Source organism: Streptopelia decaocto, assembly GCF_964273445.1.
Source record: "Streptopelia decaocto genome assembly, chromosome: 9".
Classification (NCBI taxonomy): Eukaryota; Metazoa; Chordata; class Aves; order Columbiformes; family Columbidae; genus Streptopelia; species Streptopelia decaocto.
In genome coordinates this window covers 21,749,509-21,820,473 of record NC_138664.1, presented here as the reverse complement: position 1 = coordinate 21,820,473, position 70,965 = coordinate 21,749,509, and the positions used below count along the sequence as shown (strand labels likewise).

The 70,965-nt window shown below is 45.4% G+C and overlaps 3 protein-coding genes and 1 long non-coding RNA gene across 6 annotated transcripts in view; 1 reads left to right on the top strand and 3 right to left on the bottom strand.

Moving 5' to 3' along the window:
• Positions 1-12,594, bottom strand: part of LOC309443854 (immunoglobulin delta heavy chain-like) — a 20,160-nt gene extending 7,566 nt beyond the window's left edge. The window contains exons 1-2 of the mRNA XM_082061126.1: positions 12,223-12,594; positions 9,386-9,758 (exon numbers count right to left, since the gene is read on the bottom strand). Coding sequence (XP_081917252.1) covers positions 9,386-9,758; positions 12,223-12,295 — 446 coding nt within the window. The 5' untranslated portion in view covers positions 12,296-12,594. The remainder of the gene's footprint in view (positions 1-9,385; positions 9,759-12,222) is intronic.
• Positions 12,595-19,424: 6,830 nt separating this feature from the next.
• On the bottom strand, positions 19,425-25,812 carry LOC309443624 (leukocyte immunoglobulin-like receptor subfamily A member 2). 3 transcript variants are annotated; one of them, XM_082060733.1, is made up of 7 exons: positions 25,694-25,812; positions 25,105-25,140; positions 24,375-24,677; positions 22,601-22,903; positions 20,637-20,972; positions 19,676-19,777; positions 19,425-19,602 (listed from the first exon to the last, which is right to left on the bottom strand). In XM_082060733.1, the coding sequence occupies exons 1-7, from the start codon at positions 25,722-25,724 to the stop codon at positions 19,526-19,528; spliced, it is 1,188 nt and encodes a 395-aa protein (XP_081916859.1). In that variant the 5' UTR covers positions 25,725-25,812; the 3' UTR covers positions 19,425-19,525. The 3 variants fall into 3 exon arrangements, with proteins under 3 accessions (XP_081916859.1, XP_081916861.1, XP_081916860.1); XM_082060735.1 differs by lacking the exon at positions 19,676-19,777; XM_082060734.1 differs by lacking the exon at positions 25,105-25,140 and having other exon boundaries at positions 25,694-25,811.
• A 6,778-nt stretch (positions 25,813-32,590) lies between these two features.
• On the top strand, positions 32,591-39,268 carry LOC309443777. The gene is made up of 3 exons (XR_014184857.1): positions 32,591-32,741; positions 36,728-36,895; positions 36,996-39,268. It is a non-coding gene; the product is annotated as an uncharacterized lncRNA (long non-coding RNA).
• Positions 39,269-42,919: 3,651 nt separating this feature from the next.
• Positions 42,920-45,960, bottom strand: LOC309443853 (alpha-2,8-sialyltransferase 8E-like; the record flags this gene model as incomplete). The annotated part of the gene is made up of 7 exons (XM_082061125.1): positions 42,920-43,379; positions 44,335-44,421; positions 44,670-44,782; positions 44,842-45,076; positions 45,188-45,274; positions 45,453-45,521; positions 45,830-45,960. The coding sequence occupies 7 exons, from the start codon at positions 45,958-45,960 to the stop codon at positions 42,920-42,922; spliced, it is 1,182 nt and encodes a 393-aa protein (XP_081917251.1).
• Between the last annotated feature and the right edge of the window lie 25,005 nt (positions 45,961-70,965).

Here is a 70,965-nt window from a genome sequence, read left to right as displayed (position 1 = left end):
GATCTGCTAAAATTGCAGGGGGGAAGTGGTGGCAATGTTTGTCCCAGAAATAAGGAATGAATGGGGATGGAAAGGATGTTAGAAGATTGTCAAGTACAAACCCCCAGCGAAAGCAGATCCATGAGGACCATGTCTATTTGAGTTTTGAATACGGAAACTCTACAACCTCTCTGTACAATCCCTTCCGTGTTCAGTCACTCTCACAGTGAAAAACCTTTTTTAAAGTAGAGTTTCCTGAATTTCAACTTGTCCTGATTTCCTCTTGTCCTGTCCCTGGGTACCACTGAGAAGAATTTGGTGCAATCCTCTTTATGATCTTTGTGGCCCTTCCCTGGACTTTCCCCAGTATGTGCCTCTCTCTCTTGTACTGGGAAGCCTAGAACTGGACACAGCATTCCAATTGAGACCTTTCCAGTGTTCAGCAGAGAGGAAAGAATCACCTCCCTCAGCCTTCTGGAAACACTCTAATGCAGTCTAGGAAGATTTTGCCTTCTTTGCTGCAGGGTCACTTTGTTGGCTCATGTTCACCTTGTAGTCTGTCAGGTTCTCCAGGTCTTTCTGCCAAGTTGCTTTCCAGCTGGTTGGTCCTCAGCATGTACTGGTGTCTGAGCTTACTCCCCTCTATGTGCAGGATTTTGCATTGCTCTTCACTGAACTGCAGGATGTTCCAGTCTGCCTGGTTCTCCATCCTGTTGAGATTCTTCTGAATGCTAACAAAACAGCTCCTCCTAGTTTTGTATCATCTGCAGGCTCACTGAGAGTGCACTCTGTACTATCATTAAGTTTATTCATGAAGATACGAAAACACATCAGACCTGGTTTTGTTCCCTGAGATAGTAATGGCCTCCAGCTGGACTTTATGCTGCTGACCACAGCTTTTTGAGACCAGCAGTTCAACCAGTTTTCAACCCAACTCATTGTCCGTTCACCCAGCCCATATGTAACCAGTTTGTCTATGAGAATAATATGAGAGGTTGCACTGAAGGCTTTCCTAAGATCAGGGTAAACAATATCCACTGCTTTCCCTTCTCCACCAAGCCAGTCATCTCATTGCAGAAGGCTATCTCATATTGGTTAAACACAATTTCTTCTTCTTATATCTATGCTGGTTACTCCCAATCATCTCATCCTTCATACACCTGAAATATTTCCCTGGGTCCTTTTTTCCATCATCTTCTCAGGCATTGAGGTGAGGCTGACCAGCCTGTCATTCCCCATATCCTCCTTCTTGAATATGACTGACATTTACTTTTTCCAGTTCTCATGAACCTTTCCAGATCTCCGTCACCTTGCAAAGACAATCAAGAGTGGCCTCACATGACATTAATTGGCTCCCTCAGCACTTGTGGGTCCATCTTTTCAGGTCAGAAAGACTTGTGTGTGTTCACTTCACTCAAATGTTCTTTCAACCTGATCCTCATCAGCTGAAGAGGACCTTGGTCTTCCTTGCTCTGGACTTACCCACTGACTTCAGGGGCCTAGAATTCCTAAAGGTGAATCTTATTAATAAAGAATGTAACAAAGGTGGTACTGAGTACTTCAGCCTTTTCTGTGCCCGTTGTTACCATGTCCTGTTCCCATTTAGCAGCAGAACAATTTCCCCATGTCTTCCTCTTAGTGCTGACATAGCTGTAGAAGCTTTTCTTGTTGCCTTGCGCAGATTCATCTCTAGGTGGGCTTTGGCTTTCCTGACCCCATGCCTGTGTGCTTTAAAGAGTCTCCATGTTCTTCTCAGGTCACCAAACTCTGCCTCCAACACTTGCATATTTCATTTTTTATGTCTGAGTTTTGTCAAAAGCCCCTCATTCATTCATGTAGGCCTTCTGCCACCTTCGCTTGTCTTCTTGTACATGGGATGAGCCCTGTACATGGGTTCTTGAGCTCGAAGGTGATGATTCTTGAAAATCAACCAGTTCCCCTGGACCTCTCTTCTCTTTGGAACAGTATCTCATGTTTTATTTGGCATAAATTTCAGGGTTTCACTAGCAAGGTGCTGCACAGGTGTCCTTCGCAGAAGGAAGCTGTGTACTGCTCTCTGCCTGTCACAACTGGATCCAGCTGGCACTGAAACAGACAAAACCAACCCACTAGTGTCAAAGCATCAGCCAGTCAGAGAAGCTTATGGCATCTCTGCTCAAGTATATTTAAGAAAGGTCACCAACTGCCAGGGGTAAAGGAAATAAAAATGAGACTGTGATGGATGTACCCATTCTAACTGAGGGAACAGTACTTTGGCTCAGGCATCATTGACAAGTGGACTTGACTTAAATCAGCCCTGCTGTGAAAACCGTGAGGACTGTGCTAGGCCATATCTTCTTAGGAACTAAGGAAACTAAACCCTGTCTTATCAGGAGGTAACGGTACCAAACTGAGCTGGGACTAAACAAACCTGTAGCAGCTGTGGCTGCAATCCTGCACACACAGCAAAGTGGGATTTGACTACAATCACTTTGCGCTATAAATATCTGTAGCCCCCCAAGCCCATTGAGCTCTCCTGTATGGCTGCAGGCTGCACGGCGGTGACCTCCCCCTTGAGCAGGGGATTTTGTTCAGCCTGGAGGCTGACAGGGGACCTTATTTATGCTTATAAATATCTCAAGCGTGTGTGTCAAGATGATGGGACCAGACTGCTTTCAGTGGTGCCCAATGACAGGGTGAGGGTCAACAGGCACAGACTGAAACACAAGAGGTTCCATCTAAACATGAGGAGAAACTTCTTTACTTTGAGGTGCCAGAGCCTGGCCCAGGCTGCCCAGAGAAGGTTGTGGAGTCTCCTTCTCTGAGACATTCAAACCCAACTGGACACGTTCCTGTGCGATCTCCTTTAGGTGAACCTGCTTTAGCAGGTGGGTTGGACTGGATGATCCCCAGAGGTCCCTTCCAACCCCAACCATTCTCTGATTCTGTAGCAAGAGGCAGTTGTCAGGAGTTGCCTCAAGGAAGATATGATCTGGCTATAAAAAATTTTCTTTATCATGAGAACAATTAAGCATTGGAACATGTTGCCCAGGGAGGTGGTAGAATTTTCCCTTGCTAGAAATATTCAAAGTTTTGCTTGACAATACTGTGGACTATCTAATCTAAGGCTCTGCTTTTACCAGAAATTTGGATCTTTCCTGCCCGGATCTCCCAGTGATCTCTGGATCTCCCGAATGCTTTGGTGATTCTAAGAGTCTGGCTTTCTCCTGCGAGGAAAGATGCAGAAACACAGGCATCATTCCACAGCATTTCCAAATCACAGAACTCTCTCCAAAACCTATGCCTGATCTTCAGGACTGATTCTGCTGTTTCAGTTCTTGAAAAATTGCATTAAAAAGGGAAGCAGAAAGGGTACTACTGGTCATCTATGCACTCAGCCAAACTGCTTCTCTTGGGTAGGTACTCCCACCACATCACAAGGATGCACCTACTGCCTATATTTCTTTCTTCTTCTAACCCTCATGTCTGCCATTTAACAGCAAAACTAATGTAGGCCTAGGCTTTCTTCCAGAATCGGCCCTGGTTAGGGGGAAACGTTCCTTTCTTTCTAGTGTGAACCCTGTTTGCATCTCTGTCTTGGTGTTGCTACCACAGGGGAAGGTAGAGGTGACAGCAAGTGTGAGGAAGCACATCTCCAGTGAGAACTGTTTCTTGGACATGTCTCTGGAGATGCTGATCCAGTTTTGGAAGGACGAGATGTAGTCCTTCACACACCTAAAAAAGTTCCACTCCAATCTTTTTCATAGATTTTTCTTGTACTAGTGGCCATGGATTTTCTGCAGACACTTGCGAGGAAGAGGTTGCACAGGTATTCTAGGCCTCAGAGCTATTTAAGGCCTTTGATAGGAACCAGGCATGTGATGAAAACTGTTCAAGTGCAAAGGCATATTGTGAGCACAAAATGGGTTATTTTATTGCTCTGGTATGCAAGCTGTGTGTGTGCATGATGAGAAACTGATAGTGCTAAACTAAAAATAGGCAGGGAAGTCAGGACCAAAGTGAGATAATTCTGTCAAAAAAAAATGGATAACATCATAAATGAAACGCAACACGCAGGTTCAGAAGGGAGTCTTGGGATGGAAAGCTTCCTTCATCTGTATAACAATATCAGTAATACCATCTTGGTCCAAAATTGCTAGGTGATAGTGTCAGAAATATCAAATTCAGGTATGAAAGTAATAGAATTGGGATGAATGAGGAAAAAAAAAAAAGGTAAGTACCTTTTGGTAATGGCAGGTTATTTATTTGAGAAGAGTGTGTGGACAAAGTGGTGCAAAAGTGGCTAAAAGCTACGTTCAGGAAAATAAAAAATTAGGAATATGGTATAAATTTGGGTGGAGAATAAAGAACTCAGGCAGGGGAAATCTTGTGGCAGTAGATCTACAGATGGTGGCAAAATGTGGATCCAAGCCCTCCAGGATCCTGTAAAGATCAACATTTGACAAAATGCTGTTTTCTTCAAGAGGTCTATAGTCAAAAGTCTTGACATGGGAAGTTTAAATAAGAAAGGATAAACTTGTAAGGAGAGACTTTTACCTTAATGTTATGTGCAGGAGGAAGGGCAGTAGAACTGCAATTTAGTAGTGTTTGTGTGTGTGATTTATAAAATTTCTTTATAGTAATATACTTCTGTGTCAAGACTAACATGAAACAATAGAATTTTAACTCAGTATTGCTTCTGTATTAATACTACTAGTTAAGATATTTGGTTTATTCGCCTATTTAAGGAATTGCTGCTTCCATAAACATCATAACCACCTTGATCAATTATATTGCAAGTCTCCAGTCTCCAAAGGGACAGTGGTACTTAGGATGTAACAACAGCAGTCTTGAGGGTGAGACATTTGAGAGACTCTGAAACTTTCCCCTACTCACAGACAAATGCTACAAGGTTGGCGGGGAATAGCCATCTGAGAATGAGGGGGAGGGAGCCCTAAGGGAGAAGGAAAAGCCCTAAATCCACCAGAAAAGCCCCAAACTCTTCAGAGTACAAAAGTTTCCACACTGAAGCACTTATGAACACCTGGGACAAACAGAAAGCAAAAAGCTAATCAATTTTGTTTCTTTGTAAACACACAACTTTCATATATACATGTTTATACTGTGGAAATCAAGAGACACAGATGTGAAAGAGTATCACAGGGAGGCTGGGATCCTCAGATACTCATATGAGAGAAGAGCTAGAGCAATCAGGAGAAGCTGGGTCATGCTGGAGAGGCACACAATCTGCATTTCACTACCCAGTCTCTGGTTTTCCAAGAACAGCTTCAATCTGTGTCACAATCTGTGTCTCACTTTTCTAACTGTGTCTCCTGCCCTTTACTGTAAGAGCTTCCCAGCTTCCGGTTTGTGACTGCTTAAGGGAAGTGATGAAAAAAAAATGAATTCAACCTTGCAATCTATTTTTCTACCCCAGGACTTACTGAATGTCTGTAAAGGATGGTTTAGGAAGTGACATCAGCAAATGCCAGTGAAAAACAAGCCTGGGTTCTAAATTTTTCATCAGGGACAGCAGTTTCATTTGGGAAGGATGGACATGGCCAAGTCTCATTTTAGTGCAGGAAATAAATTGATAGATTCACACCGGATCATGGTACAAGCATGTTTTCAAAGCACAGCTGGGTAAGACACTCAAGTATATTGTTTATTGCTGTGTATTTTTCGTCTTCAATATCTGGTGCTATTCTTCCCTTTCAGAAATCCGTAAGTCCAGCACATACTGGTACCTTAATTCCTTTTAGTCATCCTGGCCAAAGAAGAATACAGTGTCTTATTAAAATGTCTCTTTCAGCTCACTTTTCCAAATGAAAAAGACCAGTCCAATGTCATTGATTTGACACAATCCTCCCTATGTCAGTGTGAGTGGCACAGAAGTGCCTGCAAGCTGTTACACCATGCATCCACAGAAGACATCTTGTTCTTTCTTTGCTAGAAGAGACAGTGACTTGGCCTGGGTGACAGGGCAGGGCTTATAAAATTATTTGGACAGATCCACCTACAGTTCTGAGTATGTCTCAGGAACCTGGCGGACCCCAGTGCTAAACACAGATGTCACTGTACATGAACAAAACAGATTTTGTGTGATTGACTGAGAGATCTGATGAACTTCTCCTTAGGGGCAGACACAATCATCTGTATCTGGTTAAATCATCTGGAAAGACAAATACAGATATGAAAGCTGGAGATAAAGAGACTGAAATAAATGCATTTGTGTGTGTCTATGTCAACGTGTGCAATCACTACTGAATATCAAGCCAGACTAGCCTGTCGCGGTTGAGACGGACAAACGACATGGACCAAGTTCTTCCAGGATGAAAGCAGTAGATGCCATTTATTGCCACAAGTGCATTTTTATACAGTTTTACCAAATCATGTGTCTCTTCACTACTGGTTACAAGTTACAGCACCAACATCTCATTGGCTATTTTTGCTATCATCAACATTACTCTTTTACTCCCTTGTCTCTCACGGGTACATCCTGAACATCTCTGGATACTCCTTTACTCCCATCTTTCTCACAGGTAGGCCTTCATATCTTCAAGGCTAATTTCTGTTCCCATGCCCTCCGTCAGGGAATCCACGGACCCACCGTAGTTCCCCACACTAGCCAATGAGTAAGAGGCTTGGAAGCCATCAGTTGAAGCAGTTGTAAGTCTGGGCCAGGCATCGGAGAAACGAGGGAATCTGATATTTGGTTACTGTGAAGAGAGGGCAGGAAGTTCAAACCAACTACCAGAGTACAGGCCAGAGGTTTGGACCTCTGGTCAACTACTGGTAAGGCCGGAGGTCCAGAGCAGCTAGCAGAGAGACCCTTTGCATGTGAGGCCACTGGGAGACAAGGGGATCCAGGGCCAGATATTGCACAGACTGGATGTCTAAAGTCAGTTACTGGAAGGGGGGGCACATAGAGTGTGTGTCTCTGTGGGTAGATGGATGCACAGGTCTGTGTCATGTCCCACTGAGGGAGGAGAAGTAACTCAGATTCGTCATTCCCTTTGATTGGAATAGAGTATACACAATACTTAAGGTCCATTAAAAAAGACTTCTATTTTGCAGCTCAGCCCAACTGGTAAATAATTTAGGGGCAGAAAGTTTTATGGCATATGTGGGGTTTTATACCCTACATTACTTACTGCTTATTAAAAGGAAAGCAAAAGAATAGAAAGAGAGAAAAGAGGAAAAGAGAGGCAGAGATATCACCACCCTTTCAGCTCCTGCAACATGTACGATGAGACTTGTAGGCTTGGTCCTCCAGTGATGTGTATTGTCTGGTGTTTGACTCGGTTCCCTGCGGTGCTTGGCTTGTTTCTGTGATGAGAATGGTGGGTGGAGTAGTCCTTGGGGTGGTGAGCATGCACCTGCACCCAGCACTTGTTCCTGTGTGTATTTCGTAGTCAAATTCCCACCTCTCAATTGACTGCTTGCATAATCCTTGATCTGCTGTGCTGGCATCACTGGGGGGTGACCGCGAAAGGTGGAAGGGTCCCAAAGGGTCTCGGGTTGTCTTGAAGGGTCTCAAAGGGTGGTCTGGGGTCTTCTCCCTTAGTGCCATGCTGGGCCTATCAGAACACAGAACTGCACACCCTTCAGCCTCCCCCCCTGCCCCCCACCTCCTGTGGCAGCTGGTCCTTTGCCTTCAGCTTATCATTGTTATGTTAATCGCAACTTTATTTCATTATCGTGGTGTCCCATCTCCTGCAGCTCATTGTTGCAGACCTGGCTTTGCCACAATGTTTGAGACCTTACCTTTTCAGTTTCTCACAATCTGAGAACCAGCAACTAGAGTGAGACTACTGGCCTCAGAGGTCTGGACAACTACTGGTTAGACCTGAGTTTCTAGGGCCAGTTACTGGAGGTCTCCACAGTGCATATATGTGAATATATACACATACGTACATGTTTTCAGTTAATCGTCTTTCATCCTGATCAGCCAGAGAGGGAAACAATTTCAGGCTGTTTGAGTGCTGTGTTCTCTGTTTCTTGATCTGTGTTGCCAGCCATTTATGTATTGTATACTGTGTGAGTGTGCCCACCAGGAATACATGCTCAGCCTCACCACAGGCCTGACCTGGAAACCATAGAAGCCAAATTAGAATCACAGAATCAGATAATGGTTGAGGTTGAAAAGGACCTATGGAAGTCACCCTGTCCATCCTCTTCTGCTCAAGTAGGGCCACCTAGAGCCAGCTGCCAAGGGCCATGTCCAGATGGCTTTTGAGTGCCTCCAAGAAGGCAGACTCCACAACCTCTCTGGGCAAACTGTGCCAATGCTTGGTCATTCTCATGGTAGAAGTGTGTTTCCTTAAGAGGGAACCTCCTGTGTTTCTATTTTCACCTGTTGCCTCTTGTCCTGTCACTGAACACTGCTGGCAAGAGCTTAGCTCCATCCTCTTTACACCCTCCGTTCAGGTATTTGTTGACATGAATAAGATTGTCCCTGCAGAAACTTCTATTCTCTGTGCTAAACAGTCCCAGCTCTCTCAGCCTTTCCTCAAAGGGAGACACTCCAGTCCCTTCATCATCTCTGTGGCCCTTCAGTGGACTATCTCCAGTATGTCCATGTCTCTCTTGTACTGAGGAGCCCAGCACTGGACACAGATTTCCAGATGTGGTCCCACCAGTGCTGAGCACAGGGGAAGGATCTCCACCCTCGACCTGCTGGCAGCGCTTTTCCTAATGCAGCCCAGGATACCATTTGCCTTCTTTGCTTTCTTCCTTCCCCTTCTCCTCCACCACCTCTGCACCCTCAGAGGCACCTCCCTCTCCTGATGGTCCCTTGCTTGCAGGCTCCTCTCACCCAAAAAGCATCAAGAGCCCAAAAGTCTCTCCCTTTGTTTAGTGAGGTTTTACACATGCTGCTGTAGGCTGGCACTGCTCAGGTCCCATCCCAGGCCCAGCATGTGACAAAGCATCTGTCCACTCCCCCATGCCCAGAGCTGTGAGGGTACCTACCTGCCAAGGGTACAAGCCAATTCTTTACAGGAGCGGGTTGGACGGGCAGGCTGGGGCAGATGTGGGCTGCACACAGGAGCCATGTGCCCTCCTGCAGCCCCTACACTGGCTCCCAAGCATTCCTGCCCAGAGAGGTGCCCTGAGGTGGTCACTCTGTCCCCATTCTCCTGGGACTGAAGGAGCACCAGGGCAGCCGTGAGGAGGAGGAGGTAATGGCAGCACATGGGGAAGTGTGTGAATCGTGATGCTGTGTGAGGGGTCTGGGGACTGACCTGCCCATGAGACTTATTCGTACATGAAATTTTATTTTTAACTTCCATCATAAATGTCAAATTTTACTGCAAATTCTGTTGCCCATGGATATATTGGGAGTTCCAACATCTATTAATCCCAGACTTCACTGATATTTCCCAGGGCAAGTACAGGCAACTGTCATTTTGAGAAAGGGCGCTGTCACCACAGCAGTCCTCCCCCTTTTCGTGCTGCCTCTCCCTCCATTGGTGTCACTGTGTGCTGCCTGGCACAGAAATAGGTGGCTGTGTCTAAGGCTGTAAGGGCATGCAGCTGCATGGAGACCTTATTTTTGTCTTTATCTGCAGAGATGATGACTCGGTTTTGGAAGGCTGGAGCATAGCCCGTGTTATTCCCAAAAGGATAGATCCAGCCTACAAATTGCAGCTCCCCTCCTGGGGCCTGACGGACACAATTCCAGTCATATCGACGGCTCTGCAGAGGTGCTCCTGTTACCGTACAGGTGAGTGGGAGTGATCCAGAGACCCTCCCCTCCTTGGGACCAGATGCCACCATCTTTATGTGGGAAATGGTACCTGGAAAGACACAGGGCAGGTGTGAGATTTGAGTGTCTATGAGAAAGCTCATGGGTGCAGTAGTCCATCCTGAAGTTCTATGGCGAACAAAATCAGTATTTCAGCCTTTAGTTCCAGGAGTTATCCCTGGAGGCACCGGCTTGCCCAGAAACAATAGCTGCATATTTCTTTGTACTGCCCAAATGACTGCTGAGGCAGGAGACCCATGAGAATCTGGGTAACTGCTGGTAAATATGCCGTATCTTTAAACATGAATCCAGAAGCTTGACAGAAGAAGAGCATGGAGTTCCCGGCCCTTCCAAGTCCTCCTACTCCCTTCACCAGCTGTACCTGGACCCACACCCCCATGCACAGAGTGCAGAGAACAGATTGGGCATGGACACATAGTAAATTGGTTTGTCAGCTGCACATAAGCCCCAGAGGGACCAGAAGCATAGGAGTCTTAAACTTTCCCAGGAAACAGCCTGCTCCTAGAAAATCCCAAAGCTGCTCAGAGTGAGACTCTGCACAGCTCCTTGAGGCAGCTATTGGCTTTCTCTAGAAGTGTCTTCCCCTTAGTCCACCCTCACAAAAATCTCTGAAAACTTCCCTCGTCTGCACTACATTCAGCTCTGAGGCCCCAATGTAAGAATGACATGGACCTGTTGGAGGGGGTCCAGAGGGGCCATGAAGACAATGACAGGGCTGGAGCAGCTCTCCTATGAAAACAGGCTGAGAGAGTTGGGGTTGTTTAACCTGAAGTAGAAGAGGCTCCAGGGATACCTTACAGCAGCCTTCCAGTACCTTAAGGGGACCTACAAGAAAGCTGAAGAAGGACTTTTTACAAGGTCATGTAGCGACAGGATAAGGAGGGATTGCTTCAACTGAAAGACAGGAGACTGAGATTAGATATAAGGAAGAAATTCTTCACTATGAGTGTGGTGAGGCCCTGGAAAAGGCTGCCCAGAGAAGCTGTGGATGCCCCATCCCTGGAAGCGTTCAAGGCCAGGCTGGACAGGGCTTTAAGCAACCTGGTCTAGTGGAAGGTGACCCTGCCCATGGCAGGGCAGTTAGGACTAGATGATCTTTAAGGTTCCATCCAACATAAATGATTCTATGACAAGGTCAGGAGCCAAGAACCCATCCTCTATGGGATCACATTCTTCTGGTTTTTGGGCAGGGAGAGAAGAAACTAAACCCCAGAAGGGACACAGAGAGTAGCAGGGGCCCTCCTGACTCCCAGAAGGGAGTCCCTGGGTTGGGCAGATGGAATGACCGCTCTGGCCCCATCACACACGCCCCCTAGCACTGAGAACACCAGCCCAGGGGACAAACCAGTCCCAGCTGCTGCATGGGTAGCGGTGAGCTGAGCACGTTGGGTTCATCTGCACTCTTTGTGGAACCATGGTCCAAGTGTACCCTGCAGCTCTGCAGGAGCATAACTCAGGGCTGGGACCCTCCTGGGACCCTCTTCCAGCCTGCCTCAGCAGAAGGAAAAACATTCCCTGCCCCTCTCCCTCTTCCCTAGCAGTACCTCTCCGCCTCCTCCTCTTGCATCCACAGGAGTGTTCAGCTCTTTTTCCATCCTCCTGCCTGTGGTGATTCACACTGGCCCTTGTGTAGGAGAAACCAGTGCCCTGGGGTGGAAACTGCAGGTGCTGGAGGCAGCAGGAGCTCAGTGGACCTGGTAGCCCCAGGGTGAGCAGAGACTCAGGCTGCATTTTGCCTGATCCCTGCCCAGCTCCTGCAAGCTGTGCTAAGTCAAGACATGCAGAAGTAGCTGGTAGGATCCAGAGGATGCAGGATGCACAAGACCAGAGACATGCTCTCAGAGTTGTTTCTAGAAGTGGTGGCTTGCCTGTCCACAGCAGCCCCACATTGCAATGTGAAAGAACTGTGGCTGATGTAGGAGACAAACTTAGTAATCCCACACTAGGCATCTGCTGGTACAAGTAAAGCTCAAAGGTCAGAGGCCTGGCAGGAGAGATGCATTGAGTCCGTGGGTGCTGTCAGACCCTCCCCACCTGTCACCAGCCACACTGGAGGGCTCACACCTGCCAAGACACACAGCCAGAGTCACAGCCACAGGAAGATGAGTGCAGGGTGTCCAAATGCCTCCTATCACATTTACCTCTTGTGCCCCTCATTCAGCCCGCAGCCAGCCTGGCACCCCCCATTCCCACCCACAGCAGGACAGCGCAGGGCTGATGCTCTGGGAATCTGGAGAGAAGGGTCAAGATCACGAGAGGACAGAGCTCAGATCTGCCTAGGTCAGGAGCTTAGTCTACCATCCCTGGGGCTATTCTGTGCCTGGTGGTGGTAGTGCAGGGCTATGTCAGATCTCCATCCTTCTATTGGTCCTCCCACCTCCACAGATCCTATGGAAGGGCAGGAAAGGGCAAAATATTTTGGGAATGATACAGGTAGATGGAATAATAAAGAAACCGTGTCCATGACCTCTTCCCAGGAAAGAGGGACCTCTCACCTTCAAGGGCTGCAGTAAAGGTGATGACCAGCATCCACAGGAGCATTGCAGGCTTCCCCAGAGGAATTCGCATGGTGCACCATGAAGTAGGGAAGTAAAATTGTGGGGCTGAGAAGGGCTCAGACCTTCCCCTCTTCGAGTCAGCAGAGAAATGCCCTGTCCTTCCAGCACTGAGGGCTCAGACTCCCTTGCCACTCCGGGCAGATTTGCAGCCTTTTCTGAGCATCCAATTTGCAGGTGCTGCTACTGGGGAGTTGGATACATTCATCACTGCTGGGCTGGGTGGGGACAGGAAACCACATTCCCTTTTGTGTACTGCTCAGCCTGCACAGGAAGCACAGGGACCTCTCATCTCCTCAGAGCCCCTAGTACCTCACAACATCTCTGAACTTCCTATCACAGGCTGTGGCTCTGTAGATGAGTGTCACACAGACACCTGGGAGGGGACTGGCATGGCAATATGGAGATGGTCTCCTCCCTGGGAGTGACATCCTCCCTTCCTCAGCACAGCCCAAACCTGCTGCCCCACCTCCAGCCAGGGGTCACAGCCACCAGGTCTGGGAGGGAGCAGGAGGATTTTCACTTCTGGATCTTTCATGTCCATGTCACTCTGAGTGATGAAGGTGATTAAGATAGAACTACTTATTTTTTCTGATTTAACAGGTTGGTTAGGAATAATGTTTTTAAAAAGAGAGGAAGAGGTGCTTCCCAAGATAAGCATAGACTGCCTGAATCTCAAGAGACCATCACCAAGTGCATCTATACCACAGGATCCTATAGCAGTGCAGGCATGTCAGCCTGTCAAGCAAGATGTGCTTTTTGAAATCCCAAATGCCTGAATAAAGACAGTTACTGCAAAACAACTGCTGGTTACTTGGGCTGCTTCCAAACTTGTTATAGCCACCAGAAAGATTTTATGAACAGTTGGGTTCGTTCTCCAGAGCAGTTTCACATTCAGATCTTGGGCAAGCTGTCTGGAAAAGACTTCAGACCAAATGTACATTATTGTGGCCAGCTACAGGCTTTTAAGGTTACCCATGAGCCTGGGAAAGAGGAGGTAGATTAAGTTCAGATTCCAGGTATTAGACAGGTTGCATACAGCTGGATAGACTGAGACACTTGCAGAGAGAGTATTGGCAAGGGCTGAATGATGGCAGAATTATCATCCTTTATGGGGAGTCATTCTAAGCAATTAGTGCATCTTAAATGTAAGATTAAAAAAATGATAAAAAAAAATCTTCTGTCCAAGCAGGTTAAAGACATAGGCACTTCTTTTTTTTTTTTTTTTTTTTTTTTTTTTTTTTTTTTGTCAAATTAGGCACATTATCACTGGTTGGTCACAAGAACACTAAATAGAATATCAACAAGCAAGGCAAGGAAGAAAAGGAAATTACATTTAAAAAGTCCCTACCTCAGAGAGAGGGTACATAACAGACAGACCAGGCAGAACTGAGACTTTTCAGGGCTATTCACCTTGAAGGTGGTCAAGGGCTTACAAAGTAAGATTTAGACCTCAGACTAGTCCTCAGACTAATCCTGAGTCCACACAGTGTCATAACATGTAAGGTGAAGTTCCTCACGTTTGTCACCCTAAAGCCTCCCTGCAGTTTCCACTCCCAGCCCTGCAGCCTCCCGCAGGTCCAGGCAGTGCTGCCGCCCTGGCTCGAAGGGCTCCAGCCCTCAGGGCCTTGCACACCCGCACTGCAACCAAGTCATCAGGTCTCTTCTGTTGTGTGCTGCAGTGGGAAGCAATGGCCACTGCTGGAAGAGTTGTCCTTCCTTTTCCACTCCTCATTTTCTAGCTGAGATTACAGCCTTGGGCAAGGGACCAAAGAGTTCAGTAGAAAAAACAGGAGACAATATAAGCAACGAATAAACGTTATCAAACAAAGGACAGTACAAAATTTAATGGCGAATTAGCACTGCAAGGTCTGCACCTGACCAAAGCCTGCTCCAATCAACACTGAGTCAAACTGTGGAGACTGAGCAAGACCTGAAAGCACCACATAGCTACTGCAGGAAAAGTATGAGCAGGACTCCTTGCTGCATTGGGGAGTGCTCATCCAGGGAGATGGCCACTGGGGGAAGTTCTCTCTTTCCCTTTTCTCTCTCTTTTTCCTCTCTTTTATTACCCACCTCCCCCAAGGAACTTTTACTGATACAGCTGATGCCTGACATTAGCAACAGACCCTGACACCCCTGACAACTCTAGTCAGAGGAAGCTGCAGACACACTGCAGGGAGCACAAAGTATGAGGTGAAGTGGAACATCACACAAGGACCAAAATGGTGAAAAATGAAATTTTTCAGTTGGGGGAAGACGGCGATGTGATTTCTCTGTGTCTCATTAGAGGAAAAGTTATTTACCATAACCCTAAATTGCTCAATCTATCAGATTATACAGTGCCTGCATTTTTGCAGACTTGACCAGCTCATGTGACTGTGGCAGCAGCTTGATCAGGTTCTACAAGAGAAGTGCATAAATCAGTCAGACTGAGTAATTGCAACCAAACCAGTAACAAGGATTTTCTTCCTTAGAACTAAGCTCCTTGAGGGCTTCATGTGGGTTGGGCAGTCTTCTGAGGTGCCTAATTAAACACACGAGTAAATGGAATAAACCACAGTTGCAACCACATGGTTTGCACATATTCCTGTGTGTCGTTCAAGTAAGAGCACTTATGCTTTTCCATTGAATGCTGCGTAGTTTTTTTCTGTTCTTCTTGTACCCAACTGGAGTCTATAAAGCATGTCTATTATTCTGCTGCTGTGGCAACTGTTGGAATGACAGTTTACACACTTAATTCTTGGTCCTGCAAACTTGCTGAGCATGCTGGTTTACCCATTTGGCTACAGTTACACATGTATATGAGTAGTGTGCTCAAATGAAATCACATTACTAGGTAATCCACATATAAACATCTCTTTTCAAAAAGCAGTAGAAACTGTTTACCACTGGTGCTCTTCATTCTTGAAGGAAATACTGTACATTTTCAGTTACATCAATTGTATTATTCTCATATTAGTGCTGAGAGTACTTTGCTAGTGTGAGCTATATTATCATTTAAATGAATGCCAAGGAGATTACCTCCTCTGCACCAAATCATTAGCAACCCTATCCAGAGCTATGCATCCTTTATATTTTTAGTTCATGGGTGTTCTGCCCGTAAAATTAATGGATGTTGGTTTCTGCAGTGCAGCTGCCTATTTCTGGCAAGTTCTAATTTTTGTAATGAGGAAAATTAAAGAAAACGGAGAGTGCTCAATAAAAGGATGTTAGCAACATAAGTGTTCAGAATATACAAAGCATGACCTAAAATCGTGAGATTAGAAATAAATGGGTTGAAATGGGGGGAAGGGTGGAGAGAAAGATCTCCCACCAGTGCATTACATTTTCAAATGTCAGTAATTATGAAGGCAGAAAGCTCAGTTGATATGAGTTGCTCAGGAGTGTGAAAGATAAGATGCTAACTGAAATATTTGCTGAGAAGAATGAAACTACCTGAGACTTTATACCTCAAGGTCAATATGACCCAAAGACCTACCCTAATCCAGCTCTTGATGTCTGAGAACACCCCATACCAATTTAAAAAAACAAACAAACAAAAAAAAAAGCTTTATCCTGCCATAAAACCAGTTGTACAACCACAGCCAAACCACAACTGACCAGTGACCAGAATCCAGGATAAACTCCCACACCTGCACAGGACATTGGTTTAGAACAATGAGGATTAACACACCACTGATCACATGTTCACATCACCTCCACAGGACAAGCATGTACTGATCCTGCTTGGGACAAGTACATACCAATTATGTGACCAGCAGTTACTGATTAGCCCACCCCTTAACAGGCATGATTTGAATGGTCTACACAACTGCATTGTAACATATATAAACCCTGCCTTCCTCTGTACAGGCATCCTCCATGCATTAGGCTGGAGCACTGCTATAAGCATAGCTAAAGTATTAAAAAATACATTCCTTTGGTAATTTTATGCTAAGCATTCTTGCCCTTTTCCTCAGCTGGTGACTTCCATAATGCCAAGACCACCACACAGACAAGCTCCAACATACCATCATTGCCCCACTTACACCTGCTGTCCAAACATTGCAGCTGTAGGTGACGGGGCTGGATCCCAACACGGGGGTACCAAGAAAGCACATATGCTAGGCACCAAGGAACAGAGTGCAATAGAGCTAGAAAGAAATTATTAGGGGGAAAAAAAATCAAAACTTATTAATTCTTCTCAATAACAAGTCTTTTCCAGTTTTCTTGTCCTGTCCCTATGGTCTTACAGTTACTGTTTCTACATCCCATGAGGGTTGTCATTTCCAGCCCAGGAAAGCCAAAGGCCACCCCAGGCACTAGTGGTATACTCAGCAAAAGCCAACAGAAGGGCGACATGTGGCTAATCTCATAGCTGCACCCACAGGCCACCCAGAGCAAATGCTAAGGCAAAACTAAGACAACCCCTGGACTCTAGGAGCACAGAACTCAGCTCCTGTCTGTAACAATAACCTTTTGTAATCCTGTCCCACTAAAACACCCTATAACCCTGCCACCCCATCACACTGTAATTCTCCTGCCCAATAACCCTAGCATCCCAAAATGCAAGCATATGAGAACCCAAGAAAACTGTTAGTCTAGCACCCTGTAACCTTGGCACCCCATAACACAAGGACACTGTTACCCCAGTAGCCCATCACCCTGAAGCACTGTGCACTGTCTACATCTGTCAGGCTCTTTATCAGGCTCTGTCAGGCTTTCTAGGGCCCTGTCAGGCTCTGTTGTACATTCTTGAGCACTGCTGGGCTTTGTCAGGCTCTGTCGGGCTTTGTCAGGCACTGTTGGGCTCTGTTGGAATCTGTCGAGGTTTGTCATGACGTGTCGGGCTCTTACGGCATTTGTCAACTTCTGTTGGGCCCAGTCGGGCTTTGTTGAGCCCTGTCGGGCTCTGTCAGGCTTTGTCAGGCTCTCTCAAGCTTTTTTGAGCCCTGTCAGGCTTTGTCAGGCATTGTTGGGCTCTGTCGGAATCTGTCGAGCTTTGTCATGAACCTGTCAGGCTCTGTCAGGCCTTGTCTGGGCTTTGTCAAGCCCTCTTGGGTTCTGTCAGTCCCTGTTGGGCTCTGTCAGGCTTTGTCAGGCTCTGTCAAGCTTTGTCGAGCCCTCTCAGGTTCTGGCAGTCTTTGTCGAGCCCTGTCGGGCTCTGTCAGGATTTGTTGGGCTCTGTCGGGCTCTGTTAGGCCACATCTGGCATTGTAGAAAACTGTCGGGCTCTGTTGGGGTTTGTAGGGCCCTGTTGTGGTTTATCAGGCTCTGTTGGGCCCTGTCGAGCTCTTTCAGTCTTTCTTAGGCTCTGTGGGTCTCTCTCGGGCTCTGTCTGACTTTGTTGGGCCTTGTCGGGCTTTGTTGAGCCCTGTCAGTCTCTTTTGGGCTCTGTCAGGCTTTGCCAAGCCCTGTTAGGTTTTGTTGGTCTCTATCAAGCTCTGTCAGGCTCTGTCAGGCTCTTTGGGCCCTGTCAAGCTCTCTCGAGCTCTGTCTGGCCCTGTCGGGATCTGTTGGGCTGCGTTGGGCCTTCTCAGGTGTTATCAAGTCCTGTCAGGTTCAGTCAGGGTTTGCCGGGATTTCTCAGGCTATGTCGGGCCCTGTTGGGCTGTGTCAGGCTCTGTCAGTCTCTCACGGGCTTTGTTGGGCTCTGTCAGACTTTGTCAGGCTCTGTCAAGTTCTCTGAAGCCCTGTCGGGCTCTGTGGGGCCCTGTCAGGCTTTTTCAGGCTCTTTCAGGCCCTGTCAGGCTTTGTTGAACTCTGTCATATTCTTTCAGACTGTGTTGCGCCTTTTCGAGCTTTGTCAAGCCCTGTTGAACTCTATCGGGTTCTGTTGGGTCTTGCCAGGACCTAAAAATTCCGTATTTTGACCCTCAAAATAAATATTTGGATCCTTGAGTTTTGGGCTCAAAATGAGGCTTTTTGCCCTAAAAAAATGAGTTTTTTTCCCTCAAAATGAGCATAGTTCCATAAAATGGAGTTTGGGGCCCAAAATTCCACTCCCCCCACCCAATCTCCCCCCAAATCCCTCCCATGGGACGCCCCCAGCCTTTTGAGATCCCCTAGCCCCCTCAATAGCCCCTGAGACCCCCCCAAAATCCCCCATAGACCCCCCAGGACCCTATGAGACCCCCAGAGTCCCCAATGACACCCCTTGAACCCCCCAGGATCCCCAATTTTGCCCCAGTTATCCCCCTCAGGACCCTCAGTTCTCCCCCAGACCCCCCAGTAGCCCGCCCTGGGAACCCCAGACCCCCGTTAACCCCCACGTTCAACTCAATCAAGCTCGCGTCTCTTCCCCGTTTCCTGGCCACGCCCCTGGCCACGCCCCCAGCATGGCTGCGCAGGCGCAATCGCTCCACTCCCCCCCACGGCGAGCTCCCTCTGGCCGTGAGCAGAAGCTCCGCTCCCTGCATGCTCTTGACCAATGAGTAATCGCTCCGCCCCCCTTCCCGTTCTCCCCCCGCCCCACTGCTTGAATGAGCGATCGCTCCGCCCCCCTCCCGCGCTCGCCCCGCCCCCTCTGTGAATGAGCGGTGGCTCTGTCCCTCCCCGCCCCCCCCCGCGCGCTCCACCCCCCTTCCCCCCCCCCCGCGGTATTTTTTTGGCGAGAAGCAGCGTTTTTTGGGGGGATAAAAAGGGACCAATCAGAATGAAGGACTGAAGAGACAAATCGCAGTGAGGGAAGGACCTGAGTGACCAATCAGAGGCAAGCAAGCCCAGCTCAGGCCAATCAGAAGGAAGGATCTGAGGTGACTAATGGCAACGAGAGATTGAGGGGTCCAATCACAGGTGAGGACTGAGGGGACCAATCCCAGTGAGGGCCTGAGGTGACCAATCAGAAGAAATTATTGAAGGGACCAATCACAAGCAAGGACTCAGGGGACCAATTAAAACTAGGGGAGGAGCTGAGGTGACCAATCTGAAGGAAGGATTGTGACAGCCAAACACGAGGGAGGAGCCAATGTGACCAATTACAGTCTGGCAAGCCCAGCGCTGACCAATCACAAGAGAAGGCCTGAGGTGACCAAACAAAATGAGGAAGGAGCTGAGGGGACCAATCAGAAGGAAGGATTGGGGGCCTATCAAAAAGGACGAGCTGAGGGAACCAATCACAATGAGGGAGGTGCTGAGAGGACCAATCACAAGGCACAACGTGAGGTGACCAATCGCAATGAGGGACTAAGGTGACCAATCAGAAGGGAGGACCGAGGGGACCAAGCCCAGCCAGCCCGCCCTGGTGGGCATGGCCAGTTGGTCACGTGTTGCCCACGTCCGCCAATGAGAAGCCGCCGCTGTCGTCTTTATTCCGGAATCCCTTCCAGGAGACGCCACCTGCCCAATAAACAACAAAGGGTGTGTGGCCAAAGCATCATGTGACCTCCCCTGGCCCCACCCCCTTCCTCACCTCTCCGCCTCCTCCACTGCCAAACGACCAATGGGACCAACAGGAGCAGCATGGCCACTCCCCCCGCACAGCCAGCAAACAATGGGACGAGCGGGAACTGGGCTGGGCGGGAATGGAAACCACCAATGAGGGGGCAGCAAAAAAACCACCCATTTTCCCGCCATTTTCACCACCAAACAATGAGGTTTCACGAGGGTGAAACTTGGGGTTGTGAGAGGGTGAAAACTGGGGGAAAAAATTAAATTAATTGTTGCAAGATGGTGAAATTTGTGATTAGGAGAAGGTAAAAATTGGGAGAAAATTAAATTAATCAGCATGAGAAGGTGAAATTTGTGGTCAGGAAGGTTAAAATTGAGAGAAAATTAAATTAATCATCATGACAAGGTGAAATTCATCATGAGAGGATAAAATTCATTATTGTGAGGATACAAAATTTGGGAGATAATTGAATTAATCGTCATGAAAAGCTGAAATCAGTCACAAGAAATTGAAATTCATCATTGTGAGAAGATGAAATTTGGTAGAAAATTAAATTAATTGTCACAAGAAGGTGAAATTTCTCATGAGAAAAGGAAATTCATGGTCATGAGAGGGTGAAAATTGGGAGAAAATCAAATTAATTGTCAAGAGAAGAAGAAATTCGTCATCGTGAGAGGATGAAATTTGAGAGAAAATTAAATTAATGGTCATGAGAAGGTGAAATTTGTCATAAAAAGGTGAAGTTCATCATCATGAGAAGGTGAAACTTAGGAGAAAATAAATTAATTGTCATGAGAAGGTGAAATTTGTCGTAGTGAAGAGACAAAATTTGAGAGAAAGTTAAATTAAGTATCATTAGAAGATAAAAATTATCATGAGAAGATGAGATTTGTGGTTGTGAGAAGGGTGAAACTTGGCAGAAAATCAAATTAATGGTCAGGAGAAGATAAAAATCCTCTCAAAAAGCGAAATTTTCCCCTACTTTGAGCCCCGAGGACGGAGGTACCGCTGACGGTGATGTTGGCCATGTTGCTGGGTGGCCCCTCCACCCACGTCCCGCCCACGTTTTCCTCCACGGTGCAGCTGAAGTTCCCGCCGAATCCCAGAGGGGTGCGGGGGACGTAGAAATGGGAGGAATTCCCCCAATTTTCTGTCACGGAACCTTCCAGGACTGGCGCCATCTTGGCCCCATTGCGGTAGAAGTGGAATCTCATGGTGAAGACGGCTCTGGAGGCCTCACACGTCAGGCCCAAGGGGGTGTCCTGGGGCACCACAAGAGTCGGGGGATCCACAGACAGGTGGGGAGCGGCTGCTACCTCTGCCAGCAAAAATTGACACAAAGACCAGCGTAAAAATGTCATATTTAGGCAAAGATGGAAGACAAGTTGGGTTGAGTATAAGAGGAGGCCAAGGGTTGGCTGTGAAGGCCAAGGTGAAGGGGTTGCTGAGGCCTAAGTGGGATTTTGGCCCCAAAATGGTGGATTTATTTGCCAAAATGGTGGATTTTCACCTCAAAATTGTGGATTTAGTCCCCAAAATGGTGAATTTTGTCCTAAAAATGGTGGGTTTGTCCCCCACATGGTGCATATTGGCCCCAAAATGGTGGATTTAGTCTACACAATGGAGGATTTTGTCGCCCAAATTATGGAATTGATCCCCAAAATGGTGGCTTTTGTCTCCAAAATGGTGGATTAGTCCCCCAAAATGGCACATTTTGTCCCCAATATGGTGGATTTCTTTTACCTAAAACGGTGGATTTTGTCCCCCAGATTTTGGATTTAGTCCCCAAAACGGCATATTATGTTTCCAAAATGGAGGATTTTGTTCCCCAAAGTGGCGAATTTTGCCACCAAAATAGTGGATTGTGTCCCCACGACAGCGGATTTTGACCCCAAATGGTGGATTTGTCCTGAAGGCGGCTCTGGAGGCCTCACACGTCAGGCCCAAGGGGGCGTCCTGGGGCACGACAGGGGATCCATGGACAGGCGGGGAGTGACCGCTGCCTCTGTCAGCAAAAATTGACACAAAAAGCAGCATAAAAATGTCAAATTGGGGCAAAGAGTGAAGACAAGTTGGGTTGAGTATAAGAGGCGGCGAAGGATTCATTGTGAAGGCTGAGGCAAAGGGGTTGCTGAGGCCTAAGTGGGATTTTGGCCCCAAAATGGTGGATTTATTTGCCAAAATGGTGGATTTTTACCTCAAAATGGTGGATTTGATCCCCAAAATGGTGGATTTTGTCATCAAAATTGAGGATTTGCCACCCAGAAGAGTGGATTTTGTCTACAAAATGGTGAATTTTGTCCCCGGAATGGTGGATTACTCCCCAAAATGTTGGATTTTGACCTCAAAATGGTGGATTTGTCCCCAAATGGTAGATATTTGACCCAAAATGGTGGACCTCGTCCACAAAATGGTGGATTTTGACCTCAAAATGGTCAAATTAGTCCCACAAACGTTGGATTTTGTTCCCCCAAATGGTGGATTTGTCCCCAAAATGGCAGATTTTGTACCTCAAAATGGTGGATTTTGTCTCCAGAATGGTGGATTAGTCCCCCAAATGCTGGATATTGTCCTCAAAATAGAGGATTTTCTTTCCCAAAAGTTGGATTTTGTCCCCAAAATTCTGGATTTTGTCCCCCAAATGGTGATTTTGTCCTGAAAATGTTGACTGTTGTCCTGAAAATCGTGGGGTTTGTCCCCCAGATTTTGGATTTGTCCTGAAGATATTGGATTTTGTCTCCAAAGTGGTAGATTTTGTCCTGAAAATGGCAGATTTTTTTCTTCAGCATGGAGGATTTTGTACCCCAAATGTTGGATTTTGTCCAGAAAATGGTGGATTTTTCCCCAAAAATGGTGAATTTCCACCCACCCCACCCCAAATGGTGGATTTTCCCCAGGAAATGGCGGATTTTGTTCACAAAATGGCAGATTTATCCTACTTTTTACCTGTAATGAGCAGCAGGCGGGTCTGGCTGGGGTAGGATGGGACCCACCGGCCCTCGGTCTCCTCCTCGTACCCACAGGTGACATTGCCTGAGAGGCCCATCCCAGCAGCGGCCACTTTCAGCTGTGCCTCAGTTTCCCCCGACGTCAACTGGGTCCCCTCGGTGACCTCAACCATGTTCTTGTAGAAGTGGAACCGCCGCGGCGCCTCCCCTGCCGGGGCATGGCAGAGGAAGATGAGTGGTCGACCTTCCATGGTGACCCCGCCTGCAGGGGTCAAGGTCAAAGTCGGCGGAGGCGGGAGGTCTGAAATTGCGAAAAAAAAACACCTTAAAAAGGTTTTTTTTAAAAAAAATATTTTTAAGGTTTTTTTTTATTTTTTTCAAATGTGATAATCTCAACTTTTGAAGTGAAAATTTCAGATTCTGAGGAGTAAACATCAAATCTGAGGTGAAAATATAAAATTTTGAGGAGAACTCCTGCAAATTTCAGGTGAAAATGTCCAGTTTTGAGGAGAAAATCTCCAATTTTGAGGAGAAAATCCCCACTTTTGAGGTGAACACATACATATTTGAGGTGACAACCTCTGATTTTGACGTGAAAACCCTCCACTTTTGAGGTGAACACCTCAAATCTGAGGTGTAAACCTGAAATTCTGAGGTGAAAACTTCCAATTTTGAAGTGAAAATCTCCAATTTGAGGTGAAACCCTTCAATGTTAAGGTGAAAATCTCCAAATTTGAGTTGAAAATCTCAAAGTCTGAGGTGAAAACCTCTGATTTTGATGTGAAAACCTCCAATTTTGCATAAAATATCTCAAATGTTGTGAAAATCTACAATTTTGAGGTGAAAATCTCAGATTTGGAAGTGAAAACATAAAATCTGAGGTTAACAGCTCCAATTTTGAGGAGAAATTATCCAATTGTGAGGTGGAAGCCTCCAATTTTAAGGAGAAAGTCTCAATTTTTGAGGTGAACACCTCCAATTTTGACCTTCCATGGTGACACGGGGCCTCAAGGTCAAGGTCGGTGGAGGTGGGAGGTCTGAAATGGTTAAAAAATAAACAAAAACCTCCATTTTTGATTGAATTTGGGGAATTTGACCTCACAGTGGCAAAAATTTAAGGTGAAGATGTCAACATTTTAGGTGAAAATCTCAGATTCTGAGGAGAAAACCTCCAAATTTGACGTGAAAAGTCCAGTTTTGAGGTGAAAAGCTCCAATTTTGAGATTAAAGCGTTCAATTTTGAGGTGAAAATCTCCAAATTTGAGGTGAAATCCTCCAATTTTGAAGTGAAAATCTCCAATATTCAAGTGAAAATCTCAAATTTTGAGGTGAAAACCTCAATTTTTGAGATTAAAATATCCAGCTTTGATGTGAGCACCTCCTATTTTGAGATGAAAATCTCAAATTTTTAGGTCAAAACCTCCAATTTTTAGGTGCAAATCACCAATTTTGATGTGAAAATCTCGAGTTTTCAGGTGACAACCTCCAATTTTGAGGTGAAACCTCCCAGTTTTGCAATGGAAATCTCCAATTTTGAGGTGAAAGTCTCCAGCTTTGATGTGAAAACCTCCAATTTTGAGTTGAAAACCTCAAACTTTGAGGAGAAAATATCAGATTTTGAGGTAAAACCCTTTGATTTGGATGTGAAAGCCTCCAAATTTTGCATTAAAATCTCCAGTTTTGAGGTGAAAACCTCCAATTTTGAGCTGAAACCCTCCAAATTTGGCCCTTGCCTGCTGGAGCCGCCTCGTGACGAACATCACCCTGCCCACCTCTGACGCTGATGACGATGGGTTTGCTCTCCCGCGAGCGCAGGTAGCGCCGGGCTGGGGTGAGGACGGTGTAGGTGCAGGTGTGGGCGCCACTGTCCTGTGGCCCCGCGATGGTGAACGTGTAGACATAGCTCTTTGTCCTCACCCGTGCGTCCACCGCCCACCCACTGGTCCCCGAGAAGTGAAACCCATGGATCCTCTCCTTGGTGGCCGGCGGGGCAGAGCAGCGGAGGGAGATGGTGTCGCCCACGATGTATTCAAGCTTCTCTGGCGTCACCGTGATGGTGGGAGGAGGAGGAGGGTCTAGGGAGGGAGAAGATGGAGGAGGAACCACTTGGTTGTCCTCAAAATGTCTATTTTTGAGGGTTAGAGGAGATAAAGGATGAGGAGAAACCACACAGTTTGCCTAAAAACTGACATTTTGGTGTTTGGAGGAGACGAGGCAAGAAGAGAAGCCACCCGATTCTCCCCAAAATGTCAATTTTTGGTGGCTGGAGGAGATAAGGAATAACCAGATTGAGGAGAAAGCACCCAATTTGTCTAAAAATCACTATTTTGGTGGCTGGAGGAGATGAAGCAGGAGCAGGTGGGACCTCAATGGGTTTGGGGTAAAAAACAGTGAATTTAGGGGCTGGGGGCGGGGGGGAGGCGGGGGGGGGGGGTGCGGGCAGGTATTCACGTGACTCAGCAGGGAGGTGGAAACAGGTCATTTTCCCCCAAAATTCGTTACCTGTGGGTGACGCCGGTGGGAGGAGCTGGAGAGAGGCTGAAGGAGAGAAAAATTAGTGAAAAATGGGACAAAAAGGGAAAAAAAAAAAGAAAAAGGGAAAAAGAAAAGAGGGAAAATAGTGAAGAAATTGGGAAATAGACAAGAAATAGGGAAAAAGATCAAAGAAATGGAGGAAAAGAGCAAAGAAATGGCGAAAGAATTGAAGAAATTGGGAAAATAATGAAGAAATGGGGGAAATAGTGACTATTTGGGGAAAAATAGCAAAGAAATGGGGAAAAATAGCAAAGAAATGAGGATAAATAGTGAAGAAATGGAGGGAATAGTGAAGAAATTGAGGGAATAGTGAAGAAATGGGGGAAAATAGTGAGGAAATGGGGGAAATAGCCAAGAAATGGGGGGAATTTGTGAAGAAATGAGGAAAAATAGTGAAATATTTTTTGGGAAAAAGTGAATATTTGGGGGAAAAAGCACCAAAAAAGGGAAGAACTGGCACAACTGCAGTGGCAAGAGGGAGGAGGCCCCAAAATGGGTGGAAAACCCCAAGGATTTGGAAAAAATAGTGTTTTGGAGGAAGATATTGAATACTCACCGAGCAGGGGCACGAGGATCAGGGTCCCCATACTCCTGTCAGCGCGAAAGTGGTGAAATTAAGGGGAAAACGCCCCAAAAAAACCCGGCTGAGATTGCGACATGGTTGCTGATGTCACCAGAGCGGGGATGTCTCGTGGTTTTTGACTTCTCCACGGTGGCTTTGGGCCAAAGAATGGTGTTTTTGAGGAAGAAAAAATGGCGAATTGCAGGAAAACGGCCCTGAAATCAGAGGAAAAAGGGCCCCAAATCGGGGCAAAAAATGGCCCCTAATTTGGGTGAAATCACCCGAATTTGGTCAATTCCTAACTGAACCCATCGGGTTGTCCCCAACCTGTAGGAGATGATGCCTTTTGATGGGACATTTGGGTGTTTTTAACCTGATTTTTAGGGAAAACCCCCAAATTTTGGGCCTGTTCTCCTATCTGGGGAGAAAAAAAGGCAAAGAGGGCAACTCTGGAGCTTTGAAACGGGGTTAAAAACCTCGTTTTTTGTTGTTTTGAGGTCACAACAGTGGTTTCATCACATTTCGGAGGATTTTTGGGTTCGAAAATAACCGTAAAAAAGCCCAAAGTTAGGAGTTTTACTTCCTGATTCTGAGGAACCTCAAGGGCCGAACTTCCTCATTTTCAGCAAAATCGCGGCTCTTTTTTAGCAAGTTTTATTTTTTCCTTCAGAAAATCCATTTTAAGGGACAAAAATATTCATTTTGAGGGTCCAAATATTCATTTTGAGGGTCAAAATACTGATTTTTTTTAGGGGCCAAAGCCTCCATTTTAAGGGCCTAAATTTTCACTTTGAGGGCAAAACCCTCATTTTTTTTAGGGCAAAAAGCCTTAGTTTGGGCCCAAACCTCTGTTTTAGTGGTCTAGATGCTCATTTTGAGGATCAAAATATTGGGATTTTTTAGGGCCCAAAGGCTCATTTTTAGAACCAAACTCCTAATGTAGGGCCCACACTTCATTATTTAGGGTCTGAAACCTCATTTTGGGAGCACCACTATTTTAAGGTCAAAATCCACCATTCTGGGGCCAAAATCAACAATTTTGGGGAACAAAATCCTCCATTTTGATGGCAAAATCCACTATTTTGGGGATCAAATCCACCATTTTGGTGATAAAACCCAGCACTTTGGGGACAAAATCCACCATTTTGGAGACAAAATCCACCTTTTTGGGGACAATATGCAACATATGAGGGACAAAATTCACCATTTTGGTGCCAAAATCTACATTTTTGAGGTAAAAAATCCTCCATTTTGGTGCCAAAATCCACCATTTTAAGGAAAAAATCCACCATTTTGTGGACTAAATCCACCAATTTGGCACCAAAATCCACCATTTTAGGGAACAGAAGCCTCCATTTTGATGACAAAATCCACCATTTTGAGGATCAAATCCACCGTTTTGGGGACTAATTCCACCATTTTGGTGATAAAACCCACCACTTTGGGGACAAAATCCACCAATTTGGAGACAATATGCAACATTTAGGGGACAAAATTCACCATTTTGGTGCCAAACCCTACCATTTTAAGGTAAAAAATCCTCCATTTTGGTGCCAAAATCCACCATTTTCAGGATAAAATCCACCATTTTAGGGCCAATGTCCACCATTTTGGGAGACAAACCCACCATTTTGAGGGACAAATAATCCACCATTTTGGCAGCTAAATCTACCATTTTGGGGACTAAATCCACCAGTTTGATCACAAAATCCACAATTTTGGGGACAATATCCAACATATGGGGAACAAAATCCCCCATTTTAGCACCAAAATTGGCTATATTAAGGTCAAAATCCACCATTTTGGGGACCCAATCCACCATTTTGGGGCCAAAATCCTCTATTTGTGGGCCAATATCCATGATTTTGGTGCCAAAATCCACGATTTCCTGGACAACCTCCACCATTTTGGGGACAAAATCTACCGTATTTGGACAAAATCCAACAGTTTCAGGACAGAATTTACCACTTTGAGGACAATATCCACCATTTGGGGGGCAAAATCCAGCATTCTGGGGACAGTACACAACATTTGGGGGGCAAAATCCACCATTTTGTGGCTGCCTTCGCCATGACCTTCCACTTCTACCGCAATGGGGCCAACATGGCGCCAGGCCCAGAAGGTTCCGTGGCAGAAAATCCGGGGAATTCCTCCCATTTCTACGTCCCCCGCACCCCTCTGGGCTTCGGCGGGAACTTCAGCTGCACTGTTGAAGAAAACATGGGCAGGATGTGGCCGGAGTGGCCACCTAGAAACATGGCCAACATCACCGTCAGTGGTACCTCCGTCTTCGGGGCTCAAAATAGGGGAAAATGGGAAAATTTCAGCTTTTTGAGAGGATTTTTATCTTCTCCTGACCATTAATTTGCTTTTCTGCCAAGTTTCACCCTTCTCACAAAAATGAATTTCATCTTCTCATGATAATTTTTATCTTTTCATGATGATTAATTTAATTTTCTCCCATATTTTGTCTGCTCATCTTGATGAATTTTACCCTCTCATGATGAATTTCACCTTCTCTTGACCATTAATTTAATTTTCTCTCAAATTTCATCTTTTCACAATGACGAATTTCATCTTCTCATGACAATTAATTTAATTTTCTCCCAAATTTCATCTTCTCACAATGATGAATTTCAACTTCTCATGATAATTTAATTTTCTCCCAAATTTTTCGTGCTCATGATGAATTTCATCTTCTCATGACAACTAATTTAATTTTCTCCCAAATTCTGTCTCCTCAAGACCATGATTTTCATCTTTTTATGATAGTTTTATTTTCCAATGAAGATTAATTTAATTTTCTCTCAAATTTTTTCTCCTCACAATAACAAATTTCACCCTCTCATGATGAATTTCACATTCTCGTGATGATTAATTTAATTTCCTCAAAATTTTCACCTTCTCCCAACCACAAATTTCATCTTTTTCTCAAAAATTTCACCTTTTCATGACAATTAATTTAATTTTCTCCCCAAATTTCACCTTCCCCCGACCACAAATTTCACCTTTTTCTCACAAATTTCACCTTCTCAAGACAATTCATTTAATCTTTTCCCTTGATTTTCGCCTTCTCACGACCCCAAGTTTCACCCTCACGAAACCTCACTGTCCAGTGGCGAAAATGCCGGGAAAATGAGTGTTTCTTTGGCCGCCCCCTCATTGGTGGTTTCGTTCCTGCCCAGTCTGGTTCCCACTCGTCCCATTGTTTGCTGGCTGCGCGGGGGCGTGGCCGCGCTGCTCCTGTTGCTCCCATTGGTCGTTTGGCTGTGGAGGAGGTGGAGAGATGAGGAAGGGGGTGGGGCCGGGGGGTCACATGATGCTTTGGCCACACACCCCTTCTTGTTTATTGGGCAGGTGGCGCCTCCTGGAGGGGATTCTGGGATAAAGATGATGCCGGTGGCTTCTCATTGGCTGACGTGGGCGACACCTGGGCAGGCTGGCTGGGTATTGGGCCCCTTGGGTCCTCCCTTCTGATTGGTCAAGTTGGTCACTCATTGTGATGGGTCCCTTTTTTTCTTCCTGGTTGTGATTGGTCCTCTCAGCTTCTCTCTCATTGTGATTGTTTCCCTCAGCTCCTCCCTCATTGTAACTGGTCCCTTCAGTCCTTCATTCTCATTGGTCCCCTCAGTTGTTCCTTGTTGTGATTGGTCCCTTCTGTCCCTCACTGTGATTGGTCCCCTTGGTTACTCCCTAGTGGTTGGTCCCTTCAGTCCTTCGTTGTGATTGGTCCGCTCAGGTCTTCCTCATTATAATTGGCCCCCTGAGTCCTTCCTTGTGATTGGTCCCCTCAGCTCCTCCCACGCTTGTGATTGGTCCCCCCATTCCTCCTCTGTGAGTTTTCATTGCAATCCTTCCTTCTGATTGGCCACATCAGTCCCTCATTATGATTGGTCCCCTCAGCTCCTCCCTTTGGATTGGTCCTCAGTCCATCTTTGTGATTGGTCCCCTCACTCCACCGTCCACCCCTACCCTCTTTCCCCCCACTGTCCCCTCCCTCTCCCCCCAACTGCCCCTTTTTCCCTCCAAAAAAGCTGCGCTTCCCACCAAAAAGCTCTGCGCGAGGGAGGGAGGGGAACGCGCCAGGGAGGGGGAAGCCAGAGGGGGCGGAGCCACCGCCCGTTCACGGGGGCCAGAGCCACCGCTCATTCACAGAGCAGGTGGACCCACCACTCATTCACAGAAGGGGCGGGGCTATCACTCATTGGCCAAGCGCATGGAGGTGTCGGAGCTCCAGGAACACACACACAGCATGGGAAGGGCACCATGCGGGGGGCGGTGGAGCAATCGCTCTGTGAGGTTCTGTCAGACTCTGTGATCACTTGTCAGGTTTGTCGAGCCCTTTCAGTCTCTGTCGGGATCTGTCAGGATTTGTCAGGCTCTGTCGGGCCATATCGGGTTATGTCTGGCTCTGTTAGTCTCTTATGCGCTTTGTTAGTGAAAAAGGTTATTAGGAAGGCGGTGGAGAGAGACTCGAACTCTCGTGGGTTACTCTGAGCAGTATTTATTGTAGAAGATTCGCAGGAACAGCAGGGTTGGATCACCTCCTCAGAGAGTGACAATCATACAGCAATACAGCTAGTCATTATATAGGGTTCTAACAGGTATTATGCAACTAAGCAAAATTTATCACTGTCTATCACTATTGATGTCTTCAGGTTCCTTCCGTCCCAGTGGTCTGCAGGTTTCACTTCTTTCTTCATGTTCCACTTCGGCAAGTACCGAACGAAAAGTCCTCGGTTGCAGGGCTAGCTTTGAAGTTCTACCTGTCTCATCTGTTATCCATAGTTCATCAATCTAGTACAGAAATCAGCAAACCTAAGAATAGCATTTATCAATGTCTAAGGGTACAAAGCAAGCATAAGGTAACCACGCTCGTGGTTCTGGACAAGGGCTATACAGGAGACAAGCTGAGACTTGCAGCCTTAGCAGCACAGCTTATAACACTGATATAGGTCTAAAATCCTAATTCCCTATTTTCCTATAACAGTTAGGCTGTGTCGTGCTTTATTGGGCTCTGTCATGATCTTTTGGGCTCTGCCGGCCTTTGTTGAACCCTGTCGAGCTCTGCTGGGCCCTGGCAGGCTCTGTCGGGCACTATTGGGCTCTGTCAAGGTTTATCTGGCTCTGTCGGGCTCTGTCAAGTTCTGTTGAGTTTTTTCGGGCTCTGTCAGTGCTTTGTCAAGCAGTATTGGACTTGGTCAGGCTCTGTCAGGCTTTGTCTGGCCGTCTTGGGCTCCGTCGATCTTTGCCGAATCCTGCCAGGCTCCGTGGGGTCCTGTCAAGCTCTGTGAGGTTCTGTCTGGCCCTGTCGGCCTCTGTCAGGATTTATTGGACACTGCGTGGCCTTGTCAAGCTCTGTCAGGCCCTGTTGGGCCCTGTTGGGCTCTGTCAGGCTCTGTAGAGCTTTGTCAAACCCTGTCAGTCTTTCTCAGGCTCTCTCAGGCTCTATCAGGCCTTGTTTGGCTCTGTCGGGCTTTGTCGGGCCCTTGTCAAGGCTTGTCGGTCCTTGTCAGGCTTGTTTGGACTTTGTCAGGCTTTGTCAGGCTTTATCAGGCTCTTCAGGGTCCTCTTGGACTATGTTGAGAACTGTCGGGCTTTTCGAGCCCTGTCAGGCTCTTTCAGGCTTTGTTGGACTCCGTTGGTCTCTGTCAGGCCCTGTCGGTCTCTGTCAATCCCTGTCAGGTTTGTCGGGCCCTTATGGGCAATGTCGGGCTCCATTGGTCCCTGTCGGGCTTTGTTGGGCTTGGTCATCCCTGGTCAGGGATGTTGGGGAGCTGAGTGTGCAGGGAAGGGGTGCAGAGAGGATAACAGTGGATGAAGGAGAAGACAACGTGCTCAGAAGGGATCGGAGGACACACACAGCTGGGGCACAGGGGAGATGAACCCCCAGGGAAGAGGGAAGGGCTGGGAGAGAAGGGATGGGGTGGGGTGAGGTGTGGGAAACTGCAGCGGGTCTGTGGAATCCTTGACAGAAAATATGGGAGTAGAGATCAGCCTTGAGATATTAAGATTTGCCCTTGAGAAGGATGGGAGTAAAGGAGTATCCGGAGAGAGGAGAGATGTACCCGTGAGAGAGAAGGGGATAGAAGAATAACACGGATGATAGAAAAATTAACCAATGAGATGTTAGTGCTGTAACTTGTAACCAATAGTGAAAAGACACATGAACTGGTAGAATTGTGTAAAAATGCACTTGTAGCAATAAATGGCACCTATTACTTTCATCTTGAAAGAATTTGGTCCATGTCGTTTGTCCGTCTCAACCACGACAGTGAGGTCAGAGCTTGTCCCACGGGGAAAGGAAAGATCTGTGCAGGACCACGTTGAGGGGACCGTGATCACCTTGGTTGGGACATTGAGGGGTCCATGGACATCTTAGTTGGGTTGTTGAAGGGACCGTGGCCATGTTGACTGGGGCGTCAAGGGGACCATGGCCATCTTGGTGTCTTAAGGGGACCAGAGCTGTCTCAGTTGGGTTGTTGAGGGGACCACGACCATCTTGGTTGGGGCATTGAGGCTCCATGGCCATCCCCGCCAAGGTGCTGAGGGGACACAGGGTGACAGCCCGTGGGTGACACCCACCCTCGGGCCCCTCTGTCCGCTCAGGCCTGGGCTGGCCCGCATCCCCTCTTTGCCGCTGCAATGGTACATCCCGCCGTCTCCTCCCCGCTTCCCACCCCTCGCCAGCCTCGTGACCGTTTCCATGGGGACAGAGCGACGCCTGCCAGCGGAGGAGAACGTCCTCCCTCATTGGCTCTCCTACCGGGAGAGGGCGGGACGGGCAGAGGCACCCCTCCAATCGCAAAGCCGTCCGCTCCCCCGGCCCCGCCCCGGCGGGTTAAGGCGGCGGCGGCGGTTTCCGGCGCGGCTGTCGCAGGCGGAAGCGGCGGCAGCGCGGACATGGCGTCGGCGGCGCCTGCGGCTCCCGCTCCCCCTCCCCCGCCGACCCCCGACCCTGCCCTTCCCCGACCCCCACGGCGGCGACGCGCTCGGGGGGGCCGACAGCGACACGGAGGGCGAGGACATCTTCACCGGCACCGTGAGTGCGGGCGGGGGGTGCCCCGGGGGTGGGCCCGGCCCGGGGAGCAGCTGCGGGGCCGGGCCCGGCGGGGCCTGGGCCGGACCCGGCTCTGCGGTGCCTGCGGGCAGCGGCGTGGTGTCTTCTGGGCTTGCTTAAAACAGGGGGAAACGGCCCCAAAATCAAAGCGGGGGGTCGTGGTGTCGCTGGGCTCTCGCTCTTAGAGCTCGTCGGGTGGCTGTGGAGGGGGGACAAGGGGGTACCCGGGGTCAGGGAGCAGGTGGCTCTGGGGCTGAGGAGCGACTCATCCCGGGCTGGCCTCAGTTTCCCCAGGTTTATAACCTGTCAGTCCGTGCAGAACCCAAGTGTCTCAAAGGTGTGAAGGTGTCGCTGTGCAGCGCAGTGCTCAATACCCCCAAATCAGGAACACAGTAACTCCTGAGCAGGCCGCCTTGCTGGTTTGAGATCTGCCAGTGGTCACAGCTCAGTGTCTTTGCTTGTGAGACTTCATAGGGAAAAGCCTATTCTTCCTTCAGCATCAGTTCTTGTCCTCTTGACATCTGGTGCGGTTGCCTTTGATTTGGAATTGGGGGGTGAACCCTCCATGCGGCAGGGATGAGGTGACGGGAGGGATCTGGTGTCCCTCACTCACGGTGAGGAGGGTCCCCAACACCTTGGTGACCTTTGCCTTGTAGCAGCACAACTGGCTGCAGAAGGGTCCAGGGCAGTTTGGTGGTGCTTGTTCAGCAAACCCTGTCCCTGTGTTGCTGCACGAATCCCCTACTAAAGGCAGAGGTGGGAAAGGTGAAGGGTTTCAGCACCTTTTCTTGTTTTTAATGTTTTTTTTTGGCCACAAATCCCTGGTTCTGGGCTCCTCTGTCAGGCTGGGTGCTTGAACACAAACAAGCCCTGGGGTTGATTTGAAGGGAAAAAATAAACTTAACAGCACAGTCAATTATACTGTTAAGTGGCATTCTTTTATTTTTTTTAGCACTGGGGAACACTGGGGATCATCCTCCATAAGTGCTCCAAAGACTGGAGCATAATTATTACATATGCATTACAATTTTTGAAAATTTTTACATGAAATACATCTATACTAAGAAATAATTGATGATATTAGTTATAATTGTTTAGTTTCTTACTTACAATACACCGTTTAATTATTAAATATAAACTAAGCGCTCCTCTTCTAAACAATGTATCACTTAATCTTCTATCTCCCTCTCGTCATGCAGAAGGATCTAAAACTAGAAAAATATCCCCCCGTTCTGCAGGTGGTCAGAAAGCATTGATCTCGCGTCACTTGGTTAATGATGGGTGTGTCTTTTATAACTTAATCACAGTATACGTTAACTTGGCAGCTTTTCTTCAATTCCCTCTTTTTCAATACATTTGCAAATTCTTTTGCAATATAGATCTACAAAATATTATCGTCTTGTGTTCTGGTACAGCATAATTCTCTGTTATCTGATAGTAGTACCAAATAGAAAATTGTAGCATAATGCAAGTAGAAAAATTATTATAATTAAAATTAAAGTCACAAGATGCATAATTTTTGTGACTTCACGTAATACTTCAGTTTATTCCCAAAAGGATTTGTGATTGCTCGTATTTCAATACTATATAAGACTATTTTCAAGACTATAATTATCACCAATAATGCCAACAAGGGATATTTTGCATTTTCAGATTCGACCTGTGCAGACATTTCTTTCAGTTCATTTTGGGCTATAATACTTTTCGCTAAAGACTTGTATAAAAGCTGACTAGGAATAAAAGTATTTGTTAAAGTCACTAAGATCTATGCTGAGGAAACCGTGAAGCAATAGGCCTGGTTCTGATGTCTGTTTCTTATCTGCTGCTTTCTTCACTCCTGAACAGTGAATCCAGGCAGGTTGCTCTTTAATCTTGATGGCAGTAAAGGCATCAGCAACACCTGGAATGGTCCATTCTACTTCTCTTCTAAAGGTGGACCTGAAAAAGCTTTAACAGAAACTTAATCTCTTGGCTTGAAAGAAAAGGCCTAAGTTTTCCTTGACTCAAGCCTTAACTCTAATTCTGAGCAGTACTAAAGGTGGTGCTTGATTCCACTTCAAATTAGCTTCTTGACAAATTTTATTTAACTGCTGTTTGATTATATGATTAATTTCCTTTTCTACCTGCTGACTTTCTTAAGGCTTGTAGGGAGTTTGCAACTGCTGACATGCTGCACTACCTGTGCAAGAAATGTGGCCTCTGTCAGAGGACATCACAGCAGGTACCCCAAATCGGGGTATGATCTCATTTAACAAAGCTTTAGTTACTTTTTTGACTTTACTAGTTCAGCAGGGGAATGCTTCTGGCCAACCTGAGAAGGGATCCATTAATACCAGCAAGTATTGATACCCATCTTTTCTAGAGAGTTCAGAAAAATGTATTTGCCAGTATTGTCCTGGTACATTTCCCTTTTTCAGTTGTTCTTATTTGTACCCTATTTACAGTATTAAGATTGTTTTCCAGACATATTTCACATTGCTGACTAACTTGTTTCTAAATAGTGTATAAATTCACTTTTACCTTTTAATAAAGTCTTGGTGTAGAGCATCAGCTCCCCAGTTAGTTTTGTTGTATTCTAATACAATTTCCCATAACATACTGCAAGGAATAGTTTACTGATGTTGGTTCAAGGAGACAGCCATCTGGGATCAGAGACATTACCTTCATATCTGTCTCTGTCTTTTTAGACGCTTATCTAGCAGTATAATCTGTAATCTGCCGATTTATTTCCAATTTCCTGATCAGTGTTTCCCTTTTGATGCTCCTTGAAATGCATGATGGCAACTTTTCTATAACAGCACAGCTTCCAACAATTGGATTATCGTGTTTAATCTGTTTCCCTCGAGCTGTTAATAAACTTAATTCTTTTCAAATGGCTCCATGGGTGTGCACCACTCTAAAAACATACTTGGAATCAGTCCAAATATTAATCTTTTTCTCTTTGAATAACTTTAAAGCTTGTGTGAGTGCAGCTTTCTGGGCAGAAGTCCTAGGAGGCAAAGGTTTCGCTTCAATTACCCTGTCAGTAGTTGTCACTGCAAACCCAGCTTTACGTACTCCTGGCTTTACAAAGCTGCTTCTGTCAGTGAACCAGGAGTCTTCAGCATCCTCCAGTGACTGGTTCTTTAAATCCGTCTGCTGGAGTAAACAGCTTCTGTTGTTTCCAAGCGATCCTGGACCACAGGCTTGGAAACAGACCCACTGAGGAAAGAAGCTGGATTGACAATGTTAGTAGTGACAATATTCACATAATCTTGTTCGAACAACACCGCCTGGTACTTCAGGAATCTCGAGGGGGATAACCAATGGCTACCCTTCTGTTCCAGTATGGTTGTGACTGTATGGGACACTAGCACAGTCATTTTCTGTCCCATAGTGAACTTGGAACTTCCTGTATATTGAGTACAACCGCTGCCAAAGCTTGAAGACACCCAGGCCAGCCTTTGCTCACCTTATTTAATTGCATAGGGAAGCATCCACTGCTCACTTACAGGCTCCTAAGTGCTGTGCTAGGACACCCAGAGCAAGGCCTTGCCTTCCATGTGAGAATATCCACAATGGTTCGGTGACAATCTGGGAGTCTCAGGGCTGGAGCCCTCATCAGTTCCTTTTTTTAGTTGTGAAAAAAGACCTCCTGGCTTCTCCCATCCAATTAAACTTGGAGGTGTTTTCTTTTAACAGTTTCATAATTATAAATTTCAAGGCCAGGTGAAGGTAAAAGTGCATTTTCAGTGACATCCACTGCAGGAAGTGTGGCTTTCCAAGAGTGCCTGGAGTGCAGGTGCTGCTCTTGGGGTTCCCTGTTTATTTGGCAGATACTGGCTGAGCCACAGTGCCCACAGGAGGTGGGACCCCTTAAACAGGGATATAAGTGGAGTCTCCCATACTGGGCATTCAAATTACCTTCCTGCTGTCTGGAGCATCTCTCCCTTCTCTGCATCATTTGTGACACATTCCTTCTTTTACAGATTAAGAGACCCATGGGTTTGAGGCTGAACCCAGAAAAACATTCCAGCCCTGCTCCTTCCTGGGCCAGTGCCTGCGATCCTTAGGTGCCTCTTCTGAAATGGGAGAGGTGTCAGTAAAGCAAATGCAGACTAGATACTTTGGATAGACCTGCAGCACTAAGACCACAGGTTTGTACCCTTCTCATGTTTTTCCTTCTTGCATTTTAACGCATTGGGACAGTTTGCTTAAAATGACTTTTTGCCTTTCCTTGTTTTCTCTCCCTTTTAGTCTTTAATGTCTCTATTTTTAGTGAGCTGCCTGTGCTCGCAGGACTGGTCCCTCATTGATGGGGCAGGGCTTGCAGTCACACTGCCTGGGTCTGCACTGAGAACCAGAGCCTCATGGCTTTCAGGCACCTGGGCAGGAAAGGTAAAACAGGGCCCCATGCTCTCAGTGTGGAAGTGTCCATGGCCCCCATTGCAGTGAACACTGAGGAGGCAGAAAATGAGAAGCAATACTGGCTCTGGGATTGCTGTCTACACCACCATCACCCCTGACACCGCCTCCAGTTCACTACAGGGGTGGGCCTTATAGCTCAGTGCTTAGAGCACTGGCCTAGTAAAACAGAGCCCAAAACTGGAGCAGCTGTAAAGAGGAGCACCTCCTCACACAGCTCTGCACCTTCTCTGTCCACTCCCTTACCCCAGCTATAAGTGCTGCCTCGTACCTGGGGCCCCAGGAGAGATACCCAAGCTCTCAGTGGCCCAGGAGGATTTCAAGGTAGGCAAGAGGCAGGCAGGGCATTCCTCGAAGGGGGGTTTCTGGCATTCCTCCTGACACACCTTACCCCTTTGCATGGGGTCCAGCAGTGAGAATTCTTGTTTCTCACCCAGACAGCCCAGGTCCCACTCCTGGTGTGGGAAGCAGTTGCTGATGCCACTATGGTCAGATGAGTTTTGTTTTGTTTGTGTGACTTACAGCCTGTTATTCTATCTCCTCTGTCCTGCCTGCACCAAATCAAAGGGGGCATATCTGGGCCCTAGACCAAACTGTCCTGTGTAAAGGACTGCCTCTAACATCTTCCACACCTCTCCCTTGTCCCCAAGTCATCACCTTTTTGCCCGTAACACAGAACTGTCCCACTGATGCCTGCAGCTCCTTCCCACCACTGCAGTGATTTGTCTCCCAACATGAGAAGGCTGGCTCAAACAATCCCTCAGCAAGTGCTGTCAGGCCTCTTCCCAGCTCAGGCTGTGGCCAGCACATCCTCCTTTTCTCAGGGCTGCTGCTTTCAAGGCCAGGGGCTCAGCCTAGGGGACATGCTCAGACGTGCCTCTCCATCATCAACCCCAGCACCACTACAACCAGTGAGTTAATAGCCAGGAAACATGACAGGGGGACTAACTCAGGGAAAGAAAGACCCACTGTACCACTGGGTGTTGCTAACCAGGGCTGGGCAAAGGCCAACCCACACCTGGGCTGATTTCTGGCACAATCTGTTAAACAGCAAGTTCCTAACATCTCCATAATCTGCTCCCTTCCCTCCCCCCACTTAGCTATGTGGAGAGTTCGTTTGCAGCCAGTGGTGTTTATCTTGACAGTAAGTTCTTTCCTTCCAAGAGACCTGGGGACAGATCCCATGACAAGGGGTATATCTCAGTCATTGGCACTTTGCCATTTCCTGCCCAGGGTGTCACTGTGAAGCTGGTATTGGCTTGGGGTACACACCACATCTAGGCAGCTGGGCACAGTTTTCTCCCCAGCTTGAAACACACTTTGTGGAGCTCCAGGAAAGCACCAAGATGTCACCTCCTCCAAATCACAGCTTCTACTTTGCTTCTGAGAAGGAAACACGTCAGCCACCAGTGAGGGTGGCGTGCAAATCTACAGGCAATGAGCAACCACCACACACAAGCAGTACATCCGTTGTCTGTGCAACCGTGTTAAACACACCTGAACATTCAGACCTTAACTGCACTAGATATAATGACACTTCATAGCATGACCTCTCCCCAGCAGTCCTGTTTCTGGAAACAGGTCCTTTCCCACCGATTTCTCCAGAGGTTTGAATTGTCATGCATAGGAACTGGAGCCCTAGAGACAGAAGATGACAACTCTCAGAGGGGCCAAAAGGTTCAAAAACTTATCCTTGACCCCTGTCCGGGTTTTGGCTGGAATAGGGTTAATTTTCTTCCTAGTAGTTGGCATAATGCTGTGGTTTGGATTTAGTATGAGACTAGTATTGATAATACACTGATGTGTTTGGTTGTTGCTGAGCAGTCAAGGACTTTTCAGCTTCCCACACTCTGCCAATGAGGAGGTGCACAAAAGCTGGGAAGAGGCATAGCCAGGACAGCTGACCCAAACCAGCCAAAGGGATATTCCACACCATATAATGTTATGCTCAGTATATAAACTGGGGCAATTGGCCAGGGTGACCATCATTGCTTGGGGATGGGTTGGTTATCAGTCACAGGTGGTTAGCAACTGCATTGTGCATTGCTTGTTGTGTATATTCTTTTATTATTATTATTTTCTCTACTGTCCTAATTAAATGTCTTTACCTCACCCCATGTGTTTGGCGCTTTTTTTTTTTCCCCTCATTGGGACTGGGGGGCAGGTGAGTGAGTGGCTCTGTGGCACTTGGTTGCCAGCTGGGGTTAAACCACAACAACCCCAAAAAGAGACTTCCATTGTCCTTACCCAGCTCCCAGTCCTCTTCTCCACTGGGGTGCCACAGAGGCAGCAGGGTCTTCAAGAAAACAGGACTGAAACCATAAAAATCTGTACATGAAGTCCTGCCAAGGGACAAACCCCTGCACAAAGAACCCACAGATGGAAAATCTAGGGGGGAAGCCCATTTTTCCTTTGTCCAGCACAGCTGGGCTGACAGGTGAGCCAGACGTGGTGAGAGCTGCCATCGTAGGGCACACGGCATCTTTGTTCCCCAGCTTACCTGCCACTCAGTTTTACAGAATGCCTCTGGCTGGGGAAGGTAGATGAACACTCATTCATTCCACAGTTTACTTCCAGGCCAACAAGTGAAATAATCTAGGTCTTTATGCTCTTCAGGTCTTGAGGAGTTGCTGCATTTGTTGTAAGGAATGGCATCTGTAAAGGAGGCAAAGCAGCTTTCAGTCCCAAAAGCTGGGGAATCAGGAGGCCAAGGGGAGGCATGGGGCAGAGCGGAACTGCCTCTTGGCCCAGAGCTGCTCCTGATAGGACAGAGTGGTCCTGCTCAGGGAAGGAGATGCCATTGTTTGGGGTGGGCAGAGATAGTCCAGCAAATTAATGACTCTGTAAAATCTCAAGGAAAAGGCAGGACTACAAAATAATACATTCTGCTTCTGCCCAGGCAGTTGTTGTTAATGCAGCGCATTGACATGTCCAGGGTTCCTCGTTCTGCTCCTCCTTACCTGTCCTGATAACCAAGGTAAAGAGGTACAAGCTGAAGAGATTTGGCAGTCTGGTCTTGTTCCAGCATGCTTTGGGTATCATACACAGAATAGTTAACAAACGTACAAATGCCCTCTCATTACATGTAGTGTGCACCCCTCCACCTTGAAATAAGCTCCTGGATGGTAGGAATGCTGGTCCCACTCCCATTTCGGAGGTAGGCCAGGCATAAGAAAGCAGGGATTCAGCTCACCTCCTGTGTGCCTCAACTGGCCCATGGAGAATCTCCCCTAGGGGTTTGCAGGTGTAATGCCTGCGGTTGCTCCCAAATCACTGTGCAGCCACTTTTGTTTCTTCTCACCGTTCCCCACCCGTCCAGTGCCTGCTTTCTGCTTCAGCAAGCCAGAGGTACCACAAACATGCTGCTTTCCAGCTTCACTGGTCACCCTCTGAGCCAAAAAGGTTCCCTCCAGAAAAGCCCACGTCCTAGCTGCCCATAGCATCACCAGCCTCACAGCCACCGGCCCTGGGACCTGCTCACAAAAAGTTTCCTGCAGCTGAGCAAGCTGCGTCATCCCAACCTGGAGATGGAAGCTGAGCACATGACAAAGGGAGTCCTTGCAACCCAGCAGGGAGAGCTGTGGAGGGAGAGCCCATGCCACTAAGTAGAACTCTGAAATGATCGTACTATCATTACTAGTATGGATTGGAAGCACCTGTATAAAATGGAGACATGGGAAGTCTGGAACCAGACAGAGCTGGGTGTTTGAAAGATTCATGTCCCTGCTGCTGCTCTAGTTTCTCAGTGACTGTTCAGCTGAGAGGCCTTTTCAGCATGCTATAAGGCACAGGAATAATAACATACATGTGTATATGCAATACAGTATAGAAAATGTACGTTATCAGTTCTTTAGAGATTCCCACAAGGGTCCGAAACTTAATGCAGTAATATTGGTGGGGACTGATAATTCTGACCGATCTCTCTACCAATCATTCACCCTCTTGCTTCAAGCAAGGGGTTGCACCAGAGTCTTGTGGAGGTCCCTTCCCACTGACGGGAATCTGTGTTTCTATAACACCTTCCCCACAACTCATCCCCTCTGTCCTTCTCACGGGCATAAGAATCAGGACACAATCATGCCTGCTTTGGGTTTGCTCCGTTATGGCCATTTCTTTCAAGATAATTATTTTGGTTTACTTTTACTGTGCACCAAGAGATACTTCAGGCAGGATGCAGATAACTGATGTGTACTCAGAAATTATTCCCTGGCTATTGCACTCACCAAATAGCAAAAAGCAATGAGGATAAGCATTGATATGCCCAGTGCCCCAGTAAGACAACCAAAGTCTTTGTTAGTCAGGTGGAGAAACGTCAGCTCCCAGCTCTCATGGGGACAAAGATTCCCATTTCTTCACCTTTTTCTCATAATATTTTAGAGCTCTTCAAGCCAGTGAGTTTTCTCTGGCATCCTCAAGCAATTAATTGTTAGCATCTCAAAAAACTTAACCCCCTAACTACAGGACTTTGCATTTCCCATGGTTGAATTTCATTAGGTTCCCCTCAGCCCATTTCTCCAGCGTGCCAGGGTCCCTCTGGATGGCAGCAGGCCAAGGTGAACAGCAGTAAAACTTGTCCAGTGTATTAACTAGTCCTTCCAGCTGTGTATCATCTGCAAAATTGCTGTGGCTGCACCCTGTCCAATCATGCAGATCATTAATGAAAATGTTAAATAGCACTGGCCTCCGTACGGGGTACACCACTGCTGGCTGCTGACTGGCCTGCGCTGAGCTTCATGCCACTGATGACGTTGTGAGCTTGGCCATTCAGCTGGTTTGCACTCCACTGTCTGGTGGTCTAGCCTGCACTTCATCGGTTCATCGGTGGTTATGGGAAACAGTGCTGAAACCCTTCTTAACAGCCTGATAAACAGTATCCACCTCGCTCGTCTCATCCACCAGGGCAGTCACCTCCTTGCAGAAGGCTATCAGTTGCATGAGGCATGATTTCTCCCTTTGTAAATCTATAGTGGTTACTTCCTAAACATAAGAGGAGCATACATATGCTAATATATAACAACTGCCTATATCAGCTGGCAGCCACCCACAGCGTGGGAGGGATTTGGTGTTCATTCATGCCCTGGGGAAAGAGACATTGCTTCATGTCTCATGGGCACTGATGCCTGCAGCTGATCCTTCCAGCCTGGGCCCCATGCCCAGTCAGTGGCCCAGCGGGCGAGCCACGCAGCCGTGAGGACTGGCTGATTTAACTCTGAACTTCAAAGGCGTGAATGAACATTAACTACGTAGCTCTGACAAATATGCGGAACTTCGTGCTTTATGCCTAATGCTGATAACTAAATAAAAGAATCAGTGAAGTGAATCTGATTACAGCAAACAGAGATTAACAAAGAGTAATAAAAATGTGATAAGCACTTAGTTTATTGACAAATGGTGTTAGAGAAATTAAGGCTTTTGAGATGGGGTGCTCAAATGCTGAAATGCAGTTAATAAATACATACTATTGGCAAGAAAGGAAGTTATTTATTGGGAATCTAATTATGCATTAAGCACTAACAGCTGACAATTAGTGATTTTCAGTTAATGAACAGAAAAATGATCTGATGCTAATGCTACTTACTGAACGGTGACCTTCTACTGGAACAGTGTGGAAAAGAGAAGGAGGCATATTTTTTATCCTCAGAGTCTCTAGGTTTGCATCTAGGTCTATACGTTCCCTTCAGAAGATCCCAGATGGATAATAACAGCAGGAACTCTGTTCTTTAGACTCCGTTTTGCTTTATCTTTGACTTGACCCCTTAGCACCGCCCCAGATGCAGCTGCAGCACACCATGGAAGTGCATATCCACATAGTAAGTGAACTCTTTGGGCATGATGTGCACCCTGCTGTTGGGAAGCACATTGTCATAGTAATGATGGGGCAGGGAATGGCCATCAGGATGCAAAGAGAAGGGCCAGAATCCATAGAGTGTAATGTGTTGGCACAACTCCAGAGCAGCGTTCACCAGCATGAAACCTGAGGAGAGGCGAGGCGTATGAAAACCGTGGTCATGCCAGTACTTGCTTAGACCACTCAGGTACTGAGGGTGGAAGAAGAAGGTATGTGACTGGGAGGCAGAGTCCTGTAGGGCATAGAGGGCTCGATAAGAAGCCTCACTGTTACCAGGGTAGGAGAAAGCTGGGATGAGGAACCAAGTCTTTCCATAGGAAGCTGCTGCCTTCACAAATGGCAGGCGTCGACCATTCAGACCATGAAACCTGTGAGGCAAGAGATGTGGGACCATCACCCTGTGCCAACCCCATCCTCATGCCCTCCTGCCCTTCTTGTGCTACTCTGCCCTGCAGCAGTGAAATATCAGTCCTACTCTTTACCTCCATTTTGCCCTTCTCTGCATTTCGTGGGTGATCTGAATTCAAGATTCTCAGGTGCAGCTAACACAGACCAGAGAAAGCTGCTTGAAAATATCCAGAAGGTTTGCTAGTAACTAGTTGGCTAAAAGGCTACGAAGATGTCTTCAAATTTTAAACTTTCGTGGCTTCACAGCTCACAATTCATGGAGAATGATGTCTCATAATGGTGGAGCAGAGGACTATGAAAGAATTAATGCCACCTGCCTTTAAAGATGTACTACATAGATATCTACATCTGAGCTAATTGTCTAAATGTACTTTCTAGTCAGTGGAGGGAAACAAGCACAGCTAGATCACAACTGACCTGTCTTATTTTAATTTTAGATGTTTGCTGTAGGACAAGGAGTACCTATTTTCTCCACTGAACATAAAGAGCATTTATGCAGCTAGGATCAGAATGATATTAAATAGTTCCCATCAGAGCTCCTCCTGACAGCAGTGGTACAGAATACAGCTGAGCCCCTTTGCCTGTCTTGATATCACCCTTGAGAGGATCAGCTCACTGGAAAGACTGGAAATGCCATTAATCTCTAGCAGTAAGCTAAATCAATCAGCAGCAACCAAGTCTTGAACAAAGTCTTCCCCAAACAATTCCAAGACTTGAAGTATCCCCCTGTATACCGCTGCACGTAGGGGAGCATCTCATGGCAGTAGATGCCAATAGCTTTTTTTTGTACAGGCCTTGTGTGGTAGGCAAGGCCTGTCTGTTTTCTGGGACACAGAGCAGAAGCAAAAGAGATTGCTGTTTCAAGAACACACAGTGAGGAGTCGCCTCCTCCATTTTTATTACCACACCTATTACCTTTTATGAAGGATACTAGGATTCACAGTGACAATGCTTGATTTTTTGCCCACATCCTCAGGGAAGTCCACAGAAGGCAAGTTAAACCTGATTGAGGTGATAAGCAAAGGAAGCCTATGACAAATAATGCTCCATGATATCCTGAGAGCTTACCCATTCCTCTGTGATGTTACCCAGGTCGGGTACACCCCACCATTTTTTCCAGCCCCTCAACTTCAACCACGCTCAGAGCATTTCCTCTTTCTCCATTTTCTCTGCCCTCCCCCTATTCCCATGAACACCACCTCCTCCCACTGGTCTCCTGCGTCACTCCTGGGCAGTCTGGCAGCAATTACCTGATTACAAACTCGTGCCCATCAATTTTAGAGCCACAGCTACTGTTCCTGAGGATTCCTCCATTTCCCACTACAGCACAGGTTTTGTAGGGAGACTCTTGAAAGGGGGATTTCTATAAAAAAACGCATGTAGAAATTCACTCATTATTACAGAATTACAGTAAAGACCTACCCCAAATCCTCCAACCTGATACATTTCAGGGTGTATGAGAGAAAAGCGTGCAGATTGTGAGTTGTATTCCTCATCAAAGAGCACTTCTACCTCTGGCAAGATCTCCAGCAAGCCACTGCTAACTTTCAATCGCTTTGAGGGATAGGCATCATAGACAATCTCAGACCCCAGTGGTGTGTTGTCTTGTGTCACAGCCAGCCAGGCTGAGGCATTGCAGCAGCGCCCAAGCTCTGCCCTGTGAGGAGGAGGAGTAGAAGACAGTGAGCAGAGGTCTGGGGATGGGATGAAGTGGGACTGAAACAGGATAAAAGAGGAGAGATGGATGAGAATGAGGAGAGGGCATCACCTGTACTGGGCCAAAGCAGTACTGTTGAACTTCCAGTGGCAGTTCTGCATTAACTTCACGTGTCTCAGGCTCCAGCCCTGATTCACCCTAGGACAGAAAGAGCTTGTAAGCAACTTGAATGCTCTCACAAAGACTTATTGCAAACAAATGATTCTCTGTTGCATCCCTTCCCACTCCCTGGACCTTCACTGAGGCCACCAGGTGACGTAGTTTAGCCAGTTGCCTGTCTGCCACTGCCTAGCACACTTGTGGCCATGGCTCTCACTTCTGAGGTTGTGTTAGGTTGCTCAACAATCTTTGACATGCTTCTGCTTCTGGAACCTCAATGTCAGGCCTGAAAAAAACAAAAACAAAGGCTTAAACTGAGCCAGAATAACATCCTCACACAGCTTTCTGCCATCACTCCGCCCCAACAATCCCATATATGCAGTGTCTCCCCTTGGCCATGTCATGGCCCTGCCTGCAACCTCTCCCACCCTGCAATATCCGTCTGAAACTAGCACCACTGCATCTGTTCTCTACACCATCTCCACTCCTACCCTATTTATTCCTCCCATGGAGGCCTCCTGGAGCGACCCTCTGTGTTCCTACCTCCTTCCAGGACTGAAGGGACACAGTTCCTCCACCCCATCCCTCACTCACCTATCATTCAACACCAGAAAGTACATATAGACAAGTGAGACTGCAGCTACAGGTAGCAATGTGAGCCATAGCTTGTGCATCTTCAGCAGTCCTTGCCTCACATACTCCTCCTTGATGATGCTGTTTGGCATTTTGGAGAACGCCTGAGAGCAGAAGAAATGAGGAAAGTCCACATGTGAGCTAGTCTGTGTAAATACCCAGCCCAGGGCTTCTCTGGCACTGGCCCTCATTGAAAGTTTGCCTTAACTCCCTGAAAAAAAAAAAAAAAAAACAACAAAACTCCTATACAAGGGATAGTAGGGAACTCATTTCCTTTGGGCTATGCTGAAGCATTCCATGGGGTTGTCAGTGGATCCCACTGGACCCTATTGGAAGGCACCGTGGACCAATACCAATCTGTATTACTCCCTCTCCTCTGAAGCTATTCCAGGGCAATGATTCCACTGGTATTCTTCCACGTCCTTGGCTCCACTCCCTGACACTTTCTCCGTCTCATCTCTCTAGCAGTTAGATGAAATTTCCTGCACACAAGTTGCCTCATTTATGTTGGAAAGAAGGAAGGTTTTCACCTCATTTGCTTTACTCCCCTGCACATCAGGGGCCGTGACCAGCACCAGTGATGCTTAAGTCATGAGCACAGAACTGCAGCGCATCCTGCTCATGTCAGCTGTGAGACTTTGCCCTGGAATGCTGTGTCCTGTGTTGAACTTGTTTGCATGCAGTCACCTCAGTCACGTCAGCTCTATATCAAAACAGACGTGGCACAGATCAGCATGTTTATTCAGAGGCACACCTTTATCTGGGGTGGGTAAGAGAGGTTTTTCAGAATTTTCTAAAGCACACCACTGTTTGCTCACATCACCACCTTCCCATGCTTGGCTGAGGATTAATTGTTCTGTCTCTCTCCAAACAGTGGCATGACCAGAAGGTGCAGCAGAGAAGGGAAGGAAGAAGCAGAGCTTTGTTGTCATTCCTTTTGGAGTTTTGCCTCCGAGTTTGCTATTTTTCATCTCTGTTTACATGATGCTGAGTTAGCTTAATCCAAATTTTTCCAGTGGAAGTTTTGAAGGTTTGGGTAAAGATACAGTCCCCCATAACATTTGTCCGCTAAAGTGGAGAGATATGGATTTGATGGATGGAATATTAGATGGATAAGGAAATAGATGGATGACTGCATCCGAAGAGTTACAGTCAGTGGCACAACGTCCAAGTGGAGTGCTCTAAAGAGTGGTGTCCCTCAAGTGTCCGTACTGGGAAGAATACTATTGAATATCTTCATCATTGACACAGCGCGATTGAGTGCACTATCAAGTTTGCAGATGACACCAAGATGAGTGGTGCAGTTTGCAGATTATATCAAGTGAAGGGATGCCATCCAGAGGGACCTTGACAGGCTTGAGAAGTGAATCCATGTGAACAAGTTCAACAAGACCAAGTGCAAGGTCCTGCAGGGCAACCCCCGGTATCAGCACAGACTGGAGGGTGAAGAAGGGTTTGAGAGAAGACCAGTAGAAAAGTACTTGAGGATACTGGTGGATGAAAATTGGACATGAGCTGGCAATGTGCACCTGCAGCTGAGAAAGCCAATTGTATGCTGGCCTGCATATACAGAAGCTCGGCCAGCAGGTCAAAGGAGGTGATTCTCTCCTCTCTTGTGAGACTCCATCTGGAGTACTGCATCCAGTTCTGAGGCCCCTGGTACAAGAAAAATATGAACCTCATAGAGGTGTCCAGAGGAGGCCACAAAAATGGTCAGAGGGTTGAAACACCTCTTGTATGAAGAACAGCTGAGACACTTGAGGTTGTTCAGACTGGAGAAGAAAAGGCTCTGGGAAGACCTTATTGTGGCATTTTAATACTTAAAGGGGGCTTGTAACGAAGGTGGAGTAAGATTTTTTACTAGGGCTTGTAGTGACAAGACAAAGGGCAATGGTTTTAAACTGAAAGGCAGTTGATTCAGATTGGACATAAGGAACAAATATTTTATGCTGAAGGTGATGAGAATCTGTAACAGGTTGCCCATCACTGGAAACATTCAAGGTCAGGTTGGATGGGGCTTTGAGCAGCCTGATCTATGTCCCTGCTCATGGCAGGGGGCTGGAACTAGATGGTCTTTGATGGTTCCTTCCAACCCAAACAGTTCTATGATTGTATGAATCTTTGATTGTATGATTCTATGGTTCTATGAAGGTAGAAGCTTTAGATTTATCAGGACTGTGATGCGATCATCAGTGACCTGTTCACAGGGAAAACAAAAGCTATTTCTTACCATTATTGCTCAACTATAGACTTTATCTCCCATAGCTGGAGCCAGACCAATCCAGCCCTGGGCAAAATACAAACAAAACATTTGTATTCCTATAAATCAAGAAGTGCACTTCCTGTTACTTAGGTTTATTTTATGGGGGCAGGGGGTTATTGAACTACTTATGTTCAGGTTTTTGTTTTGTTTGGTTTGGGTTTTTTGTTGTTTGTTTGTTTTTGTTTTGGTTTGGTTTTTCTGTTTGTTTGTTTCATTTTGTTTTGGTTTTTTTTATTTACCTGAGTAACAGATCTTTTCAAATGAGAGTAGTATTCTCTTTAAGGCCCTTGGTCTGCATAAACATATTGTCATCTCTTAAAAGTGACAGCTGCTGAAACCCAATTCAAGCAGTGCACAAAGGTTTAGCACTAATTATATAACAACAGACTAGAAAACTGAAATTCATGGTTCAGTTTCCCACTCCAAAACTGCAAGGTTAAAATAGCCTTTTCTATAAAATAAAAAGATATGAACTCTATACCCAAGAAAGCTAAAGTTCACGTACCTTTTAGGCCAAAACGTCCGTGAGGCACATCTGTTTGATCCCGAAGCAGGCTCCAAATACACTCATACCTGTGCCGATAGAGTTTTGCCGCAGCTCAACCTTCAAACAATCTGGAACTGCCCTCTCTGGGGGAGGAGATCTGATGATTTCCTTCTGGTGGAATGATTCACTCGTTTCTTAAGAATCACCTGTGAACTGTGATAAGTCTTCCTGACAGTCAGTGTTTGGTGCAATTATGTCCAGATCAAAAGCCTTTCTTGGCCTGATTTTTGTACATTGTGCGTGCTGTTGTACATAGAAGGTGTCTTGTCCAGCTGTTGGGAGTGTTTTGCAAACAGCTGCTGCACGAGACAACACGCACACAGGAAGACGAGAGTCCCGAGTGTATAGCCAGGACCTCAAAATCCTGCTGCAGAGCTGGGAGGGGAGCTGTCTGCTGGGCTTAGCACAGAGGCTGACTGGAGCAAACCGCGCCTGGACCTACGATTCCCAAAACTTCTCAACAGCCTGTGGAAACTGGAATGTCCCTACAGAATCAAGCTCCACCAAGTGCTCAAGCCCTTGCACTTACAAAGGCTTCCTTGCTGCTCCTTCCTGTGACTGACACTATCAAACAAAAAGCCCAGCAAAATGGGTGGGATTCACAAAAGGCTTTCTGCATCAGCCAGCTGAACCTCCTCATCCATGTATCTCCCAGTGTACTGAGACAACAGCTTCTGGAGCTGTGATCACCTGGGCAGCTGTTAGGGCGCTGTGGGTACAGTGACCTTGTGTTCTAATCCATGCAGGCATCTGCACACTTCTGCATGTTCCCTTCCTACAGAAGCTCATGGTCTTCAACAAATTGGATCCAAACTTGTCAGGAAGAAATCATGTGCTCATCAGTGTGTGGGAGAGTTGTGCTTTAAATACCTTTTGGAAAATCCTAGGCATGGGGGATTCAAGCCGCATGTCTCAGGGCCTGGTCATGGTGATCTCAGGTCATGGCATTGCTGCTGAGAGCAACCATAACCACTCTGTCACACTTCAGGGTTGGTGCTTACCATGAACATGTCTTTAGAAGAGACATCCCTTACTTCCTGGGCCTGAAGCTGGCCTATGCCTGACAAGGCAAACAAGGACCCTGGAACTTATGCTGTCAGGTGGGGCTTGGGTAGAGTGGAGACAGACAATCCCACATATATGTCAGCAGCCATGGTCTGGTGGCACTGTCAGACTAAAGTCCACTTGAGTATGGAAAAGGGCAACCTTCTCTGGGAAGTGCCCCAGGATGCCATGATGGGAGTTGGTGAGAGACAGCTCTTTGGGAAGCTGTTCCTTCAGGAGGAGGAAGAGAGCTTTGCCACAGTGGAGGATGACCTTCTGAGTCTGGAGGACTGAAGAAAACCACCATCAAGAAAACAGTATGGGACCCAAGGAGGCCTGGCTGTGGAGGGGAGCAGGACAAGGGGCCTAGCAAAGCAAGGAGACACTACTCTTCAACATGCTCCTGTCAGGAGGAGGACATGGCAGCCCCAAAGGAGTTGTGGTCCTGAGGAGCCTGGCCTCCACCTCCCACTGGGATGGCACCACAGGACAATGACCACAGCCATGTCATCTGCATTAGTGTCCCTGTGCAGAGGAGCAGACCCTGCCATGCTCTGGCTCAGCACCTTCTGCCCAGGTGGCTCCATGTTGCTACTCTGCCATGCAACAGCCTGCCCTCCTTGAGTGCTTATGGACCCCTTGTTTTAGTGGCCTCTAGGGTTACGGGCCCCTATGATTAATGCCACAAAGAGTTATGGGCTTCTAGGCCTATGGACCCTCATGGTCAGTGTCCCCTAGGGTTAGCACCATATTGGTTTAATGACCCTTAGGGTTATTGGCCTGTATGGTTATATGCTGCTCCAGAGCCAACCTGGTCTGCAGTGGAGCAGCAGATCTTGGTGCAATGAGGGTTTTCCTGAGGCAGGAAAATACCAGGAGCAGTGAAGTGACCTGTCAGGAGCCAGCAGCTCTCGCTGGAGACACTGATGAGACCCGGGCATTGCCAAAACAATGCTGACCATCCCCCACACCTATAAAAAGCAACTCAGGGAGTGCCAGCAAAGAGGAGTGCCACCAATAAAGCAGGAAAACAGAACATGGTGGGGCAGTTCATGCAGAAGGGCATGCAGGAAGGGTGGAGAAGCTCTGTCAGCTTGACCAGGGAGTAATGGTATCCAGCTGGCAGAAAACCATGGCCTCTGTAAACTCGGCACCTACCACAAGTGATGCAGCTGCCCAGACGGAGATGTGGTGGGAAGGCCCTGGTGCCAGGCTGCGGGGTGAGCCCTGCTCTTGGATGGCAGCAGCAAGCACCCCTGTGGGATGTGTCCAGGGAGAGGAACTCCTCGGCTTAGTGACAGAGCTCCGGGCGGAGGAGTAGGTTGAAGAGTATCGGGGAGTGTGAGAGGGAGATAGAGCAGTGGAGTCACACCTGACCTTCCTTGAGAAAGGCCCAGCAGGTAGACAGGGCGCATGATACAGAAGACTCCCTATCTTCTTGCTGCATGGCAGAATATAGTGACTCAAGGGATAGGGGGCAATGGCAGTATGTTCCTGCCTGGCGCAGCAGGAGGGTCTCTGCTGTGACTCCCCCACCTTCCCAGGTTCCCTTGCACAATAGGTATGGGGCTCTGTAAGTGGAACCAAACAACATAGAGAGTGAGAGTTCAGCTAGGCTGGAGGTGCCGCAGAGTTCAAGTTGGTCTACACCCTCCATCAAAACTGCTTCTATAAAGATAAAAAATATTGTTGTCACAGGAAACTCCAATCTGAAGGGAACAGAAGGGTGTCACGGTTTATTGCAGGGCAACAATGAAGTGCAGCAGATGGTCTCTATTAACTCCTACCCTTCCCACTATGGGAAGGGAATAGGAGGAAAAGGGAGACACAAGTTGGAAAGTTAAAAAAGCTTTACTAAAAATACTGTTAATGAGAGAAAATAATGGAAAATATACAAAAAACAATACTGAATTTCCCAGAGTAGCGCAGTGGCTGTGGCTGGTGATGTGCTGTTGGCTGCGGGGCAGACACTGGCAAGTCCTGGACTAGGCTCAACAGGAGACAGGAACTGGATGCACAGACTGGAACCAGGATCAGGACTGCAGGCAGGAGAACAGGCAGGGTCCTCTTCAGACACTGGCCATGGACAAAGAGAGTGAGACCCTCGTGATCTCCCAGCTTTAAACTGCATATGACACGGATGGCACAGAATACCTCATTGGTCAATTTGAATCACCTGTTCTGTCTGCCCCTCTCTGCAAATACAACCCCCTCATTTAGGGGGCATAAGAGATTTATCAGCGAGCATGGCTGCTGTAGTAGTAAAAGATAAGCCTGGGTCTTTTCTGCAGTCCATTCCTAACATTAGCCCAGTAAACTTGTAAATATCAGATGTTATCAGCTCCGGAGCGAACACTGTCTGTAAAACGTGTAGCCAGCTTCAAAAAATGCAGTTACCTAGAAGAACCTAGCTGGAAGGAAAATTCACTTGCAGAGAATTCGTCTTGTTTTAACCACACCAGGACAAAGGCCCAGTATGCAGATTGGACCCACTACTTGGGGTTAAAGATGTGAAGAGAAAACTTCCTGCCCTGCTGCAGCTCTCAGGTTATTATCTGTTTTTGATTTTTCAAGTAGGCAGAGATGAGGTTGCAATAGAAAATCCGAGGACAATCAAGAGGAACTTCAGGGCCTTGGGACGACTGGTAAGGGGTCAGAAGCACGAGTCTTCTGTGTCCCTGGTTGCAGGAATGATGAAGGAAGATGCAGGAAGACCCAGCAGATCAATGCCTGGCTGAGGGACTGTTGTCACTGGCAGAATTTTGGGTGTTTTGACCATGGGTCTGCTTATACAACAGCGGGACTGCTGATGAAAAATGGGGTGTAGGTTTAGATTAGATGTAAGGAAGAAATTCTTCACTATGAAGGCAGTGAGACATCGGAAGAGGTTTCCCAGAGAAGCTGTGGATGCCCCATCCCTGGAAGTGTTCAAGGCCAAGTTGGACGGGGCTTTGAGCAACCTGATCTAGTGGAAGGTGACCCTGCCCATGGCAGGGGGGTTGGAACTAGGTGATCCTTAAGGTCCCTTCCAACCCAAAGCATTCTATGATGCTGATTCTATGCTTTTTATAACTTTTTTCCCCTCTCCATTTTCAGGAGAGAAACTCTCTACTGTTTAAAAGAAAGTAACATAAGAAAAAATCCACAATGGATATTTTATCACTTCTAAAACTGTACTATGCATTCAAATGTATGCAAAACTAGTTTTGTGAAGAGAAAAAAAATATCCAGCAGTTAGTAATTTTTTTTTTTTTGCAAATGTCAAATCTAAATTGTATTTCACTCAACCATTCTACTTTTGAAAGCTAAAATGAAAATATAGATAGCCCGAGAGTTGAGTCATTAGAGTGCAATTGATCTTACAATTTGATATTGAAAGTGGAATGCCTTTTACCCTTTTAGTCTTCTACAGCAGTGGTGACACTAGCCTTTGCAGGCTGCCATTTTAAACCCATTGGGAGAAATTTTGTTGTGTTATTCACAAGTCTTTTAGTGAATTTAATAGCATTATTCTTACATGTATATTATCCTTACATTTATATAAGAATTTAACCAAAATCACAGTACTATGAAAGTTTCTATTTTGTTTCTGTGAATTTTAAAATAAGCCCAGACTTTAGTTGTAGCAGACAGCAAATAATTAGTGGAGACTAGCACCTGTAATTGCAAATTCATTTCTGCCTGTTGTGAACACTTAGTCACTCCTAGAATAGCCAAGTTGTTTCCTTTGGCTATACCAAGAGCCTAAATCATGAACACTAACTCATGGTACTTCAAAAATCCTCCATACATTCCCTGCATTTCTTAGTTTGAGATTTTTGTACTCACCAAAGACAAAGAAAAAAAGTTGCTTATTTTCTTAAGATGTCATTACCTGTTTGTAATTCTTGTATCTTCTCATTTGAAAAAGGTACTAAAATCTGTTGGATGAGTGTGTTAGTAGAAAATAGTTTAATGAAATAATAATAAACCAATGTTCATGCATGTATATTCTCAAATCCACAGAAAAGAGCAAAATAACAGTCAACTGATGTACTGCCCCTTGTATTAAATAGAGCTGTTAGACAGAAAATATAAGGCAATGTTTCAGAAAACACAAATAAAGCTTTCTTGAAGTTCTGTCTCTCATTTCTGATCTACATCTCTTGTCTGTTTTGTTCTCATTCACAATCTCTGCATCTTTAAGTCAAACATTTTATGTGAAAACAAGTAATACGCTTTACCCCAGGAAAAGAGATGCTCCTCTCTTTTTGTCCTGGTGATTTACTGGGGAACAGTCTACTATACACGTCTTCCTTTGCAGCTGCTCTCTTTTCATATTCCTAACTAAATACTTAGCCTTACTTTTGAAGCCTAAATATTTCCTGGGTGCCTCTGGGATGATTATCTCTTGTGTAAGAAACTCTGAATATTTTGAGAAAGGAGCTAATAACCTTATTCAAAGACTGAAAAAAATAATAATCATAGGCTATTAGATAGCTTCTTATACCCTCAGTGTTGCACTTTATGATTCCTTTCATGAGCCATTCTGTTTTGAAGACTGCTGTGTACCTCTGGCCATCGTGACACTGGAAAACCAAACTGTCTACTAAGTAATGCTAGGACCAAGTAAAATACATCATCGCATCTTGGAAATGTTGGTTGAAATTAAGATATTAATAAAAAGCAGTAATCATTAATATTACAAGCATCCCTCCCTCCCAAAATTGGCTGAGATAAGCTTCACGTCGTGGATTATTGCTTATCTCTGATCTAAACTATTTACTTTATTCTCCTAATTGTAGTACCTACAATGCAAATAACAACAGAGATAGCTACTTACTCTGCCTGTAGCTTAATGTCCCTATAAAGCTCATATAGAAATATGGTGTCCATAGTCTGGATGTCTAAATATAATAGAAACAGGTGCATCCCATCTGAAAGAACTACCACACCCAGTAGTAGCAAGAGGTGATGTAGCTTCCATTTGTTTTCTATACATCCTCTATTTGCTTTTGATTAAAAGATTTTTTTTGCCTAAGCTTGACTTTCTGTAACGGTGTGTATTTTGCTTAGTGTGCCAAAGAAAGCGGCTATTAATGATTTAGCCCCTTTGAGCATCTTTGCAGCTATGGTATGGCAGTCATCCATGGGTTTACCAGAGTTTCACAGAAATATAACTGAGATAACATGTTTGTGGTGCAATAACATCCAGGACAAGTGGTTGATGTTCTTCAGTAGTCTTCATCTCCAAGCATGCGGCAAAGATGGATATCCAATGTATCAGCAAAAAAAGGCTGCATCATGGCAATCCTAGCTAGAAGAAAAAACCCTGTGCATAAGTACATGTTCAACCATGGTTTTCGCTGAAATTTTCCATTTCCATGTAGATCCTACACTACTACTGCTATGTGACCAAATAAATCAACAAGATTCTCAATCATCCTATATTTATCTTTTATTTTTTTTGTCAGCTTTAACCTGTTTCAAATAATTCTCATTCATCTAGTCAAAATTTAAGTAAACAGAAAAAAAAAAAAACTTAATTCTTAAATTAGAATTCTTAAGTATTACTTCGTTGAATTTTGAGTAAACTCTTGGTCAAATATGCAGGTGGATAGACAGAAGAGGGAAATAGATTTATTTTTTTTACTTTAGTGTGTTTAACGGCTCTCTTACCCAACACTGTCTCCCCTCAAGATCATTCACACAGGTGCACATACATACATAAACATGCACACGCACAGACGTCTCACCCCTAGAAACCCTCTACAGTGTCTCTGGCAGCTGGCGGCAACTCCCTGGTCTCTCTGATAATCAGGTCCTCAGTTGAGATGGAGTTCACTTTCTTGTAGGTTTCTTGACTTTCTCTGCTCCCCCCAAGGGGGGAAAAGAGGCACATCTGAGGCACAGCTCATTTTAGGTTGCAGTCTCACGGCTAAGACTGAGTACAGGATTCAGTACGTGCATGTTTCCTTCTTTTTTACTGCAGCATACCCTCCTTGTTTTAACAGTATATGAATGACAATTCCAGCCCATTCCCAAGTAAGATTGAAATATATTTTAGTGTTGTCTTTTCATCAGCAAGGGTGGGACCACACCCTGTCTTTCCCATCTTGGTTTCATTATATGGTATTATACTGAGGCGGGGATTTCTCCAAGTGATAAGCAGTACAGATGTGGTGATATATGGCAAGCTATGGATTTCTGTATGGACTCAAAACACTTTACCTTACTTGGCCAAAGAACAGACATTGATGCTGTGTAAAGATAAGTAATTGAGAAGAAACAGGAATTAGATTAGTCTCAACCTAAAATCATACAATATATCATTATCTGAGAAAGTCAATTCAGGTTAACTTCACTGTCAGTGCAGAAAATGAATAGTTCAGGAACACAGATTTTTTTACCCAAATACAGATTCTTCTTGTAATTAAAATGCATCATGTTTTGGATTTTGTGATGCTTTCTAGATCTCCACGATTTATGAACAAACTTACAATGATTAACTCTGGTGTACAATAAACTGGATCCACCCTGTTAAATTGACAGCTGCATATGATCAAGGCTAAAGCAAATAGCTTTTAGTCTATTTTTATTTCAATATACTTTCTGTCTTTGTAGATGACATTTATGAAGAGAGGTTTTAGTGGTACCTAAAAACATTCTCAGTGAATTCATCCTGGGTGGGTTTCTAAATATTCCCAAGCCATCAGTCCTTGACTTCTTGTAGTTTCCAGTCACCTGCTTGATAACTCTAGTGGCAAACATCCTTTGTTGTCTCCCGATAAAACTCTATACTTGACAGACTCAAGTACTTTTCCTTGGTGAGCTTATTCCTAGAAAACTGGAACACCACAAATACTGTTCTTCTTGTTCTTTCACCTGACTGAATAACATCAAATTATCTCCATATGCCAAGGAGATTCCTATTTCTCATGCTTTTAATAACATAATTTTAAGTGGGTGGAACCAATATTTGAGTACACACACTGCAATCATGTGCACATTTAGCTGTCAAAACAGCCTTCGGTAAAAGAGAAGAACTCCTCATTCCAGACTTACAAAAACTTGTGATACACCCAGTGTGAAATGGAGTACATCTCATTAGAAGCTACTGACATGGTAGTTTTAATTCTTTGTTCCTTATATGGTGTCACTTTCAGAGGGAAATGGAACATCCCACTGGGTACACTTGCAGAAGGGTGATGTCAGTTCAGGAGTGAGGGGCACTGGATAAGCTGGAGATCTATTGCTGATGTGGGGAGGTTTAAGGTGCAGGACTTCAGCAGAAAACTGCCTAAGACTTCGAGACTGGGAAGAGGACATGACACTGACAGTGAGACCCACTGAACAGAGCTGAAGAGTGGGCCTGGAACAGCTGGGACATGCAAGGTGTCGCCACCAGAGAGAAGGTGTTCTTCATGGCTGAAGAGCACCCATCCTATTCTGGAAAGCCAGGGGAATGATCTGCAGAGTTCAGGGAAGTTCAGGGGTTTCAGGGGCAGCTGTGAGGCACCACTGAAACAGTGGGGTCTGGTGGGGTGGGGATCTGGTCTGGGGCAGGAGGGATTCTGTTTGGAGAAGCTGGCTACCACCTCTACGTGGCTGGACTACCGGGGTCCTGCAGGCTTGGCCGGAGGGGTATCGGGCACAGTGAGGAGGTGAGGGCTCTGTTTCAGGACAGAGCAGCAGTGCTTGAGCCTGGGCCGTGCAGGGGAGGAGGGCAGTCCCAAGGCTGGACACCACTGATGTGTGGGACAGACTGATACACCTTTGCTCAGGTTCTTTTGCTGTGTGGCTGCTGCGGCTGCCCAGGAGCTGGCATGTCTCCTCTGCATGCCCCACACTGACCAGAGAGACGTCTGAGCGAGGTGAGGCCTGGAAAGGTCCTGCTGTGGACCGGCACCAGAGCCCTTTCTTTGACAGGACACGTGGAACAGGCTGCTTGGTGAAAGCACTAATTCCATCCTTTATTTTCCTGTAACCGTGCTCTGAGTTTCTGCTTCGTTCAGCTCCCCAGGAGACCACTTAGTCCTCCTGCAGAAGCTCCATCTCTCACAGCCTCAGCAGGCCCCATTAAAACTCCATGAAACTTTACTCCTGTGACTGCCTTTCACACAGAGTAATTTTTACTCAAGGGCTTGTTAGAGTGAGGAACTGTAATAAGTTTATTGTTACCTGTAACTCCCCATGAAGTCATCAGGTGCCTAATAGGAGAAATTGTCTTTTGCTAGGCTTGGCAATTTCAATGAGAACATGGTGTAACAAGGCTTCCTTTGTTTCTCATTTTTAAATTAAATTATTTACTTCAAATAACTCATAGATGTTGTCTTCTGGTCCTCGTGGTCTGACATATTTCAGACAGTTTCTGGTTATTTTTTTTCATTAGCCACCAAGGATTAAGGGATCTCTCGTAAATTCTTCTTTCTCATCTACCCTTCAAATGGCAGAAGTAAAACCATGTTGTAAATCCTGTGTCACCTTGAATGCTTTATAGCACTTTTCTTGTGAAATTGACTGCACATGCAGTCAGAATGATTGACCTTTGTAGTTAGTTATAGCATATAAAAGTTATGAAATGTATAAAATAATTTAGAAAATGGGTAGGATTTCATAATGTCTTGAAGATCGTTTTTCAAACATTTCCACATGATGGTAAAATGTATCAGTGCAACCGAGGTTGGTCATGTTGCTAGAGATGGGCAAATGATCATAAGGTACACAGACAGATACATGTGGATACAACAAGATGGGGAGAAAGATGTTTAGAGATAAGAGTTAATGACAACAGCTTTTGTTAGTATTTTTCTAGTATTTAAACAGAAAATTATTAGGTATGACAAATACAATTGGAAAAAAAATATTTGATAGGCAGACAAGCAGGCAGATGAATGTTATTTTATAAAAGGTAGACTGGCAGACATGTACTGATTACTTCGCTAGCTAAAACATTAGGAATATAGGCATTCATTGTGTACACAAAAAAACCAAGTTTTCTTTCAACAAATAAAACTAGTTACAGAAACATGGGAACTATTTCCAGGATGGAAATGGATTCTGAAGAACCACTTAATGAGAAAAAAATCCTGAATTAAAAGTTAAAAAAAATTAAATAAATTTTTTTACAACCTCGTTGTTAGTAGGCTTTGTTAGCTACTTCACCAACCATTAATTATTTGATAGTAAATTAGTCTTTCATAGAGGGGATACCATAGTATCATGGAACCAACTGAATACAGGTATTCTGATAACCTTTGTGGGAAAATGACATTGATAGTCATTGCTGGCATACTGAGAGAGTAAGAATCTGACAGACACGTTCCTGGATTTGTCTGTGTTAGTCTGGCTCTGAGAGAGAAGGTCATGGCTATCTACCTACATTAGGACACTATGATCTGGCTAGGTGGATAACAAGACGTCATATAAAGCTGCTTGGAAGACTGAGGTCAGAGAGTAGTTATTAATGGGTGATATTGTGCCTGGAGGCTGATGACAAGTGGAACACCTCAGGGAAGTGTTTTGGGACCTGTTATATTTAACACCTTTAGCAATGAATGAGAGGTGGTGGCACAGTTCACTTTTCTGAAGGCTGCAGATGACACCATGCTGGAGGGACCAGTCGGTATATCTGAGGACAGGTTTACTGGTTTTACCTGGGATAGGGTTATTTTTCTTCATACTAGCTTGTATGTTGCTATGTTTTGGACTTTTGGTCAAAATTGTTGATAACACAGGGATGTTTTAGCTATTGCTGAATGGTGCTTGCACAGCAACAAAGCCTGTTCCTCACTCTGTCCCCACACAGCCAATAAACTGAGGGTGCACTAGGATTTAGGAGGGGACACTGCCAGCACAGCTGACCCCAACTGACCAGAAGGATATCCCATACTGTATGATATCATGTTCAGTAATAAAAGCTACTAGAAGAAGGAAGGGGGGGACATTCAGAATTGTGGGTTTTGTCTTCCCAAGTAATGGTTACATGTGGTGAAACCCTGCTTTCCTGGAAATTGCTAAACATCTGCCTGCTGATGGGTAGTAGGGAATAAATTCCTTATTTTGCTTTGCTTGCATGCACAGCTGTTGCTTTACCTACTAAACTGTCTTTATCTCATCTCACATTTCTGCACTTTTACCCTTCCAGTTCTCTCCCCCATCCCATCACAAGGGAGTGAGCAAGTGGCTGTGGTTGCCTGGGCTGCTTACCATGGTGAAACCACAAGAAAACTGTCAGTCATTAAGACCTAAACAAACTGAAACAATGGGTCAACAGGAACCTTATGAATTCAACAAGGACAAGTGGGAAATCATGCACTTCAGAAGGAAGAACACCGTTGCAGTTATATTGGTTGGGGATTGAGTGGCTGCAGAACACCTCAAATAGAAGGCCTTAAAGTTCCTGGTAGTCATCAAGCTGAACATGAGCCAGCATTTTACCCTGGAAACAAAGAAGGTCGGTAGCATCATGAGCTGTGTTAACAAAGCATGACCAGCTGTGTCCAGTTTTGGACTCCCTGGTGCAAGACATCAGTGGAGTGAGTTCAGGAGAAGGCCACCAAGATGGTCCTGGGGCTGAACTCTTGCACTTAGTGAAAAGACTGAGGAAGCTGGCCTTGTACAGCCTGGAGAAGAAAAGGAGTTTGGGGGACCAAGGAGCAGTCTCTAACATCTAAAAGGAGGTTATTAAGATCGTGGAGCCAGGTTCTTCAGAATGGATAAGGCACAACAGGCGTTGTGGGAAACTGCAGTGGGTCTGTGGAATCCTTGACAGAAAATATGGGAGTAGAGATCAGCCTTGAAGATAGTAAGATTTGCCCTTGAGAAGGATGGGAGTAAAGGAGTATCCGGAGAGAGGAGAGATGTACCCGTGAGAGAGAAGGGGATAGAAGAATAACACGGATGATAGCAAAATTAACCAATGAGATGTTAGTGCTGTAACTTGTAACCAATAGTGAAAAGACACATGAACTGGTAGAATTGTGTAAAAATGCACTTGTAACAATAAATGGCACCTATTACTTTCATCTTGAAAGAATTTGGTCCATGTCGTTTGTCCGTCTCAACCGCGACAAGGCGTAAGTTCAGGCTGACTATAAGGAAAAACTTTTTCATGCTGAGGACAGTCAAGGAGTTGCTGCTCAGAGCAGTTGTTTCCACCTTGGAAGGTTCTCAAGACTAGACTGGATGAAGCTCTGAGCAATATCTGGTATGATCTCCTAGGTGGAGATCAGGTACTTCTCGTGTGATATTGGACTAGATACCTTCTGAGGTGACTTTCAAACTGAACTATACTGTAAACAAAAATATAAGATATAAATTACCTTTATATATCACCTAAGAGAAGGTAGCTTTGCCTAACATCAGTTACTTATGAGCCAGAAGCATAGTCTGAGCTGAACGCTTCAGATCCCTCTTACAGTCAGTGAAGAGGGATAAGAATACCTGTGATGCATTTCACCTCACTCTCACAGATGAGTCAAGCTCAGAAAGATGCATCTTCCTCAATGACAACTTAAAGAACCAATAAAATCTCAGATTATAATATATCATATACAGTGTGGAACAAATAACATTTTTAAAACAAAGTCAGGCATTAAGACTTCTGTTATAATAAACAGAAAAAAAATCAGTAGCTTCTGTAATATGATTCAATTTACCTGTTTCAGACCTGTGCATTATCATGAGATGGGTCATGACTCAGAAGTGCCTGCTTCTCTCCTTCATGATTAGCCCTGACACCAAAGTTGGCAGATCCTACACAACTAAAAGCGTCTTCTTCAGGGCATGATCACTTGCTTCTAGTCCTGGTGTATAGAGCCACTCATATCTACCAGTGCTGGTGGCTAACCTCCTAACGTTGTGTCCACACTGCATAGCTCTTGGCCCCATTGTCATTCAGGCCTTGTGTGATATTTCTGTTTCTCCGACATAATACTTCTGCTGCATTCTCATTTTCCCTTGAAAATGCCTAAAATAGAATGAATGGCAGACTGCAGACCTTCAAAGTAATGTTTTTATATACAGGGTGTTTTAAAAAGATGGACCCAGTTTCAAAGCAGGATACTTCACAATGACAACATGTTACAGTTACACAAAAAATTTACACATGGTTCAATGAGTTATCAAGTTTAAGTAACCTTTTTATAAACGCTCTATGTTCACTCCACCTGCTATACAGGCAACATCGAGACTATGGTTGAATTTTTCCCAAACGCCTCTCAAAGTGTCCTATTCCACTGAGGCCACCAGTGGTTTTGAGGTCATCCAGATTAGTCACTAATTGTGGCACAAAAATACAGTCTTTGATGTATCTTCACAAGTAAAAGTCTCAGGATGTAATGCAATTTCAAATTGGGCCCATATTTTTGAAACACCCTGTGCAATCTGAGGATCTGTGTGTCATTCCCAAGGCTATGGCAGGGGGTTGTGTGCAGGTTTTAGAGGGCAAATGGCTGATTAATTGGTTGTGGAAGACTGCTTTTAGTGAAAAGAATAAAGTAATAATGTAATAAATGTAAATAAATGTAATTTTAGGACTATAGAAATGTAGGAGTAGTTACATTTATACAGTCCTAAAGTCACGTTCAGCCCTTTGAAGGCAACCACGAGGCTGATGTGGCCCCAGGTGAAAATGAGTTTGACACCCCTGATGCAGAGGTTGTTCTGGAAGACAAACATTGTAATAATAAATGCACCATCATGCTCCCCTGCCCTCTTTCTCTTAACTTTCATTGCTGAACAGATGCCATATGGTACAGAATATCCCCTTGGTCAGTTTGGGTCAGCTGTCATGGCTATGCCCACTCCCAAGATCTTGCCCGCTCCCAGCCTACTGGTGAGGGGGGAGTGCTGGAGAGACAACCTTGATACTGTGTGAGCACTCCTCGGCAGCAGCCAAAACGCAGGTGTGTTATCTACACTTTTCTGGATACCAGTACAAAGCATAAAACTATGGGGGCTGCTATGGGGAAAGCTAACTTCATCTCAGCCAGACCAAATACACCTGGTCTTTTCCACTCTGCCAACTCAAAAATAGTTCTTTACGTGGGATATTTGTAGAATCACAGCTAGATTTCATTTCAGAGGGTAATATTTTGTTCTTTCTAATAGGGCAACTAAGAATGATCTAGCATTTGTGTGATTTGAATGACTAGAGTAACCTCAGAGAAACACCAGGCTTAAGTTATTTAGCAGTGTAGACACAGTCGAAGTCTAAGCCTGCCATTTTAATTCCTTTTTATAAAATCACCTCCTGAAAGTGACTAATCTGTTACTAGGCACTCCTTGTCAGATGTAATAATTTCAGTTTTGGAGTTAGTTGAATCTAGTGAAAGAGGAAGGTGAAGGCCATCTTAGAGATGGATTTCTGTGTTGTAAATATGTAGACGAGAAGACTTCTCTACCAGCTGCTGTACTGGGGTAGCTAAATAACACTTGCCACTAGATAGTGGAGGTATGTCACTGTCGCGGTTGAGACGGACAAACGACATGGACCAAATTCTTTCAAGATGAAAGTAATAGGTGCCACTTATTGCTACAAGTGCATTTTTACACAATTCTACCAGTTCATGTGTCTTTTCACTATTGGTTACAAGTTACAGCACTAACATCTCATTGGTTAATTTTTCTATCATCCATGTTATTCTTCTATCCCCTTCTCTCTCACGGATACTCCTTTACTCCCATCCTTCTCAAGGGTAAATCTTAATATCTCAAGGCTGATCTCTACTCCCATATTTTCTGTCAAGGATTCCACACACCCGCTGCGGTTTCCCACAATTCCCTCTTTTTGTATTTGTGCTAAAAATGCTGCCCTCATTGTCCGCTGCAGGGCCCTTTGCAGAAGAGAAATCATGCATGGCAACACTAGTAACACAACCACAACAATCTTCAAAATGATCAGTCCTGTTTTCACTACTGATAACAACCACCCTAAAAACCCTCAACCACTAAGCAATTTATTTAACAAATCCCATCAAAATCTTCACACCCGTGTTCTTGAGCTAATAACAAAAAATCTATCGCAGCTCTACTCTGCCGTGTGGCATGTCTTACAGATCTACATCTAACAAAAGTCCACTTAAAGCCTTTGAAGTTCTGTTAGTTTGCTTAACTAGCCAACATCCTAATTTTCTAAAATATTTAAAGCTTTTAGCTGTGCCAACACCAGATACAAGAGATCCTAAAACCCTTAACCTTGATCCCCAAAAATCTGCATTATCATCACATTTTGACTCATATACACGCAAAAAGTGTTTTTCTCGTCTTGCTCTTCTGTGATCTATTATCATAGATACATTGGGTGTTAAGAGAGTTAATAGTCCCAAAATACACAGTCCTCCAATAGCATTAGAAGGAATTCCTGGTCAGGCTCTATCTCCACAGATCAAGAATACACCATACAGGAGGTTTTTGGGTCGCTGTCCCACATTCCTTGGATTCTTCTGTGAGGCATTACACCACCGAGTTTCATTTCTGTAGTCATCAAGGGTAGCATTAACATTTTGCAGTTTTATCCATTCATGTTCTTGTATATTGTTCTGACACTTTTCACAAACCAGCTGGATACAAGCATCCATGGGCATAGATGCCAGCAATTCCTGTTCCTGTGGTTCAATGTCTATTTCCGGAAGACAGTTAATCCAAAGTGCCATGTTAGTATTATTACAGTTTGTTGCAATGCCTCTGCACTGACCACTATTTTGAAACAGTTGTGTGCTGCTGCTGTAATCATCAAGGGGGATGCCAACCAAGCACGTGTGGAACGGGTTTTCCGGAGATGCCATAGCCAGGCATATAGAGTCCTGGTCAGTCACGTTTGCTGAAGGAATCCACATGTTAGTCTTTGTCTGTGCAGGCATCCAAAACATAGCAGCTGCAACAATCATTGTCAGGAAGATAACACAGTTTTCACATTTCGTGCTGGCAACCATTGCGGCCCTTGATCTGTAAAGACACAAGCAGAGCCTCTTCCCCAGGTTATCAATTGATGTGGCCTTTTCCATTGACCATTAACTAGTGATTTGGCCATAACTAATGTAGGTTCTTTCTGATTTAGCATGGTTTTGGGTCACACTTGCAAAGTATTTCATCACATACAATGCTTTTGACAATTGGTTTTGTGGTGTTTTCCCTACTTCTCCCCCCTTTTTGTTTTAAAAAAGAACAAAACCAAAACAAAAACACAGTTCAGAATCAGATACGTGCGTTGGACATTGACTACGTACTCAGAATCACAAATCAAATTTAGAGGTTCCTCCTTAAAAAGCTCTAAGTAATTTAAAGCTGTGCCAAGTTCTGCTAATTGGGTTGAACCTTCAATAATTTTTACAGAATGATGCCAATTGTTATCTTCATGCCAAACCACTACAGCTTTATGGGACTTCTCAGAACCATCAACCAAAACTTTGCAAGTATGTAAGATCAGACCAAATACAAGTATGGCCTATGACCTGATGTTAAAGACTTGCAGGTTCTGCAGCAATTTACATTTATTCATGCCAAAAGCTGTGCTGGTAAGAAAACCAGCTAGCGCAATTTATAAAGACATAGATTACAAATAAAAAAATCAGAATTAAATTTCACAAATGGTACATATATGACAAAAGGATCATGGCCTATTAAGACTTAAATTCATTCCCTGCATTTTCTTGATCAGAGTGACAATTGGTATATAACAGTCGGTATATCAGTTTGCTAGCAATCTCATCCTACTGTCCCACAATAGCCACAGGTTGTTTCTATGTTGTAGCTATAAATAGACAAATCTGCAAGTCCAATCGAATGCAGTCAGCCTGTAAGGTTGTCATAAATTCATTCCTCAAAGTGTCTAACTCCATTTTGGCTGTCATATTTATTGGATATTGTTTTCCCTTACTGGATCGAAGTCCTGTTTCAGATCAATCAGTGTAGTATTTGCTTTATCGAAACATTGGCTGTTAATACTAGTGGAGATACAGCATTTGAAATATCCTTGGAGATTTCTCACTTGCAGCAAGCAGATCTGCGCCATCCAAGCAGCTTCTTGTAGGCCATGCAACTAAACAGAATTCTCAGAAAACATTATTTGAGCTTACAATTTACTTAATAAATCTTAACCTAAGAGAGGTATAGGAGTTTCTAACAACTGTAAGAATTCAGGTATTTAAACTTTGTCCCAAATTTGGCATTCCATTGGTCTCAAAAAACGGCCTTTCTTTCGTTCTCTCTCATGACCTCGAAAACTAGCATGGTGAATTTACTAAGAAGTCACTTACAACTAATTACCACAGAATAAATCTATTAACAAATTTTTGGTTTGATTTTCCAGTTTCATTAGAACTATGGATCCACTGGTGATGCCTTTAAATTTCACCCTCAGACTCCTTCATGCAGTATCACAGCTCTCTAGCAGTAACATTGCTTGGGGGAGGGGCGCGGGGGGGAATAAAACTTCCCTCTCGCCCCTGTCTGAGATGGCAAGACGTCCAGCCCAGCATGAAAACACATCAGTTTGAACTCCACATCAAACCAATCTGGCTCCACTCTGTAATAAGTAAATGATCAAAATTGTTATTGTTGATCAAATCAAGTGGAACTCAGTTGTATTATGTATGTTGTGTTATATTATGCATATTGTTGTAAGCAGTAACTACGCTTGTGCAAGATTGATTATGTTTTGTAGAACTTTGTAATAGTAATTAAGCCAACATCTGGAGGAAACTGGATAACAGAGCGCCCGGATAGTGCAACTGATAACAGAGCGCCCGGATGGTGCACCGGATAACAGAGCGCCCAGATGGTGCACCAGATAACAGAGCGCCCGGTAGCGCGTGGACATTGTCGACTAGCCAACCAGGAACTAATTCGTCAGGGTGTCCCAGCGCGTGAATGAGTGCATAACAAATATAAGCACACACGAAAAGTTGAGTTGGTGTGCCGTTGGCGGAACCGAGTTCCCCCGGTCACCCAGCACTGTTTTGCCTAATTACCGCTTGCTTTAAATTCGCTTGCTTAATAAAATTAACTGATTAGCTCAAAAACTCGTCTTCATTTATAACACACTCCACACTCAAATCAGTACCAGTCTGACCCAGAGAAGCACTGAACACTGTGACACCCCAAAGCTGACCAGTGTGAAAAGACTGACTTCAGCAAGGAGGTAAAAGTATGAGCTCTTTCCCCAGATGTGCCAAAACCTAGGAAACAAGACAGAAGCAAAAATAAACAACACCAACAACCCCTGATTCAAAGCTGAAAAGCAACACAGTGCCACAACAAGGATGGATGAGAACACTTCAGAAAAAAGAAAGACAGAGCGGGGGGAGCAAAGCCCCCCTTTCTCTGCTTAGCAGCAGGAAAACAGGTTTTTTTTTTGTGGTTTTTTTTTTTTTTTTCTTCTTGCCGCAGTTCAGATATAGCCAAGGACATGCAGCTGGTATAATCACTGGTACGAAGTGGGAGGCTCTGGCAAACTCCTCAGTTACAATGAGCTGCACACAGGCCTGGGATATTTTGCTCTCTTGTTTTGCATTTCATTTCAACCATAATACACTTTATATGCAATTTCAAGTAGCTCAGAAATAGTTGCATTCCTTAGCTCCATTTACCTTTTACAATTTAGAAATGTCAAAAAACAGTATAAACCAGTATAATAAACATAAATCCATTAGTCTATTTTCCTAGATCTAAATCAGTTAATATTCTAGCAACTTTTAAATACAACCTCTTCCAAATTCACAGCTATCATAGCATTTTAACAATTTAAATGCTTTTCTAACAACATAAGCAATTACTCTAATGTGTAAGGATGCATCCTAAGGGGGAGCAAGGTGGAATTTTAGCAGTGGAACCGGTTCCCATTTTGGAATTATCTCCCCAAACAAGATTCTTTTGGTACCAAATACTGAGCTCAGATATGAAAACCATATACCAAGTTCAAATATGCAGATGGATCACAGTTACACTAATTTAAAACAATATCTCAATTTTTGCATTGCACCTTTGAACCACTCACCGCCCGGCCAGGTAGCAGGTAGCAGTGCCTCTGGGTCTCCCTGACAAAACAGGTCAGCGCGCGCCGGAGCCCATCAGCCCCCCTGAGCCGGAGCGAGCTGAACTGGGCAAGGCCTTGTTTTGTTTTGTTTTGGTTTCCTTTAGTGTCTCATCTGGTGCGCTACAGCTGTTATTCCAAAACCAGGATTTTTTACATGATGTACATACGGAAAAACCAAATCCAGCACAGCGAGATGAGACACAGCTTGTCACAGAGTTGCGCAAGTCTGAATGCTGGAATAAAGGTAGCATGCTAGAGAAAAAAAAATAACAGCTACTACACACAAAATTTTACCATCACATTCACGAAGAACTAAGAACTAAATTACTTATGATCTTCTGTATTATCACAAAACACACATTTTGAGTCAATGGATTGTCATGATTTAACAGACTGTGAACTTACCGCACCATATAACAAAGACCTACCAAAATTGCAACATGCTTAAACCAATACCCACAAAGAAAACAGGTTAATGAGGAAAGCATCTTGCAGACTTTAGCAAGTTTACCGTGACCTGTGTGTTATCAGTTAACTCTCTCTCAGCTTGTTGACGTTCAAACCATTCCAGCTGTAAAACTGTCTGTAATGATCTAATGATCTCTTGTAGAGATTTATTTTGTCCTGCTCTTCTCACCTTAAAAACAACATTAATTGCAACAAAATTCTATTCTCCGGACAGTTTTCCCAATCATATAACTTAAACAGCAGCAAACACTGATTTCAATATTTAACAAGATCTTCCTTCCTTATAATTCCGAGTGCTTTCCTAAGTTTTAAAACACCTCCCAATACTGATTTTTCAGGAACACAACTGAAAACAATTAATCCTGACCCCATCTTGCAAGTAAAAACCTTAAGAAGGGGGAGGGAGGGATAGAAAACACAGGCTGCTTGCAGCACGACTGGGAAAAATGGGGAGAGAGTTTTACGGCACACTTAAAAACAACTAGTAAAACAATTAACTCACATTCCTGACAAGCTGCTTGATTTTCAGAGAGGCAATACACAGAAACACATAATATGTACTGTAAAACTTGCAGATAACATGTTGATAGCAAACATTAGCATTCTCTACTGCTAATGTCAACACCAATGCTTCCTTAGCTTCTAAGTTTTCAACCTGCTTATTGATGGCCTCTTGAAGATGGTCCATAAATTGCATGTAATTCTCACTGGGACCCCAATTAACAGTTGCAAATGATTTGGCTGCATTGTTGGTTTCAGGCACCTTTATCATAGCTTGATATGCGAGGTCTGTTGACTGCCTCAGGATTTCAGAAACTTATCGTGCCTGTAGTTGTGGTGTGTCAACTAGTCTCTTCCAGAAACGCACAGGGTCCCGTGGTTTAACTGCAATTGAAATTGGGGGTAAATCCCAGCTTTTTGGTAAGTTCGGTTTACGCTCTGAAACTCTACCCTCACCCTCAGGAATTCAGTGTGGGAGGGAGGAGTGGGCAGGTTGGAGTGACCCAAATCTGTAGGAATTACGTTATTTGGCTCGGTCTGGCTCACCACGGGGGGGTCCTCCCCACCTAAATCTCCAGGCAAGGGGGGATAGGAAAAAAAATGTCAATTTTTTTCTTCCGCGACTGATAGCGGCGGGGCAGAGGGTTGAACTGTGATCAATGGCGGTGATGCAGACGGCGGAACCGCGGTTGATGATGGTAGAGGAGAGGTTCGAGCCGTGATCGATGACGGCGGAGCAGTCGGCCGAACGCACTGCTCTGACCGGTGCTCCGACCAATGCTCTGAGGGCCCTTCCCGAGACCATGACGCTGTTTTTTCATGTGAGTCTTTCATAGCTTTTATCTGATCTCGGGGCCACACATATGTATACGAGTCTTTCATAGTTTTTTTCTGGTCTCGGGGCCACACATACATGCGCTCCTCCTTTATTCCTTTTAACTTTCCAAGAAAGTGCCGCGGATTCTTATCCGTGTCAGATAATATGGAGTTGGGCAGTTTTGACGAATCTTTAGTAACAGGGGGGATCGGGGTAGTACTTAATCTTGATTTTTCCTCCGAGTCTGGCGCAGGAGAGCCAGGGAGACCATCCCCCTCCGCCGCCTCTGCCTGTTGCTGTTTTAACTCTTTCAGAGTGTCTAATAACAAGTGCCACGTCGTTAACAGTTCAGTTGCTTCCTTGGACCCTTGGGTAGCACTATCAAACAATTTATCTCCCAAGTCCATCCATTGTGACACAATAAATGCTGTCACAGGATTAACCTCTAAACCTTGTGCTTTGCCCCATAGTAACATTTTTCTTAAAGTCAGCTCCAGAAGGCTAACACCCTGCTTCTTCAGAAGCAGCTTCCATGTGGATAGTATAGTACCCTCTTCTTTAGATAAGTTTCACCCTCCCTGTTCCCGGTAGCTCACCTACTCCCTAGCGAGGTGTCTTTTCAACGATCCGGATCTTCGGCAGCTCTGCGCGGCTGCTCTCATCAGCTGTACAGGGCTCCGTCTCCTCAGCTCTTCTTCGGCTGTTCACAGCTTTCCGCTGTCACCTTGTTAGGCGAGATCCTCTTCAGGCAGGATCACGTCGGGGTCACCATATGTCGCGGTTGAGACGGACAAACGACATGGACCAAATTCTTTCAAGATGAAAGTAATAGGTGCCATTTATTGCTACAAGTGCATTTTTATACAATTCTACCAGTTCATGTGTCTTTTCACTATTGGTTACAAGTTACAGCACTAACATCTCATTGGTTAATTTTTCTATCATCCATGTTATTCTTCTATCCCCTTCTCTCTCACGGATACTCCTTTACTCCCATCCTTCTCAAGGGTAAATCTTAATATCTCAAGGCTGATCTCTACTCCCATATTTTCTGTCAAGGATTCCACAGACCCGCTGCAGTTTCCCACATGTCACTATAGTTTTGCTTCACTGAAAAGTCCCGAAAAGTATTATTATGATTGTGCTCAAAAGGAAAGAAAAGATCCAAGAGCTTGCTGCCTACTGGAGACAAACATTACCATTTATAAGCTCTGTATAGTGAAGAGGTTTGTAGTTATAAAAGTCATAGTAAGGGTATGTGCAAGGTGACAGTGTCTGCTTTGTTAAGGATAGCCAGTGAAGGACATTTGAATGTTGAAAGTGATAATAAGAAAAAGGAGGAACCAAAGAGAACAGAGACACAAACCTGATAGGCAACAGGTAAGGCAGACAATGCCAAAGACCAAAATTGTCCAGTTAATAGTTGATAGACCATTGATAA

What these genes read in the sequence shown, in the direction of transcription:
- LOC309443624 (XM_082060733.1), bottom strand. Translation starts at nt 25,724, where the DNA reads ATGGGGACCCTGATCCTCGTGCCCCTGCTCG. An exon ending in CATCGTCATCAGCGTCAGAG is followed by an intron (nt 22,904 to 24,374) that starts GTGGGCAGGGTG and finishes TCGCAATTTCAG; the next exon opens with ACCTCCCGCCTCCGCCGACT. An exon ending in GCAGTGGAGGAGGCGGAGAG is followed by an intron (nt 19,603 to 19,675) that starts GTGAGGAAGGGG and finishes TTTATTGGGCAG; the next exon opens with GTGGCGTCTCCTGGAAGGGA.